The 72089-nt window shown below is 36.8% G+C and overlaps 1 protein-coding gene across 1 annotated transcript; it reads left to right on the forward strand.

Annotated features, from left to right (window-relative positions):
- Nucleotides 1-6623: 6623 nt before the first annotated feature.
- Nucleotides 6624-38097, forward strand: LOC137940432 (DNA ligase 1). Its single transcript, XM_068785494.1, has 18 exons — nucleotides 6624-7495; nucleotides 7642-7758; nucleotides 8711-8812; nucleotides 8892-9008; nucleotides 19639-19869; nucleotides 19945-20039; nucleotides 30250-30337; nucleotides 30818-30949; nucleotides 33268-33380; nucleotides 34825-34926; nucleotides 36172-36233; nucleotides 36382-36453; nucleotides 36554-36627; nucleotides 36712-36768; nucleotides 36875-36952; nucleotides 37084-37161; nucleotides 37249-37321; nucleotides 37510-38097. Exons 1-17 carry the CDS (start codon nucleotides 6683-6685, stop codon nucleotides 37318-37320), a joined length of 2403 nt encoding a protein of 800 aa, XP_068641595.1. The 5' UTR covers nucleotides 6624-6682; the 3' UTR covers nucleotide 37321; nucleotides 37510-38097.
- Nucleotides 38098-72089: the final 33992 nt, after the last annotated feature.

Genomic DNA, 72089 nt, shown 5'->3' on the forward strand with positions numbered 1-72089 from the left:
TTCCTTAGAGCAAGAAGAGTTTAGGAAATAAAATGATAAGCTCATTTGAAAATGTGAGAAACTAGATATATACTCTTCAAACATTCTTGAATTGAGAAAAAAAATGATATGTATTGCTCTAGGATTTAGAATTACAAGATAAAAATAATTTTCTAAAATCCAACAACTATATCGTTGAAAGAAAAGCTCATGACTTCTCTCATGCTTTGAAAGAATTAACAATGAGAAAAGTCACTCCTATGAACAAATTACAACATCATGTGAGAAATGTGGAACTAGAGGATGATGTCCATGAGACAAGAGAAAATAGAAAATCTAATTGCTCTCATAGGACAAATCTGACCAAGGTCACAATATCACTGATGCATAATGATTCTTGTTATAAATGTGGAATCATAAGACAATATGCATTCGAGTGTTTAGCTAGAAGATCAAAGCTGAATAAGTGAAGCAGACTTGAATTACCAAGGGAAGCCTAAATTTATCTTCCAAGTTTGGCACAATGGGACCCAAGCTAATTTGGGTACCCAAGATCACTTGATCTTCGAGCTAGCATTGAATTCTTCAACTCAAGCTATACACTAAATGAAAATAACCTAAATATCTTGGAGGACATGAATAAAAAATATCAAACTTTAAATTTAATATTCATGTCATTTCGATGATTCTTCCATGGGATTTGGTTTTGAGGATTGAATTGAAAGTGTCATCTATTAACCTCATATACAAATTCTTGTCTAGTTTATATAGACTTGAAACTTCTATGAAAATCAAACTCCTATATAAACTATTACTTTAGTATTTAGTGGCTTAAGCAAATTAGATCATCAATAGCCAATTATATGTAAGGAAAGATCATGTTAGTTTTCAACCCAATCGGAATATAGTTAACATCTGTTGGAAATAACATTAGTTGTTCATAAGTAAGGTTAAGCATAGTAATTGTAAATGTGATTAGGCTTGATCCATACATCATGTGATTATGGACCAAGTAATTGACTCATGTCAACTTGGACATTTAAACTCATACTTTGAAGGCCATGTCCATCTCAATAACTACATGTATTCACATAAATCCTCCCATGCCTAACTAGAACAACTAGCCTTAGAAGGATAAAGCCTACTCACCAATGACTTTGATCAAGAGTCAAATAATTAAGATCTTGGAAGATTAAGTGTCTCCAACCTCAAACTAAGAGTTGAAAATTCAGAGCCTTGTAGTTTGAGAAACTTGAGCTAAATTGATGTTTTAATTGATTTTTTGAGACAAACCTATACAAGTTGGTTATGAGAATCGAAAAGTTAAATCAGCCTTGCCTCATTAACCAATCTTGAAACGTGTTCTTGTGGAACTAAGCTATCTTAGTAAATCAAGCCTTCCACATTAACAAAATTTTGTTTATCACTCGGTTTCAGTCTAGTTGAGGATTGAGAAACTATATAAATATGAAACCTCAAGCTTAGATTGTTAAATCTTTTACCTTTAGTGCTACCTTTGTGAATTTATGACTTAGAGCATATTTGAAAATTGAACCCACAACCATAAATTCAAACTTAATGTATAGTTATACCCACAATAAAGTGAACTTCAATGACTATATCAAAGCTTGGAAATTTGACCACTTTATTGATATGAGCTACATTGACAATCATTGATTTGCTACTTGTGCAAGTCATGATATTTGACACAATCTAGTAAACTACAAGCATGCATTAGGTATCTCACTAAAATAAGAATTGGTTGCAGATTAAGGGAAAAAATAGTTTATTAAAGAAATAAAATTCAAATTATGTGCCTTCATACAAATTAATCAATTCTAGTGAGATAGGAGTGGATTATGACTCAATTAGAAAGTAATTATAAAATCTTTAGGTCCTATTACCATCGGAGCTTATGTAGCCCAAAATAGAATTAAACATAACATCTTAGATATTTGGCTACATTGGATGCCTTTTGCCTATAAAGCATGTTGAAAATCTCTTAGTTTAGGCAAATAAGGCTCATATTGCCATTAGCCTTACTTATACCATAAGAGCTAATGAGTTGGGTGAGTTAAGAAGCACAATATTTGAGTAAATGCATATTAAGCATTGTTACTCAGGTTGTCTCACTATGGAATAAATGTACTTGTGTTCTTTGGATCTCTATCAAGATTTTGAGAATCTCACCTCATAGCTATGAATCATCTTTCACTTGAAAAGTTGATTCTATGCAAGATTCATATGTTTGATTCCTATGCTTGTATAGAAACCTAGACATAAACAATTTTCATTTAGTTGGCTACAATTGTTGAAAGAGTGTTTTTGAATTGCTTAGTGCAAATTCAAATTTGCCTACTTAGGTTAAATTAGATTTTGATATTCACCCTTTCTAGAGTCATGAAAATCTCTACTATAAATAATATAATTAAATGAAATTGATCTTCACAAAACACATAGGTGTGTGAGTTAATGATAAATCTTATCATCTTAATTAGAACAGTTAAAAATTATAAATCACTTAGAGCGGTGAGACTCTCCATTGAGTCTCAACCAATCTCATCCTTTGAGTATGAGGTTAGACTCATTAATCTTTTACTACTCAAAAGAAACTTCCAAATCATATATGCAAATCACATAAAATTTGGTACGGTTATAAGTGAGCTCTTAGAGCTCATGACTAAGTAGATTCTTGGAATAAAATGGGTAGAAAAGAAGTGTGGACAAAACCTTGTATATCTTGTATCATGAACAATATTTATATGACGTCCAAATTTGTGTAAATGATAAGTATTTCAGCTCCTTCTATGAAAAATTGCAAAAGTCATGAAGAATGAAATTGATGGGTGAACTTTCATTCTTCTCTAGACTTAAGATAATTCAAATTGAAAATTAGAGTCCTTGTGATTTATTCCATACTTATGAACTTTCTAAGACACTTTTTTTTTTCTAAATTGCACACCCATGAGCACATCCTTAAATGATGGTTAGGATGACTCACGTATAACCATAGGATTAGGAACTAATGTAGACTTGTATTAGGGACTCTATTATTCTTGGCAGTTAGGCATTATGCTTACAATTTTGCCTATGTGCTAAAATCCAATCAGAACCTAGAGTATCAAACCTAGGGGCTATAAGAAGACTTTTCGGTACTTAAGTATTTGGTACTCAACATTCAATCATAGACTTAATAGGGTACTCTAATTCTTGCAAGCTACTATTTGATAGAAAGACTACATGTGGTAGTTGCCAAATGATATAAAATATGCAAATTTCTTGAACCACCAATTGGTATCAAGTAACAACTAAATGGAAATACTACCCTTGCTTGTGTCCTTCTTCAATCTCAACCGGAGAGAATTTCTTGGTCATTGGTGTCAGGGTAGACGATCCTGCTAGGTGCTATTGTAAGGGCTTTCAGAATTCGGGTTGAAGTGGACGCCTATGATTGAATTTAGCTTCAAAGAGGTGAACCAACCCAACTGCAACAGTCAAAGAACTTGGGCGTGAAGCTTGTACCTTCACTCGGATCGTGTCTCTCAATCCTCTAATGAAGCACCCAACCCGTTGGCTTGGAGAAAGATGTCCTGCTTGAGAAAGTAATTTCTCTAATTGACCTTGGTAATCTCGTATTGATCCGATCTGTCATAGCTTAGTTAAGTCATCGAACTCTGTTGGGCCAAACCTTGCATGAAGGCCCTCTTTCAACTTACTCCATGTTAAGATGTCACCATCCTACTTTAGGAGTTGGTACCACAGCTAAGCATTGCCATATAAATGATAAGCTGTGAGAGCCGTTTAGTTTTCTGAATTGATTTTTGGAATTTAAAGACTTGATCAGGACGATATATCCAGCTAGTTGGATCTTCATTACCTTTGTATTTAGGAAATTCGAGTTTGGTAATTATGGTGTTGAAACGAGGAGTTTTATTCCTTGTGTGATGAGCAATTGAGTTGTCTCCTTGCTCACTCAATTGTTGACTGACCAATACATCAATTTTGGATTTCATGGTTGTGAACAACTCTTGCATCTCTTGGCAAGCTCTTTCCTATGCGAAAGATAGAAGATCCACCTCGGTTTCTAGCTTGTTGACTCAATCATCAACCGTTTTTGGCTCTGATATCACTCTGATGGGAACTAGCTATTTGAGACCTAAGGAACGGGAACGAGAACGAGTAATGCTATTAATTTTGAAGAGTGAAAAAAGGTTTGGATCTATCTAGAGTAGAAACACAACTGAATGGATATTTTTGAGGTTGCTCAAATCCTTTCAAAGTAAACACAATGTGTGGTTAATGACATAAGAACCCTTTCATTTATTCTGGACTCTCTTAATTAGGAAATATAACAAACAAGTGACGTGCACTCCTGGATTATCTACACGACCCAACCTCCTTGATGACTAGGAGTTGGAATAGGAAACCACTTCAAAATTTAATTACCTCATGAGGACTTTGACCATCGATCCACATGGATATGTTCATTGAATAAAACCTATTACTTAGGAACAACATAAAGGATAACGGGAAAACTATTTGACACGTAATAGTACCACCCAAAAGCAAACCAAAATTTAACCCATTAGGTTCCCTATGAAATTGGATTCGCCTTAAAAGAAACTTTGACAATTCCACATGCATGTCAGGATACCATGGGAGGAGCGGTAGGGGTTGTCATCTAGAACTGCAAAGGCGATATCGTTTATGCGGCTCCCATTCGTCTAATGCAAACTGCAAACTGCAAACCACAAGGCTGAAATATTTACTCTTTAAATTTCTTCTTATGCTGTCAACAAGTGGTCGTAGATGGTAAATCACTATAGATCCAAGCTATGGGAGGTATCTCACGTTGGCATAGAGCCTTGGGCCAACTATGCTAGATCGCTTGCGCATCTCTAGTTCTATTCAATATCAATATCCATATGAAGAGGTGCATTTTGTAGTTGATAAGTTCACCAAGTATGCGTCATCTTGCTCTCACAAGAAAAATATACATGATCAGATCTAGCATGAAGGCCTTCTCCAATTTGCTCTCAAGTTAGTCATTGAAGATAGTTCTCATGCCAAACTATGTTCTAGGATTCAAAATATGGAACAATATAATCTCTTTGGATAAGAAGAAATCTCGAAGAGCATTGGGGCATCGCTTGGTGGTTTGCCTCTCAATCCCAATGCCCAAGTCACAATCTTCACTTGCGAGCCAGTTGCTAGTCCACGATGCAGTAGAGCATACATTGCATTGATGTCTAGATGCCCAGGTTTACCCACTTGTACAAACATTTCATGCCAAACCATATGTTTGAAGTTCAAACTAGAAGTTGGTGTTCCATTTCTTCGATTGCCCTACCTTGGACAACTCTAGCAAGACGCTCATTGCAACAAGTCGCCAGATGACAATCCCGCACCATCCTCCCTTTGCATAATGGTAAAACACATTGGTTTTTCTATAGGGAATTTTATTATACTACCCATTTAAAAAAATAATAATAACACAGACACTTTTGAACTTAATTGCACAAATACCTAATTTTGATTGATCAATTACACATATGTACAGTAAAAAGTGACATAAGCTTTGACCGCATAAGTGGTGCCATGTCATCATACCACATCAGCACCTGAAGAGTCTTACACCATATCACCCGTCGCATCATTGATAAACCACATTCTCTTCCATGTAGATGACACATCATCTACCACGTCATTGAATGCCACGTAAGCCCTCCACGTTAGTTTGCCTTTTTTCTCCCATTTTCTTTTCATGATTGATTTAGGTTATTTTGTAATTAATTTTTTTTAAAAATAATTTATGTTTTAAAAAATCTTACACATTTCATTTCATTACCACCACTTTAATATAATAAAAAATATAAATTTTGATTATTAATTATTTCAAAAATATTTGTTAATATAATTAATACTTATTTTTACTTAATACCTTAATGTAATTATTTTACTTTAATAAATTATTTAATTTAATACATTATTTAGTAAAAAGTAATTTAGTTTTAAAATTCTTATTTTTTGTTGGTACAAATATACTACCTTCTTTTTTATAATAAAAAAAAATAAAATTCGTATATTAATTAATTAAAAAATTTATTCTTACCTATATAACACCTTTTATTGCCGATTTAAAATAATTTTAATTTAAAAAATATTTTAGCTTTTAAAAATCTAATTTATTGGTACATGTTTTATTACCTTTTATTTAAAATATTAAAAAATAATAATATTTTTAAATATTTATTCGATAATGTGGCATCCTACGATGTGATATGGCCTCCAGATGATGTGGCAGGTGACGTGGTGTAAAACTCATTAGGTGCTGATGTGGCATAAAGACATGGCACCATGTAAGCGATCAAAGATTTTGTGTTACCTTACATATGTGTAGTTGACCTTTCAAAGTTAGGTATTTATGTAATTATGTTTAAAAGTTGGTTATTTAAATTATTATTTTAAATATATTGGATAATATACTAAAATTCTCTTTTTTATATTTTTTATAAGTGAATTCCACTGTCCCAGCTGTAGGCATTAGATAGTGCCGCGGGCTACTGTCATGTCAAATTCCCTCACTGCAATTGGCAAATGTAGCGGGAAACTCCACGCAAAGTTGAAAGCCCGCGAGAGGAAGTTCGACTCGACATACTCGACGAACTCAGTCTCCGCCTCGAAAATTATCTTCCGACTACTGATGTTGAGACAGCCACTGTCGTCTCCCTTCTTCAGTCTAGCTCCTCTTGTCCGCCATTTCTCTCCCAATTACACTCTCTGTCCTAAAACCCTAAAACCTTCATTTCTCTCAAATTCTAGCCCATCCTTTATTATCTCCATCTCCCTGTCGGCCATGTCCCAGCGTACCGTTGCCGATGTCCTCATGGGCGCTGCTCGTGCTGCAGCGGACAAGAAACGAGCCAATCCGGCGAAGAAACAGAAAACTGTAAACTCCGAGAACGCTGTACCCAGTGGCAATCCCGCAAAACTTCTGAGCTCGACTCCAGAGCCTGCTGTCAAGAAGGAACACCACCCTCAGCAGTCCATTGTCATATCTGAGACAACTGTCACGCTGAAAAAGAAAGACGAAGGCTCGTCAAAACCTCAAGAGTCCATCACGAAATCTTCTGCGCTGAAGGACAACAAAACTGCACTGTCAATCCTTGCCGACCAGAAAATCCCCTTGTTGAAAAAGAAAGGAGCAGATTTCAAGCCTAAGTCCGCGGCATTTTGGGAGGAGGGCGAAGCTGTCCCCTTTTTGTTCCTAGCTCGGGCGCTTGATTTGATTTCAATGGAATCTGGACGGATTGCGATTACCGATATACTATGTAATGTTTTTCGGACAGTGATGGTGACTACGCCAGGAGATCTTCTTTCTATTGTTTATCTGTCGGCCAATAAGATTGCCCCAGCGCACGAGGGACTTGAGCTTGGCATTGGGGATGCGGCTCTTATCAGAGCTCTAGCCGAAGCCTACGGGAGGAAGGAGGATTACATAAAAAGTCGATTCAGAGTAATTTGATATTTCAGTTTCTTCCTTCCGGATGATACTTACACGTAAACCACTTTTCTGGTCAAGAGATGGCTTTGCGTATTCCTGCATTTGTTCGCGGTCATTCGTTTGATTTTATTTGTGTCTCTTTTATCTTTTCATGGTAGGAGTTGGGCGACTTAGGTCTCGTTGCCAAAGAATGCCGTTCCTCTCAAGTTCTCATGTTCAAGCCTCAACCTTTGATGGTTCCCAAGGTTTTGGATACATTTCGAGTCATTGCAAAGGTGAGTATATTTGTTCAAGGAGAAGGTCTCTTTTTTTTTTTTTAATCCAGTTTGTTGTTTCTGTTACCATTTTACAGTGGACTTGGATATGTCGTTGTTTTTCCTTGATGCATACTATCAGAGATTTTTCACTGAATACCGTATTAAAAAGTTGTACTTCCAAATTCTTCTTGTCTTAATGGCTTAATTTGCATCTTCATTTTGAAGATCATCTCTTTCCCTTGGTCATGGTGATCTTATTTGCTTGGGTTCCAATTTATCTCTCTAATTTAGTGAAAGAATTGCTCTGAGATTGTTGGCTGGTGGGATTTGTCTGAAGTCTCTGTAAGTCCATGAGAAGAAAAATATTGTGCTTTCTTGTTGCTTATATATACGTAAGAATCCAGACTATGCTTGTTAATATTTAGCTGCCATCCTTCCCTCAGTAAAAGACGTTTGTATCAGTCAGGTCAATAACATTTTTTGTTTTTTTAAATGTTGATTTTTAAAAGCAAACAAGAGCAAATACAAGCTGGGCAGAAGGCAAGTGCAAAAAATTGACTAGAAAAAATATAAGAGGAAACATTCATGACAAGGTGTTGAAGGTCAACCCCCTCCTTAGCAAGCTTATCTATGTCACCGTTTGCTGAGCAAGTTACATGGGACCAAGAAAACATGAAGGTCCCAAACAATGTCTTGAACGGTCTTATGAAACTTTTGTGACATCTTACCGCAGAAATCAGGGATTAATGTAATGACAATGATGGCAAAGATAATGATAATTATTTTGGAACCCAAGTAATAAATTTATTTTGGAATCCTTGGTGGAGAAACTTCATTAAATTTGACATCAATGTACAAAAAATTGTCCTCTCGAGATGAAGATATGCAATGACAACTATGATTAATCAAATCTTCAAGTATCCTTTATTAATTATGCTGCTGACTGATTTTTTATTTTTAATTCTAATAGGAATCTGGGAAAGATAGTCAAGAAAAGAAACGGAAACATATTAAATCACTTCTTGTTGCAGCTACAGATTGTGAACCTCAATATCTAACACGTTTACTTCAGGTTGTAAGCCGTCTCTTTTGAGATTTTTATTTTTCTCTGTCATTTACCCTTGCTGAAGAGTTAAGACTATCATGTGCAGTCAAAAATGCGAGTAGGTGCGGCTGAGCAGACTCTTTTAGTAGCTTTAGCACAAGCTGCTGTATATTCTGAAAAGCCTCTTCCTCTGCCTTCTCAAATTCAGACTCTTCTTGAAGAGGTTAGTGCATCTATTTTGTTGATAGTGCCTGGCATTTCATAAACTATGTGAAATTCAGATTGTTTGCTTATTTAGAAATAAGCTCAACAACAATACAAAAACATAGATATGGAATAGTTTTAGTTGGTGCTTCTTGCTTCCAGCTCAAGGAATGGATTACACATTTGTCTACAATAGCTCTTAATGTTCAAATGCAGGACTTTTAGCCAAGGATGGCTAGGATCTCAACTAGAAAGGTATTTGGATCTGTGCCCATCAGTATTGGAAACTTTCAATTGATGTGGCTTGGGTAATTAGATATGCTGCAATTGTGTGGTTTATAGAAGTTACACATGCCAGATTACTTCCCTGTCACTAAATAGTGTCCATAGTTCTGGTCAAAATTGGCATAAAATGAAATCCTTTTTCAGCTCATCAGCAACCCGACATTCTTCCACAAAATATCATCTGAAGTCAAGAGTATCTCTTGGCTTTTTATGAATCAAACAAATGATTCTAGCTTCTGAGTAGCAATATGCTTTTACTCCTCACTTTGACAATTTTGTTTTCATGAAAAACTAGTAACCTTCATTCAAATGCTGTCGTAGGCAACTTGTGTAGAACTTCAATCTTGGAAACTGCTGGTCTTCTACTTCAATTTGCAAGTGATTGGGAGCATCTGAGTTGGTATTTTCAGTTGATGTGTCTTGTCATCTTTTACATGACTATATATCTGATACTATTATCTTTTGTTACCCAATCGACACTAACAAGGCCCAACAAAATGGGCCATTGTACGCTAATACTATGTTAAAGTTGGGTTAGGTCTATCCCAAAATGACTAGCTGAATTTAAGAAGCATCTCAACTAATAAACATGGGATCGTTTCAATCCCAAACCAGTGTGGGATTATTCTCGTATACTTGTACTCTCACTTCAGACAAACTAGTCTGGGATGTGAAGCACATAAAGTTATAGATTGGGGGACTTTATACACTACTATATTCCCCTTCATGTGTAGGTTTAATTGACAACCTAGCTCAAGGCATGGAGAACGGAGATGTTTGATTCATAGAGAACCTAGGGAGACCACATAGAACACAAATACAAACTTGGGTTTGCTCCGATACTATGTTTAGTTTGGTCTGATGCAATCCCAAAATGTCCTGGCACTTAAGAGGCTTAATACTCATCCTTATAAATTTATAAAATCCAAAGCCATTTTCAGATGTGGGATGGAGCTGGGCACATACTCAAACTAAATAAATTTTGAAGGATGCCCTCAGGTGATAGAAAATTCAATTTTTCTTACTGTTATGTTTAATGTTTTATTGTGAAACTTTGGAAAATTAGGGTGGGAAAGAGTTCGGTGAGTAGAGAGGATAGGTAATGGATGGATTGTGAAGTGAGTGGAAAGAGAAAGCAAACAAACATACAAAACACACAACAAACAAAGTTTGATGGGGATTTGAGTCAACTACATTACCTTCTTGGCATGGAGTCTTTTATTTCCTCTCTAAGTCAATTAAAATGGTGTGGCCCACCTCATAGTCACCTTTCCTACTCCTAGTCCAAATTGACTCGCACTTCTCCATGCTCTTACATGAAATCAACCTGTACAACAGCCCAATTTTAAACTCTTTTGTTTCCTCCACTCATGACATAAAACTCAAACTTAAAACTCAAACCAAAGCTCACACCTAAGTATGAAACAAATCAGTAATGCTTTCTTGTTAAGTTGGGTCCAAGGCCTATCCCAAAATGACTAGCCAACTTAGAAAACCTTAAACTCAAGATCTTTGTATTCACTAATCTATGTGGGACTATTCCTTAACACTCCCCCTCACATATAGGCCCACTTTTGTGGCTCTACAAGTGGATAATTTAGGTGTAGGCCCTCTTTTGTGGCTCTACTAGTGGATAATTTTAGGTGTAAGCCTTCTTTTGTGGCTCTTCAAGTGGATAATTTATAGGTGTAGGCCCTCTTTTTGTGGCTGTACAAGTGAATAATTTAGGTGTGGGTTCACATGTGAGTACCCGCTTTGATACCATGTTAGGTTGGGTCCAAGGCCCATCCAAAAATGACTAGCTAACTTAGGAAACCTCTTTCCCAGCTAATAAACTCAAGATCTTTGTACTCACTAATCCATGTGGGACTATTCCTTTACAATTCTAACTTCTTATCTTCTTTAATTCTGAATTAATAGATTCCTAATATTAGGTAACAATACTTCTAGTATTCATGCATCATGTCCTTAAAAATGTTTTGTGTTGGGGTGTTTCTTTGTCAATTTTTACTGTGGTCTTTCTTTAGAGAAGGTTAAAAAAGTTTTGGTATTTATCTTTGGCTGCTATCTCATGGAGTTTGGGGAAGAAGAGGAATTCAAGGAAATTCAAAGGTGTTTAGAACTTTGTGGGTGGAGTTATCATGCAGTCAATTCATTTAATTCTCTCATGGATTCATTCTCTGGGGGTTTTTAAATCTTATCCAAGTTCTGTTATTTGAAGGAATTGGATGGATTTTCCACAGTTTTGCTTCTATTATCCTCCCTCTATGGTTTGTTAGGAGCTTGCTTTGGAGGGTTCGCTCAAGTTGAATTTTTGCAGTAGTTCTTTTGGAAATCTAGGTCCAATTGGTGTTGGAGAATATTTTCGTTCACTGCTTGGAAAGAAAGAGTTAGTGATGTAAAAAATGACCGAGTAAATAGGGAAGATGGGGGTTGGCCAAGGAGTAACTCCCTCCCACCTACCAACTGGGAAACGGAGAAATCAAACGAGCATTCCCTTTGACCCAACTCTTCTAGTAGAACAGCGCACAGGACGGGGTGACGATCGAACCAGTCTGGGGAAGAAGCAACAACAATAGCAAGAAAATCAACTGGAAGAAGAAGACAAGGAGGAAGAAGGAAAAAGCGAAGCAGAAGATAGCTCAGGAGAGAAATGGCAAACTGTCATTTCAAGAACCTCTCGGTGAAGGATTCTAGTGGAGGACCTGGCAAGATACGAATTCCAGAACGGAAAAGCAAAGCTAACCTTTCGGAAAAGGAATGAGAAGAGTGGGGAAGCAATCCAGATACATACACAGGAAGGGAAGAAAAAATCCTACATCTCCCTCCCGATCTCTGCGGTTGACTCTTTCCTAGACATCTCCGGGAAAATCCAATTGGGCACCACGGGAAGAAGATACGGCAGATCACTCCTCACCGGGGATCTGGAATTCCAACTACACATCCAGTATCACGGTGGATTACTTGAATGCGTCGTCACCCAGAGACATGGCCCGTTGATTATGGGTATGATATACCTACCACAACTTTCAAATTCTGGCATGGGATGGAAACGGTTTGACCAAACACTCCGGCAATTAACCACACCCGAAAAAATCCACTCAAAACCAAGAACTTCACACCAACAAAATCCAAACTTTTCACCTCTGCCTGATATTCCACCGAAAAAAACTCAGATCACCCCAAACAACTATCTATCACCAACACCCTTGCCTCAAACCTCACTGCACAAAAACCAATTTTCAATCTCCCTGCCAGCCCACATCGAAATTGAGGGCACTCGTAAAATGGCCCTGGCGTCATAGAGGTCCCCAAATTTTTTTTTGCCAGTGAGCAAATCCAAGAATGGATACAAAAGCGAAATATCATAACCAAAGCCATCACCAAAGCTCATGAGGGGAGGTGGATAATAAATTTTAATTCGGAGGAGGATCGCCGGAAAATACACTCACTAAAGATAGAGACTGAATCCCCGATCCTACACATGATGAATTGGAGATCAGAACTCACAACTCCCCTTTCGGGGCAATGGGTGATCATCAAAGGACTTCCGGTGGAAATTCGTTGCAGGCATACTCTGGAATGCCTCACAAACTTTTTCGGAGAACTCATTTGGGCTGAAAGCCAACCAGCGAATCTCCGCAAGGAGAAAATCTTCATCCGGCCAAAATCACCAGTAAGTGGTTTACAATTTTTTCACATCTCTTGCGGAAAAATCGCGGCATGGGTCTCCATGGAATTTGGAGACCTGGAAATCCTCCCAGCAGAATTTTTCAACTTGGAAGAAACCTCTTGATGTCTGACTTAGGCTGAGTCGACTCACCCAACACAGCCAACTCGGAAACATAACTCGGAGTCCAATCAGACTTGGGTTCCGAAACGAACTCAGTCCCAAACTTCAAATCCAAACTACAAAACAAATCTCAGAAAAATCCCCTCACCGCCGCTTTTGAGTGACCCATTAAATGCCCGAGCCGACAAAATCCCACCAATACCAATACCCTCGACCACAGTGCCACCACCTGTTAGTCGGGCCTCCCAAAAAGCCGCCGTCTACTTGTCACCAGCCCCAAAAACAAATCTCTCTGACAAAATATTTCAAGATGGCCCGTTGCTGGAACCATTAGCTGACAACAATATTTTTTCCACAACTCTCGCCACGTGCCCAGTGCCATCTTCACTTGACAGAACCACTGTCAGCACCCTTTATCCTATTCTCATAAACCACGCTACCCCCTCATCACCATTTCCATCAAACTTTGTCACATCGAGACACACAACCCAAGGAAACCTCGCCTCCCCAGCTACCACCCCCTCCATTTCACGAGAGCCATCATCACCACGTCAAACCACAACCCCCCATGCTAAGCCCATACCTATCTCACCTCCGAATCACTCTTGGCAGCCTCGATCCCCGGCCAGTCTCTTTCAACCAACAAAAATTACCTTTTCAAACTCCACATTCACTGCAGTCATACCCTTTCTACACGCCACCCCCGATATCATCAATTCCCAAGCCCCACAGACACCCACCTGATCACGCCGACCTCTCGTCCCATCGTATTTAAATCTTCCCCCCAATTTCACCAGTCGAGCTCCGTTGCCCCTCCATCCGCCACCCTACCCAGCTACCTAGAACCCCTCGCATCCCGAGGACCACCGTTCTTGATTACCCCCCGCCGGACTTTCTCAACTCTTTCATATGCCACATCTCTGCCATCTGCACTCCCCGAGGATTATCAACCTCGGCTATCCCCCACTTGATCACATCAACCTCTCTGAGACCTGCCACCATTGTTCCTTCCCCATGCACTTTCACATTCCACCCCCCCCCACTTAGCCGCATCAAATCATCACTCTTCCCGTACCACCACCAGCACTTAGCCGCATCAAATCATCACTCTTCCCGTACCTCTTGTCACCATCCCATCAGACCCTTCCCCTCTGATACAAGTTTCCCAAAATGTAGATCCTCCTCGAGACCCGTCAAGCCCCTCCCCTCCATCCCTCTCTATTTCGAATCCCATCAATGCAAACTCCACCTGGGACTTCGATCCCCCATACCACTCCCCAACCACTTTATATATCCACCCCCCCGCCCCTCTTCGAATTCTCAAACCATACTCTGACACCATGGAGACCTCAACCCCCAAAACGAAACCCCCTGCAGACCAAAGCCGAAAGAAAATATGCCACAACCTCTTACACTTATACTTACTCAAGGAGGAAAAAAAAAAAAGGAAAAGGCAAAGTTAAAGCTACCACGCTCCCCACTTTCTCCCACTGTAATTTCCCCTCCAGTCCTCCCCATGGAAACCCCCCCTTATCGGTTCGAACTTCCTCCAGCCTTCCCCTCTGAAATCCCCCCCACTTGGTCCGACCTTCCACCAACTCTAATTCCAAACCCCACCCCAACCATGGCCATTGCTCCCAATCCGCGGGATGATCTTCTCCTGTTTCTGCTGGAGCAAGAACAAAACTTCCCACGGGAGGATATCTCGAAAATGACAGAGTTGGCAACAATCTTCTGTTCAGGCTACCTCGAAGCTGGTAAGGCCGCGCAGAATATCACCACCCCCCGTTCTACATGATTGTATTGTCTAGGAATGTTAGAGGGCTAGGCTCTCTGTCTAAGCGAGCCCTCATCAAAGCAGTTCTTTTTGATGTTAAACCAAAAATAGCTATACTTCTTGAAACAAAGTTGCAGTCTTTTGACTACTCTCTTGTCTGTGACTTATGGTATGACTCTAATCTTGCGTGGGCCAATGTTGATGCAATTGGATATTCCGGTGGCATAGTTGTCATCTGGGATCCAAAAGCATTTGATGTAATTTCCGTTATACCGGGTCATTTCTCAATCGGTCTCCGTTTCCTTGATCACAACCTTGGAGCTTCATGGGCGCTAGTCGACATCTATGGGCCTACTCGACACCGAGACCGGGCACCCTTCTGGGAGGAAGTCTTCCAACTCGTCCAATCATGGGACCTCCCTTGTCTTCTAGGAGGAGATTTCAATGCGACGCTTCTCTGCTCAGACAAAAACCCTCTTGCAACCAGAACCTCATCATCAATGAGAGCCTTTCCTGACTTCATTAGTAGTCTAGGTCTCTGTGACATTCCTCTCTCGGGGAAAAAATTCACCTGGACAAATTTTCAGATCCCCCGATTTTGTCTAAGCTGGAACGATTTTTTGTCAACAATGAATGGAACCTACTTTTCCCTAACATCTCCTGTCAAGTCCTAAATAATATTGAATTTGACCATTGGCCTATTCAAATCAATACCCGTCCAGTCGCGTGGGAACGATCTCCTTTTCGCTTTGAGAATGCCTGGCTATTGACCGATTCTTTCATTCCTTCCTGCAAAACTTGGTGGCTCAAGCAGGAAAATCATCTGAACCCGGGATGGGTTCTCCCTCTGAAACTCAAAGCTCTTAAGGCAAAGATCAGACTATGGGAAAAAATCATCGAATATCTGCTGCTTCTTGGAAAGAATCGATTCGCCGCCGCATCTCTGAGCTGGATCTACTTGAAGAACAAAGGTCAATCTCTTCTTCTGATTTACTTGTTAGAAATCATTTAAACTTAGAATATTGGAGTTTTCTTCGATCAGAGTTTGTTCGTTGGAAACAACGTTCTAGATTTCGATGGATAGCCGAAGGAGATGGAAACACAAAGTTTTTCCATTCCATCGCTTCGGCCAGGAGTAGGACTAACCGTATCACTGTTCTTTGTCATGAAGACCAAGTGATAACGGATAGAGCCTCCATTTCTAACCTTTTAGTGAAGTACTTCATAGAACTGTACTCAGAAGATTGTTTCAGAAGACCGAGAGTCTAGCAGCTCGAATTCCAGCATATCTTTCCTGAAGATGCTGTAGAACTGGAAAGCCTTTCTCATCAGAAGAAATTGAACGGGCTGTCCTCGGCTTGCCTAAAGATAAAGCCCCCTGGACCAGATGGCTTTAATGGTGAGTTTTACCATTGTTTTTGGGACCTCTTAAAAAATGATATCAGCGCATTCATTCAGAATTTTCACCAAGTGGGAATAACTCATTGTGGAATTGGTGCGTCTTTTATCGCACTTGTTCCAAAAAAGTTAAATACAGAGCTACCCAAAGACTTTCGTCCCATTAGCCTCACCTCCAGTTCATATAAAATCATTGGGCGTCTCTTGGCAAATCGGCTAAAAGCCATCCTTTCCAAGGTAATAATCCTTATCAAAGCGCTTTTATTCGAGATAGGAATATCCTGGACTCTTCTCTGACTGCTCATGAACTCCTTGATTCTGTCAAAAAATCATCCCTGCCAATGTTTGTTCTGAAAATTTACTTTGAGAAAGCTTTTGACCGGGTTGACTGGAAACTAGTTGATTTTCTTTGTGACCGAATGGGTTTTGGCACAAGGTGGAAATTTTGGATGAGGAGTTGTGTTTCTTCTCCTTCTTATTCTGTCCTGGTAAATGGAAAACCACATAGCTATTTCAAAGCTTCTAGGGGGAGACAAGGAGACCCACTATCCCCATTCATATTTACTCTCATTGATGAGTACCTTGTTTCAATGCTCCATTTTGCAAAACGTTTGGGTTGGTTAAATCTTGTCTCAGAAGATCCAAACCAAGACATTCATATTTTACAATATGCTAATGATACAATTCTTTTTGGAGAAGAGTCCCTGAGACAAGTTTCCCACATGAAAGTAGTGTTGAACATTTTTGAATTAACCACTAGTCAAAAGTTAAGTTGGGCTAAAACTTCAATCTTTGGATTTAATATTGAATCCTCTGTTCTCAATTCGATGCCAAGTTATTTGGGGTGTAAGGTTGCGTCTCTTCCAAGCACTTATCTAGGCCTGCCTCTGACTCCACTATTGCCTACAAAGAACGCTTGGTTCCTAGTTGTTGAATGTCTCGAAAAGCGTCTCGCTTCTTGGAAAGGGAAATATTTATCCAAAGCTGGTAAGTTGGTTCTTATTAAGTCTTGCCTACATGGTATTCCGTCTTATTTTTTATCTTTGTATCATTGTCCTGCCTCTATTAGGGATAGAATAGAGCTTTTAAAAAGAAGATTCTTATGGGATGGGCCAAATGGGGAAAAAAAGTATAATCTTGTAAAATGGGGAGATGTTTGTAAACCTATTATTATGGGGGGGCTCGGGATTCGGGACATTGCTACAATGAACAAGGCCTTGCTCTTGAAGTGGATATGGAAATACAATATGCAACCCAATTTGTTATGGTGCCAAATGGTAAAAATCAAATATGGGAAAGACAATGGGTGGTGGATGGACAGGGAAACACTTCACAAGTTATCTCTCGTATGGAAGAAAATAGCCCAACTCCTTCCTATCTTCAAGTCTGCGGTCAAATGCTATATTGGTTGCGGCAAGAAAACTCTGTTCTGGACGGACTGGTGGCTTGGCTCAAGCTGTATCAAGGACAACCATGAACGTATTCACCAACTATCATGAACTCATAATATGATGGTTTTAGACCATAGGCAGGCCTCGGGCGAATGGAACTTACATCTCAGGCGAGCATTGAATGACACCGAAGCTTTGGAAGCAACTGACTTGGTAAAAAAGCTCTCCGAAGTGAAAATAAAAAGCTCATCCGATACACTTATCTGGATGCCAAACAAGCAAGGTATGTTCTCTACTACTTCTTCGTATCACCACATGATTTTGTGCCATACACTCCAAGCTACACATCCAGCTGCCTTCGCATGGTCCTTGCATATTCCTCCTCGCGTAAAGTTCTTTATCTGGACTATTTGCCGTAAGAAAATTCTAACTTCAGATGCTTTACAAAGACGAGGGACTAATGTTCCAAATCCTCTATGCCCGTTCTGCAATACGTCTCCAGAAACTGCAGATCACACCCTATTGCATTGTGAATATGCTCATATGATTTGGACCAATCTGATGAACAAAATAGGAATTCTATATTGCCCATCGCAAGATTTACATAACACAATCCTCACTCTGGTCAGCGCTCATCTCCCTAAATTGGGGAAAATATTAATATCTTGTTGTGTTGGGCGCATAGCGTGGAATTTATGGAAAGAAAGGAACAATAGAAAATTTAATCAGAAGTCTCTCCCTTGTAAAATTCTATGTGACAGAATTGTCGGGCAAGTATCTTCTTGGGTTCTTTTACGAAAGGATTTCTGCAATTTTCAAGGGGCAAACTTGCGTGGAAACTGGCGAACTATTGCAGAAATGTCATTTCCGGCAAAAAATCCAGAAATGGTTGAATGGTCCAAAACCCCCTTCTGGCCATTTTAAGCTAAATTTTGATGGAAGTGCCCTTAGATGTCCGGGACCGGCAGGATATTGTGGAGTAATTCATGATGAAAATGCAAACCTTCTTTTTACATATGCGGGCCCAATTGGTATTTCTGACTCTACAAGTGCTGAGCTACATGGGCTGTACAACGGGCTGAAACTATTCAAGCAAAAAAAAGGTGTCCTCTTTGTTGAGGGTGATTCTAAAGTCATTATCAACTGGTGCACGAAGCCTTCCAAACCTCCTTGGCGTCATTGAGAGTTATTTGATGAAGTTTGTAAGTTAATTTCTGCATTACAGTGTAAGTGGAATCATGTTCCTAGATCGGCTAATCACTTAGCCGACGTTCATGCAAAAAAGGGCATTTCCCTCCAACATCTTGTTGTGGAGGAAAGTCTTTTTTAGCTATCAAGGTTTTGTATCCTACCTTCTTTAGTAATACATTTACACATTTTTCTCAAAAAAAAACTGGTGTTGAAGAAGTTGTTAAGAATCATTTATGCGCTATTCAATTCACTTTTTGTGGCTCTTTTGGTTCATGCGGTGCTTTAGAAGCTGAAATCAAAGCTTTGCTTCAAGGTCTTGAGCTTTTTGTTCGGCTTTATTTTTGTCTGGTTAGTGTGGAAGGGCACTCATTTACAGTAAGTTTAATGATGTTCTGGTGCTGCCACTCCTACCTTGGTGCCTTCGGAATTACTATGATGGATACTTTTCTTGTGTTCTACATTTTCTGTTGTTTGGCGTCATGTATTCCAGTCAGCTAATCAAGCTGCTGATTATTTTGCAGAGTCTGTTGTGACTAGATTGGATCTTTTTGTTGGTGTTTAATGGCTCTCCTCTCCCCACCTTATTGTTGTACTTCAATTTTTATGAATTAAATTACCATCTTCAAAAAAACAAAAAGCATTGTGTGGATTTCCTTCCATATGCAGCCAGCCCTGTTTATTTTGGTGCAGGTTGTTGTAAATAGTTACTTTGAGCTATTTTTTCATCCATGACACAAAAATGAAACCTCAGATGGTTTTTTATGATGGACTGAAGTGGCTGATACATTCCTTCCTCTACTTTTTCATTCATCAGGCTGGAAAGATTGTCAAACAAGTATATTCAGTACTTCCTGTATATGATAAAATTGTTGCAGCTCTCTTGGAAGTTGGTATATGGAAGCTCTCAGAGACTTGTGGGTTCACACTGGGTGTGCCTATAGGGCCCATGTTAGCTAAGCCTGCCAAGGGAGTGTCAGAAATCTTGGATAAATTTCAGGACATGGAATTCACATGTGAGTATAAGTATGATGGAGAGCGTGCTCAGGTATGTCTCATGTCTTTCTTGTCAGTAATAGCTATTCACCTTTTTTTCGGTAAACTGACTTTTCATTTGGACTAGATACACTACTTGGACAATGGTTCAGTTCACATTTATAGTCGAAATGCAGAGCGGAATACAGGAAAATTTCCAGACGTTGTCAATGCAGTATCTAGGTACTTTGCTTCAACCTTATCTTTTCCAATTAGTAGAAGAACAGGTCAAAGTTACTTTGTGTTAGAGAAAAAGTTTCAGTTTGGTTTAGATTTCTGTTGCTGCCACACATGCTGGGTAAGTGCTGAAAGTCCTCGGCTTAACTTTATTAGTTTGAGACATGTTGGCTACTAGTATTCAATTATTTCTATTACTATGTCGAGAGCTGTTAGATGTCATATAACTGGGCATTTTAATATTGTTCTCTGCATTTGGGTATATGTATTTTGGTAATCTTGTTTTGTAATTAATTAGAGAAGTTCGAGAAGGTCCTTCCCTGAAACACTGATTCCTAGTTAATGTTTCCCAGTTTGTAGAGTTTTTGAAATTATGATGTAAGAAAACTAAAGGATGTGGAGAAGGGGTATTTTAGTTCCCTGACCAGCTAAACCACCAATAATTTGACCGAAGTTAGAGCTTATTGATTCATTCCCCCAAAATTCTGAAAGCTTGATAGCAGTTGAAGTAGATGAGCTGCGTTTGAACCATTGGTTCAAAATCTCAAGGCAACTTGAAGTCTTCATAGACAACACTTGAGAAAACACTCAAGGCGACTTGCACCCACGACAAGGTGACTAGAAGCCTTCACTAGTTATACAGCTAAACCTGTTTGAGGCGATTCCAATTTACAATGAAACGACTTGAAAGTTCTCTCAAGTTACATTGTGAGAACCTTTTGAGACTTGTACTCGCGTTGAAGTGATTCCTAGGCTCATGGAAGACATTGTAGCTCTCAGGGCATTACTTGAGGCGACTCAACCCAAGGCAACTCAACCTTGCTTACATCTTTCTTTGGTTCCCACCACTTGCACACAGATGGAGAGAATTGAAGTCTTTTCATCTTGGATGATGGGTTTTCATGGATGGACAGTCTTACTGCCCGAGCATATCTCATTCAAGTCATCATGTCAGACCACCAAATGATGGCCAAAGAAAGCGAAAGCTGACTCCAAACTGCCATCAACTAATTGGAGATCAGTTAGAAAGAAAGCTTTAGCCTGCTCCAACACATATTAGTGCAAACCCTCTAACAATTAGTGGATGGATGGCCTACTGAAATCGAAATATTTCTTGGAGTTCAACCTAAGGAGTTTGATCTAGAAAAGTTTGAGTTTGTTGAAGATGAGCGCAATCCCACTTTTGTGGCCAAAGATGTGACCAATAACAAAAAGGGGAGCATGCACCAAGGCTCACAAGAATAGACTTCCCAAACCATGATTTCAATGAGGATTGTTGAAAGATGTGTGAAAAGGGGTATTTTAGTCTTTTCCCTTTCTCGTATGTCCCTCGTAGGATAGCTATTAGCTTGTCTTTATGTTAGAATTATATGGTTAAATTTTCATGTCTTTCGAAGGTGTAATTAGGGAGCTAAAGTGTGTAAGTGTTGAGGGGCATATATATCTTTTTGTAATCTTTCTTACTTAAGTGAATTTAAATTAGGGTCGACCTATGACCTGATGGCTGTTGCTCCCTTGACACAACCTTTTCCAATTTCTCCTCTCTCCTTTCCCTTTCTTCTTTTGTTTTTCTTTGTTTCTCGGATTTTAAATGGTATTAGAGTGATCAATCTTATTGTTGTGGGATTTTAAGCAAGAATCTTCTTCTCTTCAAGTTGTAGACTCTCCAGGAAGAGGGATTTCACAAAATTGTTGTTGATTGAAGGTAAAGGTTCGACCTTTTTTCCTTTTCTTTGCGCCATAACCTTAGGGTTGATGGCTTGTGCTGTCAATTGAACAGTTTTATGAAGTTTTTGTGCCCTTAGAGGCTTGTTTGGGTGCCCCTATCCCAATTTTGTGCCTCCACTCTGCAAGTCTTCCATGTTTGCATCCTGCCTACATCATCATCCTCATGGCTGGTGTCAGCCCTAAGTGGCCTCTTCTGAAGTTGTTTCTCTTAGATCATGGCATGGTTGACATATATACAATCAATAGTGCTTTAGTGCCCTAGTTTTATGTGTGGTGTGGGCAACCACCTCATTTGCACAGGCTTATATAGTGTTCCTTTAGTGCTCTTTTTATGCTGGTTGACTTGGTAGTATATTCCAATATCTATTTGTAAAAATTCTGGTTGTTTTTGTTAGTGAATGATGGCTGATCAAGGTGAAGTGGTTATACTAGCCAAAGAGTCTGGGAATGTAAATAAATAGGATACCATTGTGATCATCACAAAGATATTAAATGGACAAAATTATTTGGGCTAGTCCAAATCTATCCGGATTTATTTGAAAGCTAAGCAGAAGTCAAAATACTTGAGGGATGATCGTTGTGACCCGATAACTAATGATTGGGAGGCAGAGGATTGTAAAGTCATGACTTGGCTCCTAAATATCATAAAATCAAAATTTAGGAAACTTGTGATGAATTGTGAGACCTTCAAAGAAATTTGGAAGTTGTTAGAGTCTTTGTATGATCAAGAGAGCAACTTATGTAGAATCTATAAGTTATATTTGGGATTTTTTGGATTAAAGAGGAGATCGTTCAGTTATTGGTTATTTCAGTGAGCTGCAAAGTATCTTGAAGGATAGTTCATTCTTTTAATACTAAGGAATCTAAACTTCGAGCGCAACAGAGACAACTTCATGTAGCTTAATTCCTTAATGGGTTGGGGTCAAAATTTGATGCAGTTTGAACCCAAATACTTGCGGATGACATTGTTCCTCTACTTAAAAAAGGTCTTCAATCGATTAATGTGTGTAAAGGTACCTAAAGTTCCATAGGGCAATAAAGATAACAAGGGGACAAGAGCTGCTGCCCTCAATATCCAGCCAATTCAAGATGGCTTAGAGACACCCTGTGGACATTGTTGGGTAGCCAAGGATGAGATATAGATACATTTGGGCGCAACCAAGGTTGTAATGATGGAAATGGTGAGAAAAGTGCGTCCATTGTGTGGATACTAACCATCTTTTAGACAAACATTGGGATAAGTTCGACAAGTCAGCCTAGGCTAACTCAATTTTTCTTGAGAGTGAAACATCCTTTGCTAGTGGTGTAGTTATTATTGCTCTTGGTGCACTCGATGAACATCAATAATTGGCTTGACGCATGGGACAATGGGCTTTATCCTCTTCTTCCATGGTCTAGAATGTTTCCACCCTCACAACTACCATGGTACAATCTAGTATGTCTACACTAGATGTGTTTTCAAGCACCCCATGGGTTACTGACTTTGGTGCATCGTGCACGTGTCAAGTGTGTCCACATTATTTTCATCTCTCACCTGGTCTTTTTCATTCAATCATGTTACTCTAGCTGATAGGTCCATCTCACCTATGAGTGGAGTTGGGTGCCACTCCATCTTTGTCCTTAAATTCTGGTCTTTTTGTTGGAAGATGGGCTCCAACCCACATGACCAAGGAAGGCCCACATATCTAAGAGCATTATAAGATGGGCTACACGACCAAGAAAGACCCACAAGATGGACCCAAACCCATAAGAAGTAGGACCCACTATGATTACCACGAGTTGGCATCCTCATCACACAAGTTGGAAGATAAAAAAGGACTCACAAAGACATCTTTATCTTATGGTCATGTCCTAGAAGAGTTCTAGTTTGAGTTATGTTTGTCTTTTATCTATATTAAGTTATTTAATTATGCTAGGACTTATCTTTAAGAGTTATAATTTGGGTGTAATTGGGACAAATGTAGTTTTATTGTAATTGGACTCTACTACCTTCCTCTATTATAGATAGAGGTTCATGTACTCTCATTATAATAAGTCAATGAAGTATTTTTATTTTTCATAAATTCAACATGGTATCAGAGCAGGTTTTGTGAGTTGACTTGGTCAACCCACAGAGATAATGAGATCATTTTCTCTAAACCCTAAACCCTAAGTCTAGGTTTGTAGTTATTTTTTTTAGTCCTTACACCGATAGTTTGCTTTGCATTTTTCACCTTCATAATGAGATTTCTATATTGCAAATTATATATTGACGGAAAGATATTTGAGTCTAGTTTCCAAGGAAAAACGAGTTTTTCCAATCGGAGTTATCTAAAAAGTGATATCGATATTTGAATGAGCGATGGTCAGATTGCAAAAGACATTTGAGCTGCAGCAGAAAACTTCAGCTTCCGAGGTATTCTATGCTCTCAAGAACTATACTTTATATGGAGAAATATATATGAAAAAAAAGATTTGCAAGTCTATTATTTTACCTATTCAACCAATTTTTTATCTGAGTTATCTACAAAGATAAATCGATATTTGAAGCAGCAAAGGTCAGATTGCAAAAGAGGTTCGAGCAACAGCAAAAAGTTTCAACTTTTGAGGTATTTTATGCTATCAAGAAAGACACTTTATATTGAGAATTATATATCAAAAGAAAGATATGTAAGTCTATTTTCTTACCTACTCAACCAATTCTTGGTATGATTTATATAGAAGGAGATATTGATCTTGGAAGAGTCAATGGTCATGTTGGAAAAAAAAGGAGAAACAATACTTAGTTTAGCCAGATGACGGAGGCCTAAATCTATCAAATTATTTATCTTTTGATAATTATATTTCATGAAGAGAATTTATACTTGGATGAAAGGTATTTAAGTCTAGTTTCAGAATGATAAAATTTCATGTCAATCTGATCTATATTTAAAACTATATTCGCATTAGAAGAATCAAAGGTCATGTTGGTATTCTGTTGTATTGAAAAATCCGAATTTAAGGCGATTGTTTTGCATCACTATTTGAGTTGCTATATCAGGAAAATATCTCACTTTAGCTTGGTTTAATGGCTTATTATTACATCTATGTTATTTGGGCTTATTGCTACATCTATGATATTTGGTTCAAGTTGGATTACTGCCATTACATCCCAGTTTGAGGGGGAGCAGTAGAAGAAGTACAAGAAAGAGGTATTTTATTCCATATGTTGTGGATAAGTTTATAAGACCAAAATATTCAAGAAAGGGGGTGCACAAAAGATGAAGCTTCTGTATCTAAGAAAAAAATATTTATATCGGATTATGTTTATTTCATGGGTCCTTCTACAAGGTTTATTATTTTGGTTCGTGTTATATGAGTTGGACGATAGTCGTGTTATATTCAGCTGTGGCTATTATGTCTCTTTGGGGACATTATTATTGAAGAAGAGGTGGCCTCAGTACCTTTTCTCATACCGTAATTTATTTGACTCTAAAAAATATCACGGTTGGGACACCATTATAAATAAACCCACTACCCCCTTGTAATGACTTTTATTACTCCTATTACTTGAGAGTCGTTGTCTTGTGGAGGGACACAGTGGTGGACACTTCAGAGCAATGCCGATAGACACACTACCTATAGAAGACGGAGTGTGCCCTACATCCAGCATTAGGACTGGAGTAGGGAGCAATGTCTTACTGGCTAGGAGTGATTTTTACTCTCACTTATATTATGCTAGTAGGGCCTCATGGAAGAACGCAACAGCGTGAGGGGGAGTATTAGAAGATGAAGTCATATTGAAAGATGTGCCATTTGATACAAAAAGAATTTATACATCATTTGCAGCAAGCTGGGAGTTCATGATGTTCTCTCACTCCTAGCTTGAGAGGGAGCGTTGGAAAATGGGCTCCAACCCACACGACCAAGGAATGCCCACATATCTAAGAGTATTATAAAATGGGCCACACGACCAAGAAAGGCCTATGAGATGGGCCTAAACCCATAAGAAGTAGGACCCACCATGATTACCACAAGCTAGCATCCTTATCACATAAGTTGGAAGATAAAGAAGGACTCACAACGACATCTTTATCTTATGGTCATGTCCTAGAAGAGTTCTAGTTTGAGTTATGTTTGTCTTTTATCTATATTGAGTTATTTAATTATGCTGGGATTTATCTTTAAGAGTTATAGTTTGGGTGTAATTGAGACAAAGGTAGTTTTATTGTAATTGGACTCTACTACCTTCCTCTATTATAAATAGAGGTTCATGTACTCTGATTATAATAAGTCAATGAAGTATTTTTCTTTTTCATAAATTCAACACTTTTTATACCTAAGTTTCCTATTAACTTATTATCTGGAGTCAATTTACTAAATCGTTGCTGTGTTTAGTAACTTTCTATCATTGTGTCTTTTAGGACCTACGGATAAGGAGAAAAATTGGTTTGTGTTTTCCTGTCCCTCTACCTCTTGGAAGGTTCTATACACCATCTTTTTAGCATTTAATGCAGTTGTTTCTCCTTTCTAGTGGCTCTTGTGGTTAGGACATCCCTCTCCAGCCAAACTACTTTAGTTATTTTTAATCTACCTTCCACTTTGTCCTTTAAGTGTGAATCTTGTCGACTCGGGTAGCACCATCTTTTCTGCCCAATTTAAGTCATAGCAATAGCTTATTTGAAATTATTCATTGAGATGTATGGGATCCATGTTGGGTACTCAATATATTTGGCTTCTAGTTTTTTGTTTCATTTATTGATGACTTTAGTAGAACTATTTGGGTTTATCTCCTACGAGAGAAATCCTAGGTTTTTTTATGTATTCTTGAAGTTTTATAGTCAAATAAAGAACTAGTTAGATGCTTCGCTCCGTATTTTGCATGCTGATAAATGGGCTTGAAGTCATGAATCATACATTTGATACATTTTGTTGTGCCAACGACATTGTACATCAGTTTTCCTGTGTCTATACTCCACAACAGAATGGAGTTGCAGAATGCAAAAATTGCCTCCTGCTTGATGTTGCTCAACCTATGTTCTTTCAGATCAAGGTGCCTAGTCCTATTGGGGGGATGCCGTCTTCATTGCTTACTTTTTGATTGATAGAATGCCCTCATATGTGCTTGGTGGTAGGATTCCTTTACAAATTCTCAAGCCTAGTGAGCTGTTTCCTCTTTTCCTCATGTGTTTGGGTTCCATATACTTGGTCAATTTTTTGATAAATAATCTCCTCAATTAGTCAAGTGTGTCTTCTTGGGTTATTCCTATACCTAAAAGGTGTATGAGTGATACTGTTCACCAACCAAAATAACTCGTGTGTCTACATATATTACCTTCTATGAAGGTGTCCCAGATTTTTCACAATCAAGTTGGCATCTCTTACAAGAGATAGCAGCCATGAGCCAACTCAAAGAAGCCATCCATGAACGCCAAATCAAAGAAGCCATCCACGAACGCATAAGAAAAGGGTTGGAAAAGGACCCCGTAACCCATACCCTTGAAAAACGTGAGCAGCTTCAGTTATTAGTGGAGCTCGAGTGGAACGGTTGTTGGTGCTCTATTTCATATCCTCCTCCTGTTGGCGAATTTGGTAGTTCTCTTCGTTCGAAGTATATGGTTGTGTACCTCAACCTGTGGAGGATGGGTATTAGATGCTGCTATAGTTGCCTCTCATTAGATATACATAGTCAAATACAAGATTGATGATTCTATAGAGAGATATAAAACCTGGCTTAGAGGGTACTAGAAAACCTATGGAGTGGATGTCTTTGAGTTTCACCAATTGCTTGCCTGCCATCAATTCAAAAATTGATTTTTGAGGCCATTAACAAGGGTTGGTCATTATTCTTGTTGGACATTAAAAATGCCTTCTTGTATGGTGATTTGGTAGAAGAGGTTTTTATGGAACAACTTTTTATGTATGCTGCTTAGGGGTAGATATGGAAAGTATATAGATTATGTAAAACTATTTATAGCCTAAAGCAGAGTCCTAGAGCTTGGCTCGAAAAATTCAATCAAGTAGTTATGTAGTTGGGGTTCGCTAGAAGTCATTGTGATCACTTGTTGTTTGTTTTGAATAGATTTTTTGGAGTTGTGGTGTTGATTGTACACGTTGATGACATAATATTGTTAGGGAGTGATGTGAAAGGTATTGAAAAAGTCAAAAGACATCATACGGAACACTTTTAAACTAAGGATTTCTTAAGTATTTCATTGGGATTGAGGTAGCAAGAAGTACATGTACTATCGTGACATAGACAAAATATGTGATTAATATGGTTTATGAATATGGACTGTCTGGAGATAGGCCTACTGAGATGCCTATGGAGGTAAATGATAGTTTCCATGAAGAAGATGGTGTCAAGGTTAAAGAGAAGACAATGTACAAAAGTTTAGTAGGCAAGCTTAATTATGGTACAATAACTCAACTTGACATATCATTTGCGACGAGTTTGGTCAGCCAATTTATGGAGCATTTGAGGAAGATACATTTGGAAGCTGCACACAAAGTATTATGATATTTGACGGGTGCACTAGGAAAAGGGTTGTTGTACGTACCACATAATCACCTAGAAATTAGTCGGTACATGGATGCCGAGTATGCGGGGTCTAAATTGGAGAGAAATTTACCTCAAGATATTGTGTTTTCTTTGTCGAACATAATTAGTTTGAAAAACAAGAAACAAAAGCTTGCTCTAGTGCAAAAGCAAAGTCTCGAGCAATGGCTCACAAGGTTAGTGAATTTATATGGGTAAGATACAAGAGTTGGGTTTTCCTACTACAAAAGTTATAAAATAACTAGGCTGCAATATTCATTGCAAGGAACCTAGCATTTCATGAACGGACTAAACATGTAGAAATTGATTGCCATTTTGTCGATGATGCCATAATGAGCGGAGCTGTAGTCACTCCCTATGTCAAATCCGTTGATTAGCTTGGTATTTTTTTACTAAAGCTTTGGGAAATAAAGAATTTCAAAATTTTTGTAACAAATTGGGCTTGACTTGTATGTTCTAGCTTGAGGGGGATTATCGAAAGATATGTAAAAATGGGTATTTTAGTCTTTTCCCATACTCCTATGTCCCTCATGGGTTAGCTGTTACCTGTTAGCTTGTCTTCATGTTGGAATTATATGGTTAAATTTTCATGTCATATGGAGGTGTAATTAGGGAGATATAAGTGTGTAAGTGTAGAGGGGCATATATGTCTTTTTATAATCTTTCTCACTTAAGTGAGTTTATTAGAGGAGTTAAGGTTGACCTAAGACCTGATGACTGCTGCTCTCTTAATGTAGCCTTTTCTTCTCTTCTTTTTCCTTTCTCTTTCTTCTTCTGTTTCTCATTGTTTTTTCAGGTTTTTGCACGGATCCTATTGATTGGGCCCAGGCCTAGGAAGTTGATCCATTTTTGTGTTCCATTATGCTGTAAGATGAAAAGACACAAGTAGGACACTTCATGATTGAATTTACGACAAAGTTGTTGTAGGTGTTTGACTGTTCATGCCTATGATTCTCTTAGAAACAATAGCATGGATGGGGACACCAACTTTTTGAATGGGACCAATCAATTATAGAATATCCAAATCCTTTGACATATTGATTGATTGCAATCATACTTCTTTGAGAACACCAGAGATACTTGCGAGGTCATGTTTGAAGATGTGAGACCATGGGATACTTGACAACATAAGCACAATAGTTCTATCTGAAGATCGAGGACAAGGTTCATCATCGAAGGGATGGAGCCTTCACTGGGTATCCTGGTATTTTTGTGGGAATTTTGGTATTTTTGTAGGTACTGCAGTAATCTTGTGTTGTAATTGATTAGAGAAGTTCTAGAAGGGGTGATTGGCTCATGAGTTACTTCCTAGTTAAGGGAGAAGTTGTAGAAGGTATAATTGGCGTGTGACAGGAAGTTCTGTAAAACATGTTTAATGCTTATGTTAGAGTGAGTTTCCTATTGTCTAATTATGATGTAAGCAAAGTTATAAATAAGGAAGGACATGGAAAAAGGGTATCCGGTTCCTCAACAATTTGTGTTTCTTTTCTCTTTGTGTTTGTGATGCTAACCCTAATCCAGTTGCCACCAAACCACTGATAATCTGATCAAAGTTAAAGCTTACGCTAGGTACCTGACAAAAGCACTCTCATGAAAGGAAACACCATCTGCCTTTTGTTTAATGGCAATAGGTGTCCTAATTTTGCTTTGCTTTTTATTTGGCAAATTATTGATAAAGGCTAGACCATCAACTCTTTTCTGTTAGATTGATGTGACATATATCATAGGAGTCAATGATTGATCCTACTTTATGGTCTTTGTTGCTTTTGTGCTACTTTGTGGCTTAAATTTAGTTTTCCTACTTTTGTAGTCATCTTGCTGGAGTTTGCACCTAGCCTGGTTCCTCTCGTCATTTTCTTGTTGAAAAATTGTTTAAAGATACTATTGTTTGAAACTTCCTGCATATTGGCATATAGACATGATGTGATTCTGTAAATACAGACATGCCTAATTCTTTTGGTCAGAATGCAGATGCAAGAAGTCCACCATAAGTTCCTTTGTGCTGGATTGTGAAGTTGTTGCCTATAGCCGTGAGATGCAGAAAATTTTGCCATTCCAGGTCATACATTTTTTTAGTGTCTTAGAATTTGTGCCATGCACTTTGTAGATTAGAGAATTAATAAGAACACTATTCAAGCTTCCCCAGATTAAAAAAGGATGATTTTTGTTTCATGTATCACTGTGCTATTAGTTTTGTTAGAGATGCATTGCTTAACAAGAATAGTAGAGTGCAAGAGAGTCCCAGGAAAAAAATTATCTCAAAATTCTCTGTACTGCCATGAAGTTTTCTTGAACTAGCTCCAAAAACATGTTTGTTATACCTTTTAAAGCAATTTTTTACTTTTTAGTGCGTCTATCTCATATAGAAATGAGAGATCTAGCTATCATGGCAATAACCTTTATATTGCATTAAAAAATACACCAGTTTCCTTATTGTGTCTGTAACTGAAATTTCATATGTTTTCTGTTTTGCCAGTTCCAGAGGGCTTATTTTATTGTAGTTTTTGCTGTTAATAAATTATGTCTCTGTTGATCTCAGCAACTTTCCACTCGTGCTCGAAAAGATGTCAGGTTGGATGACATAAAGGTTCCTGTTTGCATTTTTGCTTTTGATGTTTTGTACCTGAATGGCCAATCACTACTCCAGGAACAACTTAAAGATCGTAGAGAGGTATGAATGCATGCATGCTTGTTACTAATCATTATTTGAAGTTTGAACAATAAGTTGCATCTTCTTGTTTCTCATCCATTGGGAGATCTAGTAATTTAGAAGTTGCTACAGAATATTATGTTGTAGCTGAGAAAAGAGCAAGATTTTACAACAATTGCATGTAATGTTTATTTTGAAATGATGCTGAAATTTATTAAATCAAAAGCTCAGAAGAGCAAAATTACAGGGGGGAAACCTTTCCAAACAATGAGAGATTGCTGGGAGGTTCCAAATTTAATCAATTTATCAGCCAAGGAATTGGCCGATCTAAAAATATATTGTAAGTACAATGAATTGTAGACACAATGCCAACAATACAATCAATGACAGGTCATTGGCGCCAAGGAGGGAGCTAGATTTGGAGCACCTACTGATGACTACTTTATAATCTCCTTCAAACAACATGCCTGAGATATGGATAATTTAAACAGGGTACAAACTGAATGGACACAAACTAGGCCCCACAGAACAGATATCTTACTTTGATGCTGTTAGTAGCTAATTATAAGGGTAGTTTAGTAATATGATATAAGGGCAATTTAATAAAATGACTGTAAGTGGGTTATGGGAAATAGAGAGTAATTCTAGGGTAGTTTAGTCTAAAAGGGGGGAATAATAGCTACATTTTTGGGTAGGTCTTTAGAGTAGAAAGTACTTAGTTGGACTCTAAGAGGAAGTTGCATAGAATTGAAAGGCTGTAATTATCTATTTAATGGAATGGATTAGATGAGTAAAAAGAGCCATGAAAAACCTTAACTCTTTTCTCTCTTTGGTTCTCTTCTCAAGCTCCAACCCACGTCATCTCTCTCTTTCTTCTGTCTCGTTCTACAAAAAAAAAAAAAAAGTTGGAAGGATCCTAACAGATACCATATTAAAGTTGAGTTTGGGTGCATCCCAAAATGATTGCTGAAGTTGAGAGGTCTTTTCCCAATTAATAATACCAAGATTTTTTATGTGGGGTTATTCCTGCTTCACTTTCTCATAGTTTTTCATTGGAGCTCTCTTAAGCTTTAGAAATGACATTACAGTTTCCTAATCTTTAAGTATAAGGATGTATTCCCTAAAGTTTTCTTCAAAAAAGTATTTCCAAAAAGTTGGAAGTATGGATTAGAGAAATTTTAAGGTTGAAAGATAAAATAAGATTCTTTAAAGTATTTCCAAAAAGTTGAAAGTATGGATTAGAGAAATTTTAAGTTGAAAGATAAAATAAGATTCTTTAAAGTATTTCCAAAAAGTTGATGTGTATACCTTTATATTCAAAAAAAGAAAGAAAGAAAGACCATATGATTCTTGAGATAACTCAAAAAGGCCTTCAGAGGGTTTGAATGAATGATTCCAACTACTTGAGTCCATATGGATCCGATGAATCCACATTGAGTTGTGTCATTACTTCTGAACGTGGCCAAAAAAAATTTGCTTGATCTTCATGCTTGTGTTCTGTTGCATGATTTGTACTTGTATTACTATTATTATTTTATGCTGAATAACATGGGGCCAAGTTGTGGATTGGACCTTTGACTTGGGGATGGGATGAGGGCAATCTTGTGTGAGGTCTCAGGTTCAAGTCTCACCAGGGTATGGGGTTCAATAGTTAGGTCTCTTTGAATTGACTTTTTTTCTTCTTTTTCATAAATATTAGTGACTTTGGGGTTATCTCTTGTCCTGGGAGATGTTCTTCAGCTAGATCTTCCAGATTATTATACACTGCATCAATTCTTGACATGTTAGTATAGTTGTGAGGTTTTCTTCTTTAACTTTGAAATGGGTGCCTATGCTATTCAGTATAAGGAACCTCTTAAACTGGCAACACTATGCTTTGGGATACTTACAAAAATAAAGTGATGCATTGGGATGCATGAGGATCACGTTTGGTGCTGGGTCCAATATTTCTCCAATTTGGTTATCTTGATATATATGCAGTTGGCTTTTCATAGCTTGTAGATATTTATATGTAAGCAAATGCATCTGGTAATACTTTTTCTGATAAGATTGAGCCTGTCCGGTTCCATCCCACATAAGAGGCTTATCACTCAACCTTATAAACCAACAATTTTTTCTTAACTTTATATATGTGGGACCATTCCCATTAACATTTTCCATGAGTTTCTTGTGCTTGATTGTCTTCTCTTTATTTATTGACCTTCATTCATTAGCGAAGTTCTTTTTTTTTTAATTTATTTTCCATTTACTCGAATGATGTTTCGAGAGCTTGATGAGCTTGTGGTCCTTGTACAAAACTGTGAATTTCGGGTTAAACTAAACTATGTGCAAAATTGCAGCTTCTTTATAATTCTTTTGAGGAGGTAAAGGGAGAGTTCCAGTTTGCAACATCAATAACCTCTAATGACCTTGAAGAAATACAAAAGTTTCTTGGGGATGCTCTTGATGCCAGGTAGTGTGTTGTCTTTTATGAGATCTGCAATGGAAAATACTCGTCAATTAGATTTTTAGATTATTTTTATTTTTCTCTTTGGATGACTCTCCAATATGGTGGTGTAAAATAATATCGTTCTTCCACATTATGGTTGCTTCCCTTCTCTGTATCTTGATTTATTATCTAAGATTGTTTTTCTCTCTATAGATACTAGTCTTGGATCTCTTTCAGACTCTTTTTTTTGAAACAATCTCTTTCAGACTCTAGAGTGCATCATGTTGTATACCTTTTAAATAATTTTATTGCTTTTTATACATCATACATGTCTAACTGCAAGCTAGTCCACAATACCCTGACAACACATTTGTTGAGAACCCTCCAAAGAATTAAGCATAATCAATGGAGATTCAATCCTATGCTATACATGAAAGTCTTCATACATAAGTGGAACAGGAGATTTTATTTTTCTTTTTTAAGCGTTGAACCCTGTTAGAAATTAGACGCCCTAATTCCAAATTAACGAGAGAAATAATAATAATTGCGGAAGAAAGGAAAAACAAACAAAATTTATACAAGTTCGCCTCAAGGTGAGACATAGTCTTGTTTTCCGCCATTGTAGTAATCTACTATAAAGATGAAATAATTTACAAGAGAAATCGCACAGACTTACATGTATTTTTTTTTTTTAACCTCTCGGGCTGCAACTCTAGATGCTCCTCGGGATGATGATACTCGTCAAGGTTATAAAACCCTAACAACAATGCCCCCATATATAAAGAGAAAATTAGGGCAACCGGATTATAAGTGTGAAATCCCCACACTACCATTAATGACATAACAATCAATATATCGTGGGTAAGGTGTTAATTAGGTTCCACAACTTAACAAACCCCACATGGTGAAACCTCAAATATGAACCCTTCTTGTGTCCATTGAGCCAAAGGCCCAATCGGCAAAGAGTCCTCTTTATGTTCTATAAAATGTTGATTGGAGTTTTCATTCATATTCTGATGCTGTTTGACCATGTATTGAAATGGAAAAAAGTTGTTTCAAACTTAAGAGCCTCCAATCTTACATTTTGATTTGACATTTCTTCAACTCAATTCTTCATGTCATTATTTGCTCATGGAAATAATAATTGATTTCTCAAATGCTACATTATTACATTGTTTGTCATTGCTTGTCATGGAAAAAGTAAATGAGTTCTCAAATGAAAATGTCATGACATTTTTTTTTGTCAAAGTTGATGAATTTAAAAAATCTTAAAAGAAAAGTATGCACATATTCATGTCGAATTTTACTTGGTGCACTAGTTTCATGTCTAAGTTACTGCATTAGTTTCATTGACTAATGTTTTCTTGCTTAATACCTACTCCGGAATTGATAGAAACCATTACATTACAAGTTACAAATTGATGGTTGTCACTCTTTTTTCTCCTACTGATTTATTTCTCTTTCGCAGTTGTGAAGGACTGATTATCAAAACATTGGATAGAGACGCTACGTATGAGCCATCAAAGCGATCACGTAATTGGTTGAAACTGAAAAAGGATTACATGGATAGGTAATAGATCATGAATTATGACAAGTATACAATGTGATGCCCAACCAGTTTTAGTCTGGTATGAGCATTTTTTGTACTATGGTTTCCCAATTTAACCACACGTTGGTGTATCAGTCAATACATGTTGGATCTAGGCCTTCCCCATGTGGTTATTAATGTTTTGGCTGAATCAGACCATTTCAGTGTTTCATGGCAGTCAGTCTGGTTAATGCATATTGGATTTTTGGGTGTCTGGTAGTGATATAGTGGACCATGATTTGAACACTAGGGAGTGGGACTGGAAGACATACATGAGAAGATTTTCTCATGAGAGAATTTTCTAAGGAATTGAGAATACCATTCTGGATTAGTTACCCAGAATTAAACCCTATCAGTTGTCTATGTAAGGAATAATTTTAAGGTGCTTTCTTTCTCTTTTGTAAATAGTAGGAATATATACATTAGCAATATGTTGCTTGTTAATACTACTCCCACATAGATCCAGGATTAGAAAGATCTTGTATTGTTACTTGGGCATATGACCTTTGACTAGTCATATGGGGAAGACCTTAGACACAACTTAAACATGGTGTTTGATTTGGTACCTGTGGGCCTCCACCGAAATTGTTTGTGTTAAAAATTAAAGTAAGGGTATTTTGATCATTTTAACTAGTCAATATGAGTCTGTAAAAGTCAGTATGTTTGGGTAATTGTTGGAAGACTATGGTCCAGTTTTCATATTGTTATGATGGGTAATTTGTAAGACATTGGTTCTTGAATCATAAGAGGCACTTTTCTAATTGGACTCAAAAGTCAGTTAAGTGAATATATTTAAAGAGGGGGACAATTTGAGACCCCAAGGATTTCTGAAATTCAATGCACTCTTCTTCTCCATTCTTTCTCTATTTTTTCCTCTTTTCTCCCTTTTTCTTCTTAAAGTTATATTTTTGCAGTTTACATATAAGAGTCATAAAGAGAGCCCACATGTAAGGGAGAGTGTTTGAATAGTCCTGCATGGATCTGGGATTTGAAAGATCTTGTACTTATTATTTGCAAGAGGTCTCTTAACTTTAGCTTGTTATTCCGGGATGGAATTGGACTTAGCTTTGACATTGCTGAAGGGTTTTGCCTGGTCATACAATTGAAAAGTGTAGTGATTTACCTATTGTTTTGAAGTGTTTGCTTTATCCTTTCTTTTTCCCGTCTCCAAAGAAAGACTTCCGTTAAGAAATCACAATTCTAAACCTTCTCTTCTGCTTTATTTAGTTTTGGAGATTCTCTTGATTTGGTACCTATTGCTGCATTCCATGGCCGTGGCAAGCGTACAGGTAAGCATTCGGCTTGCTCCTGTGGTTGAACATATCGTATTGTCTTTTTTTGAGAATAGAAGCTTGCCATGTTCTGCTTATAGCCAATTCTTGAACTATGGATGGCTTTGGTTGAATTGTTCTTTAACGCTTACCTTTTATTCATTAGGAGTTTATGGTGCCTTCCTTCTTGCTTGCTATGATGAACACGATGAAGAATATCAAAGCATATGTAAAATAGGTAGTCAAATGGTATTTTTTGAAATGACTAGTTTTTTGCTGTGTTTAGCAGTGATATTCTACCCTATCTATTGATATATGTTAATGGGCATTCTTGCTAGGCACTGGATTTTCAGAAATCATGCTTGAGGAGAGGTCGAACAGTCTCCGTGACAAAGTGATTTCTAAACCAAAGGTTATAAACTCTCTTGGTTTTGCTTGTCTTATGTTTGGCTACTGTTGTCCCATCTGCTAAAATCTGTGTTTATGTTATTTCCAGCCATATTATCGCTTTGCTGATACTGTGAATCCAGATGTATGGTTTGAACCATCAGAGGTAACTAAATTACCCATGATGTTCTTTGCAGTCATGTTTGCCACTCTTTCCAGTTTGTCTTAAGAATGAAAGATAGGCTTCTCTCACAATTGCTTCCTCATTTCAGGTGTGGGAAGTGAAAGCAGCAGATTTGAGTATAAGTCCTGTTCATCGTGCTGCCACTGGCATTGTTGATCCCAACAAGGTCAATTTTAACGCATTTGACTACTCATTGAGCCAATTCTGATGTTTTCCTTTTGAGGAAGTCAATAGTTGTTACTGGAAGTGAAGGATAGCTGATGTACTTTTTGGATTCTACACCTTGGGCTTTAACAGGGTATTTCTCTCCGATTTCCAAGACTAATGAGGGTGAGAGAAGACAAAAATCCTGATCAAGCCACAACTTCTGACCAGGTATGTTCAAAACACATTCTTTGTCAGTCGTCAGCAATTTGAGCGTGCTTCTTTCTCATTGTCATATTCTTCCTTGAAATTGTTTAGGTTGCAGACATGTATAGAGCTCAAAAGATCAACCATGGAAATAACAATCAAATGGAAGATGATGAAGACTAAAGTATTGACTCTCTCTCTCTCTCTTTCTCTATCTATCTATATATATACACACACACACACTAATTATTCATCTTAATTCAGGCCAGTAGTGCCTAATGACCTGCATTTGTTGTTTAGTAATTCTGTTGCTTGTACTTTTACGTTTCCTTACCCCCTTTAGATGATATATATTTAACACAAATGCACCAGGGAAGCATTCCATATGTACATATGCTGCTGTGGCCTCAACGTCGCTTACTGTCTGTTCGGATTGGCAAAACCACTATGGTTAAAACAAACGAAAAGCAGTGGGTAGAGCATCTTCACAATGCTGATACTTCTGTATTCTCAAAACGATGGTTCAATTGAAGAAAAAGCTGCAATCTTGTATTCAATAGCTTTTGTCATGGCAATAACAAGGTCAGTTTTCAACCTGTTGTATTCCCATAAACTTGCTCGAAAAAGCTCTTGACTGCGATGCTTATTAACCTGTTCAGTTGCTTTCGGATACGATGTGACAACCCTTGTTCTAATTGCCCTCAAAATGATTCGAGTAGCTTTCTTCTTTGAGAGAAAGTTGACGGAGGATATTAAAGCGAGTAATTGGTTTGTTTTTGGGAAAGAGGAATGGACAGATTTTCGTCCTTTCAGGAATGAAGAAAAGAAATTCGAGAATGGAATTCCAGTCCTTACGAGGAAAAAAGAAAAGAAGGGTGGTGAAAAGTGAAGAAACTGTATGTCACTGAATAAAGAGGATAAACACCGGAATACAAGACCCTCTAAATACGAAGGGCATAAGAGTGCAAAAAAATGTTCAGTTTAGGCCCAAGTAGGTTAAAAAATAATACACATTATTTAACACAAGAATATGATTTATTCAGTTTTTCATATTCTCTACTTCTAATGATCTTCACACTTTGATTACTCTCAAGTGAACGAGATCAGAAAAATCTCTCACCTACAACATATTGGGAAATTTTATGACGCATCAATCTCAAGTAATGAACGCCAAAACCTATGGGGTGTATGAGAGCTGTCAGAAGGAAGGGAAGCGTATATAGAGAGGTCTGCTTACTAAAGAAGATTATCCGCCGACATGAGAAGAGAATATGGAGAATACAAAGGACTCATATAGGCCGTAAGAAAGTTGGACTGTTTCCTCATATATATATATCTTAGCAGAGGCATATGGTGGAGCTTCTCCTTTCACCATATCTCATCCACTCTTTGATGCTCCCTCTCGGAAGTGATTCGTAGAGCTCATTTTCATTAGTATAAGACTGTTGGCTTTTCATGGCCTGCACCTCATGGTAAGCTGCAAGCATAAATTAAATAGGCGTGGTAAGCCTCGAGTGTTAAGGGTCCGTTTGGAACTCCATGGAAAAGAAAAGAAAAGAAATTAAGATTTTGATCATTATTATTCCCAAAATAATATGTACAACGGCGAAGACTCTTTGAACCGCATCTACATGGATCAAATACATTTAATTTCCACAACCAAATAACACCCTCTTTTGTATAACTAGAGAAATAGAAAATTTGACCAGCTAAACAATGAAGCCAATGTATAATTCTACATAGAGTGACCTCCACTTCTTGAAAATGATGCATCCTTTTCACATTTAGCATTTTTCTATTATATATGCTATCAACAAGACAACAATAGGTTCCCAACATATCTACATCCTCTATAAAGTTAGAAAAAGGCCTATTTAACCCCCATTTGAATTTTCAAATAATAATTCCATGTATACTATTAAACTAAAACCCTAACAATATCTACAACCTCTTTCTCCTTCTCCATTCATGTTCTAAAGTATCTATTAACAATTTTTTTTCTTTTTTGAATATTGATTAGACACACATATTCCCCCTCTTTATCCTCCGTAAGACGTGAACTGAAGATCTCACACTAGAAACCTCCCATGTCATGAATAACAAATGTTTTTACTATTACTATATTTCAACCCTTAAATTAGAGCAATGTCATGAGGTCTAAAGTTGAGCCAAGATAACTCTATATAGCTTTGCATCCCATTGATGAACAATGGAGTCCTAGATAGGGCTGTCTACTCCTATTTGTTAGATGTTGTGCTAAGTCACTGAACAAAGTTCAATCAACTGCCTCAATGTTATCTACTATGGAAATGTACACTATCAAATAAATTGTTCACATGAAATGCCCCAGAATGAGTTTGACAAATCAACTGTGTTGTCGGCATATAATAACAACAAATCCAGTTAGTATAAAAATAATTGCTAATCCATCATCATTATATATGTAAAATATCACTTTACATCATCTTTGATAATGTAGGCACATCCTTGGGCATTTGGAATTGCTAACCCTTGGTCTCCTACTTGCTTAGGAAATATAGACTACAAATTAAATGGACCCCAAGCTTATAATTAAAAACAAAAACATACAAAGCTCTAAAATTACTAAGGGTATTGGCCAAAAAAATGAATAACATAAAAGTGCACAACTTATCTTATCTTTAGGCCCAAATGGGTAAAAAACACAAATTCTTTAAAGTGAAAATATGGTTAGTTCCATTTTCCTCTTCTGACCTTTTAGTTATCTTTGGAGTTTGATTACTCTTCAATTGAATAAGACAAAAAAATTGCCACCTACAATATCTTTGAAAATTTTATTATCGTATAATAATGAATGATCAATATTAGATTTATATTTTGCACTAAGTTGTTAGTGGATGTGAAACACAAAAGACTAATATGAGTTTCGCTTAAAGTCAGAACAAAAACCTATTAAGATTTAGAGCTGCATGAATTGCTTTTTCCTTTCATATTTAGTAGTGAAGGCGCATGGTAGTTTATAGTGGTATGCTCCTTTCACCACCTCAGCCTCTCTATGATGCTACATCAACAGTGATGGTAAATTCTCATCATCCATGGAAGAGGACTGATGCATCTTTTCAGCCTCTGTATCTTGAGGTCCCCCAAGTTTATCCTTGTCTGAATGACTTGTCCTTCCCTTGGAAGAGTCAATGGTCATGCTGGAAAAAAAAAGAGAAACAATGCTTAGTTCGGCCAGATGTTAGAGACCAAAATATATCAAATTATTTATCTTCTGATAATTATATTTTATGAAGAGAAGTTATACTTGGATGAAAGATATTTAAGTTTAGTTTCAGAAGGAGAAAATTTCATGTCAATCTGATCTATATTTAAAGATATATTCGCATTGGAAGAATCAAAGGTCATGCTGGTATTCTGTTGTATTGAAAAATCCAAATTTATGCCTTTTGTTTCGTGTCATTGTTTGAGTTTCTATATCAGGAAAATATCTCACTTCTCCCTGGTTTAAAACCTTATTACTACATCTATATTATTTGGACTTATTGCTACATCTATGATATTTGGTTCAAACTGGGATCACTGCCATTACCTTCCAATTTAAGGTGGAGAAGTAGAAGAAATACTAGATAGAGGTATTTTATTCCATATGTTGTGGATAAGTTTATGTGACCAAAATATTCAAGAAAGGGGGAGCACAAAGGATGAAGTTTATGCATGTAAGAAAAAATATTTATATCGGATTATGATAATCCTTCTACAAGGTTTATTATTTTAGTTCGTGTTATATTTGTTAGAAGATGGTTGTGTTATATTACAACTACTGCTATTACGTCTCTTTGGATGAGACATTATTATTGAAGAAGAGGTGGCCTCAGTACCTTTTCTCATACCATAATTTATTTGACTCTAAAAAATATCACGGTTGGGACACCATGAGAGTCGGTGCCCGGATTGGGACACCATGATAAAATTTAACTCTAAAAAATATCATGGTTGGTATACCATGAGAGTCGGTGTCCGGATTGGGACACCATTACAAATAAACCCACTACCCCCCTCTAATGACTTTTATTATTCCTACCACTTGAGAGTCGTTGTCCTGTGGAGGTACACGGTGGTGGACACTTCAGAGCAATGCTAATAGACATACTACCTAAAGAAAACGGAGTGTGCCCTACATCCAACATTAGGACTGGAGTATGGAGCAATGTCTTACCAGCTAGGAGTGATTTTTACTTTCACGTATATTAGGCTAGCAGGGCCTCATGGAAGGACGCAACAACATAAGGGGGTGTGTTTGAAGATGAAGGCATATTGGAAGATGTACAATTTTATACAAAAAGATTATCTACATCATTTGCAACAAGGTGAGAGTTCATGATGTTCTCGCACCCCTAACTTGAGGGGGAGTATTGGAAGATAGGCCCAAGCCCACACGACCAAGGAAGACCTACAAGATGGGCCCAAGTACATAAGAAGTAGGACCCACCATGATTACCACGAGCTGGCATCCTTATCACATAAGTTGGAAGATCAAGAAGGACTCACAACGACATCTTTATCTTATGGTCACGTCCTAGAAGAGTTCTAGTTTGAGTTATGTTTGTCTTTTATTTATATTGAGTTATTTGATTATGCTAGGACTTATCTTTAAGTGTTAGAGTTTGGGTGTAATTGGGACAAAGGTAGTTTTATTGTAATTGGACTCTACTACATTCCTCTATTATAAAAAGAGTTTCATGTACTCTGATTATAATAAGTTAATGAAGTCAATGAAGTATTGTCCTTTTCCATAAATTCAAAATCATTCTTATGGTTGTAATTACTAGCAATGATTACAATGTAATTTAGCAAGTTAAGAATGACCTTAATAAGGAATTTCAAACAAAAGATTTTGAACTTCTCAAATACTTCCTAGGCATAGAAGTTATCCAATCCAGGCATGGCATAATTCTATCACAAAGGAAGTATGTGATTGATTTCCTGAAGGAAACTAGAATGCTGGGTTTTAAACCAGTTGGTACTTCAATGGAACTAAATGTCAAGATTTGTGTTGAAACTGGCAGTGATGTTGATGTTGGTCTTGCTTAGTTGGAAAATTGATCTATCTCAAAGTCACGAGGCTAGATATAGGCTATTCAGTTATTACTAGTAGTGATTACAATAGAATTCAGCAAGTTAAGAATGACCTAAAAAAGAAATGTCAAACAAAAGATTTTGTATTTCTTAAATACTTCCCAGGCATATAAGTTATCCAATCCAGGCATGACATAATTCTATCATAAAGGAAGTATGTGTTTGATTTCTTGAAGGAGACTAGAATGCTGGGTTTTAAACCAATTGATACCCCAATGGAACCAAATGTCAATATATGTGCTGGAACTGGCAGTGATGTTGATGTTGTTCACTTCCAATGCTTAGTTGAAAAATTGATCTATCTCAAATTCACAAGGCTAGATATAGCCTATTCAATTAGTGTTATCAGCTAATATATGCATCAACCACAAGAATCTCATTGGGTAGAATTGAAAAGAATTCTCTGGTACTTAAAGAAAAATCTAGGTCAAGGCTTATTGTACAAATGTCATGGGCAAACTGATATTATAGGCTTTGCTCATGCAGACTCGGAAGGCTCCCTTGATGATAGAAATTTTACTTTTGGTTATTATACAATTATTGAAGGAAATTTAGTCACCTGGAGAAGCAAGAAACTGAATGTTGTGACTCGATCAAGTGTTGAAGCTATATCGTGCTATGACACTTATTGTGGCTAATACAGTATTCCATTAAAGGAACAAGCATATCGAGGTAGACTGCTATTTCATTCAAGAAAAACCTTCAAATTGGGATTATATCCATGCAATATGAACCTTCAAAAGAGTCAAATAGTTGATATCTTCATGAATGCCATTACTACAGGACCACGTACAGATACATGCTCCAAACTAGAAATATTTTATGTTTTCTCACCAACTTGAGGGGGAGTGTTGAAGAAGAGTAAAGGTATCCTATGTAGTTATGAGAGTGAGTGTCATATGGTGTAATTAAGTAAGAGATTAAGTATTTTTTTCTTTCCATATGTATTAGGACATCCTTGCCCCAGATATATAAATAAGAAAGAGAGGGGGAGGAGGCTCAATCACAAGCTCACTCCAAACTCTAATCATCTTCCTCTATCAACTCATCCCCTAGCTTCTTCAAGCTTTTGCTTTCCTTCTTCCTTTCTTCCTTCATTCTTCTCGATTCTTCATCTCCCTAAACCTAAGCTTCCTATGGATTAATCCCTAGAATTTGACAATTTATATTGATTAAAGGAAAGAAATTACATATATGCCCCTTACCATAATGTGTGGAGGTTAAAGGCAAAGAGTATAAGCTTTTTATGTCAATGCCACTCAAAGTCATTCATCTCTTCTAACAATTGTAATTCCTACTCATGTTCATCGCAAAAAGATATTTCATCTCACAAGCACAAAATTGTCTTCTCCTAAAAATTATAATAGCTAATTGGCTACGCCAAATTTGACTCTGTTATCAATCAACAATTTGTGTATAATCCACTATTGCATCACTAGGGAAGCTTTGAAGCAAATTTTCAGATATACCAAGTGTACTTATACTCATAGTATAAAATTTTGAATATATCATTTGACATCTATCATTTTAATTAACTAAATTATGTCATATTCTAATTAGAATTGGGCTAAAGATCCTAGGACACTAAGTCGACTTTTGGTTATTGTTTATTTTTGGGACCAGATCTTTAATTAAAAGCATATTTAAAAATAGTGGATCTAGATGGATATACATGAAAACATGTCATCTAAGAAGGTTGTATTTAAAATTATCTTATTTTATTTGACTCTGGAAAATTGATAATATTCCATTTCTAATTATATATTTGCAAGTTGGACTATAAGAAATTTTTTATTTTAATAAAGACAAATGATTCAATGTATAGAAGGTGGTGGAATTTGTTACGCATATATGCTAGGTGTCTCTTATCTACGCGTTAGTTAGTGGAAGAATTCCAAATTTGCTAGAGTCGACTAATCCCTGGCCGTTGACATGAGGCGAGGGGAAAGCACACTTAAAAGAAGGGGGAAGAAAAAAACTTCCACCATCCCCTTCTCCCTCCGACCTTATCTCAAGTAAACAAAGAACATCTACCCTTCCACTTCTTTGCTTACCTCAAAGATTTTTTTTAATTATAACAAAACAATATTTTCTTATAAACTCTAAGTGAAGCTAATAGTATTATTTTACCTGGTAGGATTAACTCTAAACAAATGAAACCAAGGCTTTATTTATCCACTATTTAATTAAAGGGTACATTTAAGAATACTTCATGTAGAAGGTACATTTAATAAAGACAAATGATTCAATGTATAGAAGGTGGTGGAATTTGTTAAGCATATATGCTAGGTGTCTCTTATCTACGCATTAGTTAGTGGAAGAATTCCAAATTTGCTAGAGTCGACTAATTAATAATCCCTAGCCGTGGACATGAGGCGAGGGGAAAGCACACTTAAAAGAAGGGGGAAGAGAAAACTTTCACCATCCCCTTCTCCCTCCCACCTTATCTCAAGTAAAAAGAGAACATCTACCCTTCCACTTCTTTTCTTACCTCAAATATTTTTTTTTAATTATAACAAAACAATATTTTCTTATAAACCCTAAGTGAAGCTAATAGTATTATTTTACCTAGTAGGATTACCTCTAAACAAATGAAACCAAGGCTTTATTTATCCACTATTTAATTAAAGGGTGCATTTAAGAATACTACATGTAGAAGGTACATTTAATAAAGACAAATGATTCAATGTATAGAAGTGGTGGAATTTGTTACGCATATATGCTAGGTGTCTCTTATCTACGCATTAATTAGTGGAAGAATTCCAAATTTGCTAGAGTCGACTAATCCCTAGCCGTTTACATGAGGCGAGGGATAGCACACTTAAAAGAAGGGGGAAGAGAAAACTTCCACCATCCCCTTCTCCCTTTCACCTTATCTCAAGTAAAATGAGAACATCTACCCTTCCACTTCTTTGCTTACCTCAAAGTTTTTTTTTTAATTATAAAAAAACAATATTTTCTTATAAATTCTAAGTGAAGCTAATAGTATTATTTTACCTGGTAGGATTAACTCTAAACAAATGAAACCAAGGCTTTATTTATCCACTATTTAATTAAAGGGTAAATTTAAGAATACTACATGTAGAAGGTACATTTAACAAAGACAAATGATTCAATGTATAGAAGGTGGTGGAATTTGTTACGCATATATGCTAGCTGTCTAAGCTAGCAAGTGTCTCTTATCTATGCATTAGTTAGTGGAAGAGTTCCTAATTTGCTAGAGTTGGTTGGTTAATAATCCCTAGCATTGACATGAGGCGAGGGTAAATCACACTAAAGAGAAGGGCAAAGACAAAAAATTCTCCACCCCCTCCCCCTCCCACCTTATTTCCAATGGAAAGAGAACATCTACCCTTTCATTTCTTTGCCTACCTCAAAGAAATTTTTAATTATAATAAAATAAGATTTTCTTCTAAGCTCTAGAGTGAAGCTAATAGTATTATTTTAACTTGGTTTTATTAACTCTAAATAAATGAAACTAAGGCTTTATTTATCCACTAAATCTATAATTAAAGGGTACATTTAAGAATACATTTAGGAGGTACATTTAATAAAACAAATGATTCAATGTATACAAGGTGATGAAATTTGTTACGCGGTTATGCTAGGTGTCCAAGCTAGCTGGTGTCTCTTATCTACTCATTACTTAGTGGAAGTTTTCCTAATTTGCAAGAGTCGGCAATGTAATTATCCCTAACATTAACATGAGGTGACGAGAAAGCACACTTAAGAAATGGGTGAAGAGAAATTTTTTCCCGCCCCCACCCCTCCTACCTTATTTCATGTGGTAAGAGAACTTCTACCCTTTCAGTTCTTTGCCTACCTCAAAGAATTTTTTTAATTATAATAAAATAAAATTTTCTTCTAAACTCTGGGGTGAAGATAATAGTATTATTTTACCTTGGTTGGATTAACTCCAAACAAATTAAAGCAAGGCTTTATTTATCCACTAAAATTTTAATTATTGGGTACTTTTACCAATACTACATGGGTGCATTTAATAAAGACAAATGATTCAATGTATAGAAGGTGGTGGAATTTGTTACACGGATATGCTAGGTGTCCAAGTTAGCTAGTATTTCTTATGTACGCAGTAGTTAGTGGAAGAGATCCTAATTTGAAAGGGTCGGCAAGTTAATAATCCCTAGGGTTTGAAATGACGTGAAGGAAAAGCACCATTAAGAGCAGGGAAAAGAGAAAAATTCCCCAATGCCCCTCCCCCTCCCTCCATACTTCAAGTGGAAGGAGAACATATACCATTTAACTTTTTTTCCTACCTTAAATTTTTTAAAATTATAATAAAAAATATTTTCTTCTAAACTCTGTGGTGAAGTTAATAGAATTGTTTCCTTGGTTGGATTAAATGTAAACAAATGAAAGTAAAAAATTATTTATCAACTAAATCTTTAATTATAGGGTACATTTAAGAATACTACATTTAGAGGGTACATTTAGTAAAGACAAATGATTCAATGTATAGAAGGTGGTGGGATTTGTTACGTGGATATGCCTTGCCAGGTGTCCAAGCTAGCTAGTGTCTCTTATCTGTGCATTAGTTAGTGGAAGAGTTCCTAATTTGCAAAAGTCGACTAGCTAGTAAGCCCTAGTGTTGACATGAGGAGAAGGGGAAAGCCCACATAAGAGAGGGGAGGAGAGAAAAATTGCCCCATACCCATCCCCCTCTCACCTTATTTCAAGTGGAAAGAGAGCATCTACTCTTTCACTTCTTTGACAACCTCATACAATTTTTTTAATTATAAAAAATAATATTTTTTTATAAACTCTGTGAAGCTAATAGTATTATTTTACCTTAGTTGGATTAACTTTGAACAAATGAAAGCAAGGATTTAGTTATCCACAAAATCTTTAATTAATGGGTACATTTAAGAATACGACATGTAGAGGGTACATTTAATAAAGACAAATAATTCAATGTATAGAAGGTGGTGGAATTTGTTACGCGGATACGCTAGGTGCCAAAGCTAGCTAGTGTGTCTTATCTACTCATTAGCTAGTGGAAGAGTTCCTAATTTGCAAGAGTCGGCTAGTTAATAATTCCTAGCATTGACAAGAGATGAGGGGAAAACACAGTTAATAGAAGGGTGAAGAGAAAAATCTCCCCATCTCTCTCCCTCTCCCACCTTATTTCAAGTGTAAAGAGAAAATCTACCCTTTCACTTGTTTTCTTACCTCAAAGAATTTTTTTAATTATAATAAAATAATATTTTCTTCTAAACTCTGGGTTGAAGCTAATAGTATTATTTTACCTTGGTTAGATTCACTCTAGACAAATGAGGGCAAGGCTTTATTTATCCACTAAATCATATTAAAGGATAAATTTAAGAATACTACATGTAGAGGGTCTATTTAATAATGAAAAATGATTCAATGTATAGATGGAGGTGGAATTTGGAACACGGATATGTTAGGGGTCCAAGCTAGCTAGTGTCTCTTATGTACGCATTAGTTAGTGGTTGAGTTCCTAATTTGCAAGAGTAGACTAGTTAATAATCTCTAGCTGTTGGCATGAGGCGAGGGGAAAGCACACTTAAGAAAAGGGTGAAGAGAAATTTTCCACCATCCTCCTTGTCCCCCCACCTTTTTTCAAGTGGAAAGAGAACATCTACCCTTTCACTTCTTTGGCTACCTCAGAGAAATTTTTTTATTAGAATAAAATAAGATTTTCTTCTAAACTTTGGGGTGAAGCTGATAGTATTATTTTACCTTGGTTGGATTCACTCTAGACAAATGAAAGGAAGGCTTTATTTATCCACTAAATCTTATTAAAGGATACATTTAAGAATACTACATGTAGAGGGTGCATTTAATAATGACAAATGATTCAAAGCATAGATGGAGGTGGAATTTGTTACACAGATATCCTAGGTGTTCAAGTTAGCTAGTGTCTCTTATGTACGTATTAGTTAGTGGTAGAGTTCCTAATTTACAAGAGTCGACTATTTAATAATCCCTAGCCATTGACATGAGGCGAGGGGAAAGCACACTTAAGAGAAGGGCGAAGAGAAAATTTCTCCTATCTGTTGAGTTGTGGTGTCTAATCCTACACTAAGTCGGTACGCGGATTAACCTTCGTGGTAAGGTCGCTGTGGGGGATGGAAGGGGGGCGGAGCCCCCGCCAGATCCACGATATATTAACTGTTGTTTCATTAAGGGCAGTTTGAGAATTTTACTCTGGTATCGTCGTTGCCCTAATTTTCTCTTTATAATTTAAGGACACCACTATTAGGGTTTTATCATCACCTAGAAGTAGTTGGAATTGGAGCTCGAGAGAGGTTAGAGAAAACACCTTTAAGTGTATGCGATTTCTCTTGTAAATTATTTCATCTTTATAGTGGATTACTATAGCGGTGGAAGACTGTATGTAGTCTCACCTTGAGGCAAACCAGTATAAATCTTGTTGTTTTCCATGCTTTCTTTTTCTTTTTTTTTAATTATTATTATTGCTCTCGTTAATTTGGAATTAGGGCATCTAATTCCTATATGTTGAATTTATGGAAAAGAGAAATATTTCATTGACTTGTTTTAATTAGTGTACATGAACCTCTATTTATAATAGAGGAGGTAGTAGAGTCCAATTACAATAAAACTACACTTGTCCCAATTACACCCAAACTCTAACACTTAAAGATAAGTCCTAGCTTAATCACATAACTCAATGTAGATAAAGCTAAACTTAACTCAAACTAAAACTCTTCTTGGTCGTGACCCTAAGATAAAGATACTTTTGTGAGTCCTTCTTGATCTTCCAACTGATGTGATAAGGATGCCACCTCATGATAATCATTGTGGGTCCTACTTCTTATGGGCTTGGGCCCATCTTGTGGGCCTTCCTTAGTATTATGCCCCATCTTATAATAATCTTAGATATGTGGACCTTCCTTGGTCGAGTGGACTTGAGCTTATCTTCCAACACTCCCCCTCAAGCTGGGGGTGAGAGAACAACTTGAACTCCCTGCTTGCTGTAAATGATGTATAGAATATTTTTGTATAAAATGACACATCTTCCAACATTCCCCCTCACGCTGTTGCGTCCTTCGATAAGGCCCTACTGGCATAATATAAGTGAGAGTAAAAATCACTCCTAGCCGGTAAGCCATTGCTTCATACTCCTTTCCTAATGCTGGATGTAGTGCACACTCTATCTTCTATCGGTAGTGTGTCTATCGACATTGCTCTGAAGTGTCCACCACCATGTCCCTCGTCAGGACAATGACTCTCAAGTGGTAGGAGTCATAAAAGTCATTACAGGACGGGGTGGATAACATAGATATAATAATAAGTTCCTCCGTCATGGTTTCTCAACCGTGATATTTTTTGACAAGGCCTATCATGGTTTTCCAACAGTGATATTTTTTTTTGACAGGACCCATCATTGTTTCCCGCCCATGATATTTTTTGATAGGGTATCCTCCCTCATGGTTTCCCAACCGTGATATTTTTTGAAAGGGTATCCTCCGTCATGGTTTCCCAACCGTGATATTTTTTGAAAGGGTATCCTCCGTCATGGTTTCCCAACTGTGATATTTTTTTGATGGGGTAAAATAAATGATGATATGATGCCACCTATTCTTCAATAATAATGTCCCTAAAGAGACATAATAGCAGCAACTGTATATAACACGACCATCTTCCAACACATATAACACAAACCAAATAACAAATTTTGTGAAAGAATCCATGAAATAATTCGATATAAAAATTTCTTCTTAGATGCACAAGCTTCAACTTTTTTTCTCCTCATTTCTTGAATATTTTGGTCACATAAATTTATTCACAACATATGAAATAAAATACCTCTTTCTTGTTCTTCTTATACTTCTCCCTTTCAAGCTAGGAGGTAATGGCAGTGATTCCAGCTTGAACCAAATATCATAGATGTAGAAATAAGTCCAAATAAAAGAGATGTATAAATAAGCCCTCAAACTAGGGAGAAGTGAGATATTTTCCTGATATATCAACTCAAAAAAGGACTCAAAATAATGGGCATAAATTTGGAATTTTCAATTCAACAAAATACCTGCATGACCTTTGATTCTTCCAATGTGAGTATATCTTTAAATATAGATCAGATTGATATGAAATTTTCTTAGTATGAAACTAGACTCAAATACCTTTCATCTAAGTATAAAATTTCTTCATAAAATATAATTATCAGAAAATAAATTATCTGATAGATTTCGGTCTCCATCATCTGGCTGAACTATGTCCGGTTTCTACTTTTTTTTCCAGAATGACCATTGACTCTTCCAAAATCAATATCTCATTATAAAAAAATATTACCGAGAATTGGTTGAATAGGTAAGAAAATAGACTTACACATATATTTCTTTTGATATATAATTCTCCATATAAAGTTTCTTTTTTGATAGCATAAAATACCTCGGAAGTTGAGGCTTTCTCCTGCCTCTCGAACCTCTTTTTCAATCTGATCTTTGCTGCTTCAAATATCGATATCTCTTTGTAGATACCTCAGATAAAAAATTGGTTGAATAGGTAAAAGAATAGACTTACAGATATTTATTTTAATATATATTTCTCCATATAAAGTCTAGTTCTTGTTAGCAATAAATACCTCAGAATCTGAAGCTTGCTGCTGCTGATCGAACCTTTTTGTAATCTGACATTTGCTCATTCAAATATACATATCTCTCTCTATAGATAACTCCGATTGGAACAAATAATTTTTCTTTGAAATGTAGACTCAAATATATTTTCGTCAATATATAGTTTACAATATGAAAAACTCCGTACAGCGGTAAACAAACACAAATAATACTACTGGTATAGGGATTGAAAAAAATAACTATGAACCTAGACTTAGGGTTTAGGTTTTAGAGAAAAGGATCACATTACCTCCGTGAGTTGACCAAGTCAACTCACAGAACCTAGATCTGATACCATGTTGAATTTATGGAAAAGGGAAATACTTCATTGACTTGTTGTAAACAGTGTACATGAACCTCTATTTATAATAGAGGAAGGTAGTAGAGTCCGGTTACAATAAAACTATCCTTGTCCCAATTACACTCAAACTCTAACACTTAAAGATAAGTCCTAGCTTAATTAAATAACTCAATGTAGATAAAAGACAAATGTAACTCAAACTAAAACTCTTCTTGGTCGTGACCCTAAGATAAAAATACTTTTGTGAGTCCTTCTTGATCTTTCAACTGATGTGATAGGGATGCCAACTCATGGTAATCATTGTGGGTCCTACTTCTTATGGGCTTGGGCCCATCTTGTGGGTCTTCCTTGGTCGTGTGGGCTTGAGCTTATCTTCCAACACTAACGACGTCCTCCTCGTCCTCCCACCTTATTTCAAGTGGAAAGAGAACATCTACCCTTTCACTTCTTTGCTTACCTCAATTTTTTTTTACTGATAATAAAATAAGATTTTCTTCTAAACTCTGGGGTGAAGCTAATAGTATTATTTGACCTTGGTTGGATTAACTCAAAACAAATGAAAGCACGGCTTTATTTATCCACCAAATCTTTAATTATAGGGTACATTTAAGAATACTTCATGCCGAGGGTAAATTTAATTAAGGCAAATGATTCAATGTATAGATGGTGGTGGAATTTGTTACTTGAATATGCTAGGTGTCCGAGTTAGCTAGTGTTTCTTATCTACTCATTAGTAAGTGTAAGAGTTCCTAATTGGCAAGACTTGGCAAGTAAATATTCCCTAGCATTGAAAGTTTTTTTGCACTCGAACTATAAATATCCTGCACCATCTGTCGTACATTGCATCATTCACTTATCACTTTCTTGGTGCTTTAATTCTGAGTTTTAGAAAAATTCTGTTGGCTTTTGTTCTTATCGTGGGGACCCTTGCATGCATTAATATACAGTGTGAAGGGAACAAGCAATGGCCCTATTTTAGGGAACAATCAATGGCCCTATTTGCAACACCAACCCACGCCTAGCGCGCGTTGCGCTAACCCGCTTGAGTTTGATTGTTGGAAAAGACTTCCAATGGAATCAGTGAACATATGCCTATTGAATTAGTGAGGGAAAACACACTTAAGAGGAGGGCGAAGAGAAAAATTCCCCCATCCCCCTTCCCCTCTCACCTTATTTCAAGTGGAAAGACAACATCTACCCTTTCACTTCATTATCTACATCAAAGATTTTTTTTAACTATAATAAAATTGGATTTTCTTCTAAACACTGGGGTGAAGCTAATAATATTATTTTACCTTGGTTGGGTTAAATCTAAACAAATGAAAGCAATGCTTTATTTATCAGCTAAAAATTTAATTCTAGGGTACATTTAAGAATACTACATGTAGAGGGTACATTTAATAAAGACAAATGATTCAATGTATAGAAGGTGGTGGAATTTGTTACGCGGACATGCTAGGTGTCCAATCCAGCTAGTGTCTCTTAGCTACTCATTAGTTAGTGGAAGAGTTCCTAATTTTCAAGAGTCGGATAGTTAATAATCCTAGCGTTGACATGAGGTGAGGGGAAAGCCACTTAAGAGAAGGGCGAAGAGAAAAATTTCCCCATCCCCCTCCCCCTCCCACCTTATTTAGAGTGGAAAGAGAACATCTACCCTTTCACTTCTTTGCCTACCTCAAAGAATTTTTTTAATTATAATAAAATTAGGTTTTCTTCTAAACTTTGGGGTGAAGCTATATTATTATTTTGCCATGGTTGGATTAACTCAAAACAACTGAAAACATGGCTTTATTTAACCACTAAATCTAGTTAAAAGATACATTTAAGAATACTACATGTAGAGGGTACATTTAATAAACCAAATGATTCAATGTATAGAACGTGGTGGAATTTGTTATGCGGATATGCTAGATGTCCAAGCTAGGTAGTGTCTCTTTTCTACACATTATTTAGTGGAAGAGTTCTTAATTTGCATGAGTCGAATAGTTAATAATCCCTAGCTGTTGACATGAGGTGAGGGGAAAGCACACTTAGGCCCTGTTAGTGCACAGCGTAAGTGAAATGTATTTCACTTATGCTGGGTAAAAGGAGCCAAAAGCTGTTAGTGCCTAGTGTAAGTGATGGAGGAAAGTAAAATACAAATGTATTTCACTTTCCCCGTTTTAGGCATAATGGGAGGGAAAGTGAATTCAGAGGGGTCGACTCTGAATTCACTTTTCCTCCCTCAATTACACTGGAGTCGGGCTGTCGGGAAGGAAGGCTCTGTAGAATGAAGGTTTTGGAGAAAAAAATTCTCTCTTGCTCGTTCACGACCTTTGGTGATTTCAATCGCCCTCTGTGCGACATGTCTCCGGTGCTCGACTTCCTTCCTCTCACCGTCCCCAGCACCGACGACCTTCATCGACATCTCTCCCCTCTTTGTAACCTCTCCGGCTCCTCCCTCCGTCACGACCGTGGGAAATTTCAATCGCTCCCCTTGCGACCTCTCCCCGGAGCTTGTCTCTCTTCCCCAGCACCGACGACCGTCGGCCACTGCCCCTCTCTACAACCTCTCTGGCTCGATTCGGAAGAAAGTAGGATAAAAATTTCTTCCTATTCATCGATGGTTAATTGTTCTTGTAGGTCTTTGTTTAGAGCATTAGCTATTGAAAATCATTATTAGTATTTAATAAAAGCAATATATTTTAGATAGTTAAGCATGTATGGGGGTATGTCTCAGATTTGCAATGGCTTGACTGAACATGGAATAAAGAGTTTCACTGTGGTAACTTCTGTTTATTATATAAGTACTGATGCTTCATTTGAAGTGAAAATGAGTGTGTTTGTGGTGGAGAACATTGTGAAGATAACAATGAAAGTGAAATAAAGACAATGATAGTCGTGATGGAGTTGAGGATGATGCAGACACTCAAAGAAGTACTCAGAGGGAGTCTGTAGTACAATCTGTAAGAGCATCATATTATCGAGTTGTTTTAGCAATTTAGATGTGGCGAAATTATTGACTATTATGTTTTAATGCCACTAAATATTTTTTGTGTTGTATTTTTGTATGTACATATGTAATTTTTTATATTAAAAAGGTGATTGAGTTATATTTTTATTATTACGATGTTTGTGTAGTATGCTATGTAGTACGATATTTGTATAATTATTTCATATTTAGATATTAAAAAATTAAAATTTTATTAAAATTTTAATAATATAAAATAATCATTTGTTTTAATTATTATATTTAATATATTTTATTTATTAAATAATATTAATTTAATTTTATGAAAGTCAGATATATCAAAATATTTTATTTAATAATTAATCTATCTGTACTTTACACCACTCTTTCCATTATACACACTAACACAAACAAGTACTTTACACTGTACTTTACATTGTGCACACTAACACAAACAAGTACTTTACATTGCACTTTCCATTGCGCACACTAACACAAACAAGTACTTTACTTTCCCTCTCACTTTCCCTTCCACTTTCCCCTTGCACTTACATTGTGCACTAAACCCCCCCTTAAGTGAAGGGCGAAGAGAAAAATTCCCCCATCCCCATTGCCCTCCCACCTTATTTCTAGTGGAAAGAGAACATCTACCCTTTCACTTCTTTGCCTACCTCAAATAATTTTTTTTCTTATATTAAAATAATATTTTCTTCTAAATTCTGGGGTGAACCTAATAGTACTATTTTACCTTGGTTGGATTAACTCTAAACAAATGAAATCAAGGCTTTAGTTATCCACTAAATCTTTAATTAATGGGTACATTTAAGAATACTACATGTAGAGGGTACATTTAATAAAGACAAATGATTCATTGTATAGAAGGTTGTGGAATTTGAAACGCGGATATGCAAGGTGTCCAAGCTTGCTAGTGTCTCCTATCTACGCATTAGTTAATAGAAGAGTTCCTAACTTTCAATAGTCGGCTAGTTAATAATCCCTAGCGTTGACATGAGGCAAGGGGGAAAGCACACTTAAGTGAAGGGCGAAGAGAAAAATTCCCTCATCACCCTCCCCCTCCCCCTTCCACCTTATTTCAAGTGGAAAGAGAACATCTACCCTTTCACTTTTTTTCCTACCTCAAAGATATTTTTTTTACTTATAATAAAATTAGATAAACTTCTTTAAAGAATTTTTTCTATTATATTAAAATAATATTTTCTTCTAAATTCTGGGGTGAACCTAATAGTATTATTTTACCTTGGTTGGATAAACTCTAAACAAATGAAAGCAAGGCTTTATATATCCCCTAAAATTTTAATTAAAGGGTACATTTACGAATACTACATGTCGAGGGTAAATTTAATAAAGACAAATGATTCAATGTATAGAAGGAGGTGGAAATTGTTACACGGATATGCTTGGTGTATCCAGTGTCTCTTATCTACTATTCCCTAGAGTTGAAAGTTTTCTTGTGCCCTAACTATAACTATCCCGCACCCTCCGTCATACATCTCATCGTTCACTTATCACTTTCTTGGGGCTTTGATTTTGATTTTTAGAAAGATTCTGGTGGCTTTTGTCCTTTTCGTGGGGACCCTTACATGCTTTAATATACTGTGTCAAGGGAACAAGCAACAACCCTATTTGCCACACCAACCCGCGCCTCGTGCGTGTTGCGCTAACGTGCTTGAGTTTGATTTATGGATAAGATTTCCAATGGACTCGGTCAACATATGCCTATTAAATGAGTGAGGGAAAGTACACTTGTGTTGGAAGAGCCAACATATCTAATAGTATTGTAAGATGGGCCACACGACCAAGGAAGTCCCACATATTTAAGAGTATTATAAGATGGACCCAAGCTGATAAGAAGTAGGACCACCATGATTACCACGAGCTTGCATCCTTATCACATAGGTAGGAAGATCAAGAAGGACTCACAAAGATAACCATGAGCTGACATCTTTATCTTATGGTCACATCCTCATAGAAGAGTTCTAGTTTGATTTATGTTGTCTTCCATTGTATTGAGTTATTTAATTATTATAGGATTTATCTTTAAGAGTTAGAGTTTGGGTGTAATTGGGACAAAGGTAGTTTTATTGTAATTGGATTCTACTACTTCCTCTATTATAAAAAGAGGTTCATGTACTCTGATTATAACAAGTCATGGAAGTATTTCTGTTTTTCATAAATTCAACATGGTATCAGAGCAGGTTCTTAGAGTTGACTTGGTCAACCCATTGAGGTAATGTGATTCATTTCTAATCTATTCTCTCAAGCAGTTTAGGGTTCGTATTTATTTTTTTTTGTCCCTACATCCGTTAGTTGTTTTATGTTTTTAAACTCTATACTGAGCTTTTCATATTACAAATTATATATTGATGGAAATATATTTGAGTCTACTTTCTATGGAAAAACTATTTTTTCCTATCGGAGTTATCTACACAGAGAAATCGATATTTGAACCAGCGAAAGTTAAATTGCAAAAGAGGTTCGAGCAGCAACAGAAAGCTTCAACTTCTGAGGTATTTTATACTATCAAGAACGAGACTTTCTAAGGAGAATTGTAGATCAAAAGAAATATTTGTAAGGCTATTATCTTACCTATTCAACCAATTCTCGATCTGAGTTATCTAGAAAGAGAAATTGATATTTGAGACAGCGAAGACCAGATTGATAAGGACTTTGGAGCAACAGTAGAAAGCTTCAACTTCCAAGGTATTTTATGCTATCAAGAAAGAGACTTTATATGGAGAATTATATATCAAAAAAATATATGTAAGTCTAGTTTCTTACCTATTCAACCAATTCTCTATATAAGGTTTTTATAAGCAGATATTGATCTTTGAAGAGTCAATGGTCTTATTTAAAAAAAAGCAGAAAAATTACTTGGTTTGGCCAGATGATAGAGACCAAAATCTATCAGATTATTTATCTTCTAATAATTATATTTTATGAAGAGAAGTTATATTTGGATGAAATTTATTTAATTCTAGTTTCATAAGGATAAAATTTCATGACAATCTAATCTATATTTAAAGATATATTCGCATTGGAAGAATCAAAGATTATGCTGGTGTCCTATTGCATTGAAAAGTCCAAATTTAAGCCGATTGTTTTGCGCCACTTTTTGAGTTGCTATATCAGGAAAACATCTCACTTCTCCCTAGTTTGAGGGCTTATTACTACATCTATGATATTTGGTTTAAGCTAGGATCACTGCCATTACCTCCCAGTTTGAGGGGGAGAAGTACAAGAAGTACAAGAAAGAGGTATTTTATTTCATATGTTGTGGATAAGTTTTTGTGACCAAAATATACAAGAAAGGGGGAGCACAAAAAATGATGCTTCTGTATCTAAGAAGAAAATTTTATATCAGATTATTTCATGGGTCCTTTTACAAGGTTTATTATTTGGTTCATGTAATGTGTGTTAGAAGATGGTCGTGTTATATGGGCCCAAGCCCATTTGAACTGCAACTATTATGTCTCTTTGGATAAGACATTATTATTGAAGAAGAGGTGGCCTCAGTATCTATGTTACATCACCGTGACGGAGGAACTTATTACTACATCTACTACTCATGAGAGTCCGTGCCCGGTGCTCGGATTGGGACACCATGAAGAACGATCTTATTACTACTTCTATGTTACATCACCATGATGGAAGAGCTTATTACTACATCAATGTTATACACCCCCACCCCCCCCCCCCCCCCCCCCCCCCCCCCCCCCCCCCTAAATTGGCATTTATTACTCCTAGCATGGGTTATGATTGGAGCATGGAGCAATGTCATACGGCTTGGAATGATTTTACTCTCACTTATCTTGGGCCAACTGGACCTCATGGAAGATAGCACAAGCGTGAGGGTGAGTGTTGGAAGATATGGAGGACTGTCATTCTGTACAAAAAGATCCTATACATTATTTGCAGCAAGCTGGGAGTTCATAATGTTCTCTCACGCTCAACTTGAGGGGGAGTGTTGGAAGAGCCTACATATCTAAGAGAATTATAAGATGGGCTACATGACCAAGGAATGCCCACATATCTAAGAGTATTGTAAGATGAGCCACACGACCAAGGAAGACCCATGTATCTAAGAGTATTGTAAGATGGGCCCAAGTTGATAAAAAGTAGGACCCACCATGATTATTACGAGCTGACATCCTTATCACATAAGTTGGAAGATCAAGAAGGACTCACAAAGATAACCACAAGCTGGTTAGAAGATCAAGAAGGACTCACAAAGATAACCACGGGCTGACATGTTTCTCTTGTGGTCACATCCTCATAGAAGAGTCTTATTTTGAGTTATGTTGTCTTCTATTATATTGAGTTATTTAATTATGCTAGGACCTTATTTTTAAGAGTTAGAGTTTGGGTGTAATTGGGACAAAGGTAGTTTTATTGTAATTGGACTCTACTATCTACCTCTATTATAAATAGAGGTTCATATCCGTTGATATAAGTCGATCAAGTATTTTCTATTATCCATAAATTCAACATTAAGATAACGGCGAAGAGAAAATTCCCCCATCCCTCTCCCTTTCCCACCTTATTTCAAGTGGAAAGAGAACATCTACCCTTTCACTTCTTTAAATACCACAAAGAATTTTATTAATTATAATAACATAAGATTTCTTCTAAACTATGGGGTGAAGCTAATAGTTTTATTTTACCTTGGTTGGATTAACTCTAAACAAATAAAAGCATGGCTTTATTTATCCACTAAATCTTTAATTAAAGGTTACATTTAAGAATACTATATGTGGAGGGAAAATTTGATAAAGACAAATGATTCAATGTATAGAAGGTGGCGGAATTTTTTACATGGATATGCTAGGTGTCCAAGCTAGCTATGTCTCTTATCTACTCATTAGTTAGTGTAAGAGTTCATAATTTAGTAGAGTTGGCTGGTTAATAATCCCTAGAGTTGAAAGTTTTTTTACACCTTAAACATAATTGTCCCGCACCCTTTGTTATACATCACGTCATTCACTTATCACTTTCTTGGTGCTTTAATTTTGATTATTAGAAAAATTCTGTTGGATTTTGCCCTTACTTGGGGACCCTTACATGCTTTAATATACTGGGTGACGGGTACAAGCAATGGCCCTATTCGTGCCTAACGCACATTGCTCTAATTCACTTGAGTTTGATTGCTGGATAAGATTTCCAATGGAATATGTCAACGTATACCTATTGAATGAGTGAGGGAAAGCACATTTAAGAGGACGAAGAGAAAAAATCCCCCCTCCCCTTCCCACCTTATTTCAAGTGGAAAGACAACATCTACCCTTCCACTTCTTTATCTGCCTCAAAGAATTTTTTTAACTATAATAAAATTGGATTTTCTTCTAAACTCTGGCGTGAAGCTAATAGAATTATTTTACCTTGGTTGGACTAAATTTAAAAAAAATGAAAGCAAGGCTTTATTTTTCCGCTAAATCTTTAATTATAGGGTATATTTAAAAATACTACATGTAGAGGGTACATTTAATAAAGACAAATGATTCAATGTATAGAAGGTGGCAGATATTGTTACACGGATATGCTAGGTGTCCAAGCTAGCTAGTGTCTCTTATCTACTCTTTAGTTAGTGGAAGAGTTCCTAATTTGTAAGAGTCGGCTAGTTAATAACCCTTAGCGTTGACATGAGGCGAGGGGAAAACACACATAAGAGAAGAGAGAAGAGAAAAATTTCCTCTTCCCCCCTCCCTCTCCCACTTTATTTCAAGAGGAAAGAGAACATCTACCCTTTAACTTCTTTGCCTACCCCAAAGAATTTTTTAGGTATAATAAAATAAGATTTTCATCTAAACTTTGAGTGAAGCTAATAGTATTTTTTTTACCTAGGTTGGATCAACTCTAAGCAAATGAAAACAAGGCTTTATTTATCCACTAAATCTAATTAAAAGGTATATTTAAGAATACTACATGTAGAGGGTACATTTGATAAAGACAAATGATTCAATGGGTAGAAGGTGGTGGAATTAGTTACCCGGATATGCTAGGTATCCAAGCTAGCTAGCCTACCCCAAATAATTTTTTTAGGTATAGTAAAATAAGATTTTCTTCTAAACTCTTAATGAAGCTAATAGTATTTTTTTTTACCTTGGATCAACTCTAAGCAAATGAAAAAAAAAGGCTTTATTTATCCACTAAATCTAATTAAAAGCTACATTTAAGAATACTACATGTAGAGGGTACATTTGATAAAGACAAATGATTCAATGTGTAGAAGGTGGTGGAATTTGTTACCCGGATATGCTAGGTGTCCAAGCTAGCAAGTGTCTCTTATCTATGCATTAGTTAGTGGAATAGTTTCTAATTTGCTTGAGTCGACTAGTTAATAATCCCAAGCCGTTGACATGAGATGAGGGGAAAACACACTTAAAAAAAGGGCGAAAAGAAAAATTCCCCCATTCCCCTAGCCCTCCCACCGTATTCCAAGTGGCAAGAGAACATCTACCCTTTCACTTCTGTGCCTACCTCAAATTACTTTTTTAATTATAGTAAAATATTATTTTCTTCTAAACTCTGGGGTGAAGCTAATAGTATTATTTTACCTTGGTTGGAATAACTTTAAACAAATGAAATCAAGGCTTTATTTATCCACTAAATCTTTTATTAAAGGGCACATTTAAGAGTACTACTTGTAGAGGGTACATTTAATAAAGACAAATGATCAATGTATAGAAGGTGGTGGAATTTGTTACGCGGATATGGTAGGTGTCCAAGCTAGCTAGTGTCTCTTATCTATACATTAGTTAGTGGAAGAGTTCCTATTTTGCAATGGTCGGTTAGTTAATAATTCCTAGCATTGACATTAGGCGAGGGGGAAATCACACTTAATTCCCCCACCCGCACCCCCCTCTGCTTCCCATCTTATTTCAAGTGAAAAGAGAACATCTTGTTGTGTTGTGGAGTCAAATTAGCATCATATACTGAGTGGGTACGCGGGTCGACCTTCGCGGTAAGGTCACCATGGGGGTTTGAAGGTGGGTGGGGAGTCCCCCTCCCTGGGGGTTCGGGGGTGGAGCCCCTACCAAATCCACAATATATTGACTAATGTTTTATTAAAGGTAGTTTTTGGATTTCACACTTGTAATCCGGCTACCCTAATTTTCTCTTTATAATTTTGGGGGCGCCACTATTAGGGTTTGATCATCTTCCGAGGAGCATCGGTTGTGGCTGAGTGAGGTTAGAGAAAAAAAACACCTGTAAGTGTGTGCAATCTCTCTTATAAACTATTTCATCTTCATTATGGATTCCTGCAGCGGTGAAAGATAGGATGTAGTCTCACCTTGAAGAGAACCTATATAAATCTTGTTGTGTTTTTTTGTGCTTGTCTTTTTCCTTCTTCTGTGATTATTATTATTGCTCTTATTAGTTAGGAATTAAGGCATCTAATTCCTAACAAGTGGTATCAGAGCTTTGGTTCGTGATTGAGAGGAATTGCTGGTGGAGAAGGATCAACACTTGGAATCAACAAGATCAATGGTATGGATTTTGCGTTTTGGAGGATAAAAATACATGATTATCTGTATAGTAAAAAGTTGCACACACACTTTTGGATATGAAACCAGAAGGTATGAAAATGATGAGTGAAATCTCCTCGATAGACAGGTGTTGGGAGTAGTCCGGTTAACACTATTGAAGAACATTGCTCACAACGTGGCGTCAGAGAAAACCACAATGGGAATGATGAAGATTCTTTCTGACATGTATGAGAAGGCTTCAAAAAATAATAAGGTACATCTCATAAAAAAATTCTTCAATTTAAAGATGACAGAAAATACATAAGTGGCATTTCATTTGAACGCATTTAGCACGATTGTCAATCAATTGACCTCAGTTCAAATTAAATTTGACAATGAGGTTCGTGCTTTAATTCTTTTGGCGTCTCTACTAAATTGTTGGAAGCCTATGAGGGTTGTAATCAGCAATTCTGTAGGCAATAAAAAGTTGTTCTCTAATGATGTTCGGGATACCATTCTCATCGAGGAAGTTCGTAGAAAGGACTTCGAAGAATCGGCAACATCTAATTCTGCCATAAATGTCAATACTAGGAGCAGGAACTTCAAGAGGAATTAAAAAAAGGGCAATGGTTGAGGGAAGTCAAGGAATGGTAGAAGCAAATCCAAATTCAGAAGGAATGTGGAGTATTGGAATTCTGGCAAGTCTTGTCACATAAAGAAGAACTGTAGAGCACCAAAGAAGGATGAAAAGAAAAGAGATGCTGCACATCGGGTGATTAAAGAGCTACAAGATGCTTTACTCTTTGGGTTGATAGCCCTATTGACTCTTGGGTGTTAGATTCAAGAGCTTCTTTTCACACCACTGCGCATAGTGAAATCATGGAAAATTATGTTGCTCGAGATTACGGAAAGGTGTATCTTGCTGATGGAGAACCTTTGGATATTATTGGTGTTGAATTTAGGACCCCTTTGCTGATATATAGAGCAAGGTGAGAGAGGGAAAAAGAAAAGGAAAGGGAGAGAGAGCTCACTGGTAGAGAAGAGAGAAGAGAAAAAAAGGAAGAAAGAGTTTAAGCAAAAGAAGAACTCTTCACGAGAGAGAAGTCTAGAACTACTTCACTTTGATGATTTATTTCTTAGTACAAGCACCTCTATTTATAGTAGAGGAAATTAGTAAAGTCCAAGTACAATTAAACTACCTTCTCCTAATTACATTCAAACTACAACTCTTAAAGTTAAGTCTATCAAAATAAAATAACTCAACATAATTAGAAGACTAACATAACTCAAACTAAACCCCTTCTATGAGGACGTGACCATAGGATAAAGATGCCAGCTCGTGGTCATATTTGTGGGTCCTACTTGATCTTCCAGCTCATGTGATAAAGATACCAGCTTGTGGTATCTTTGTGGCTCCCACTTGATTTTCAAATCTTCCTACTCATTCCAGCTCGTGCTTCTTATCTTCCAACTCATGCTAGCTCATGTGATGACTCATCTTGGCATCTCAAGTCCTCATGGTGTCCCACCAGCTCCTGCAACCATGGTGGGTCCCACATTGTCACACTCCCCCTCAAGTGGGGGTGAGAAAACATCGTAAATGCCCAACTTGCTGCAGATAGTGGACAAGATTTTATGAGTGATTGGTTTGGTGAGAATGTCAGCAACTTGGTTCTGTGAAGATATATGTTTGAGAAACAATATGCCGATTTGAAAATTTTCTCGTATGAAGTGGCATTCTACTTCAATGTGCTTTGTTCTCTCATGGAAGACCGAATTTGATGTGATATGTATTGCTGCCTGATTATCACAATATAGATCCATAGAAGCTTCTTTATAAAATCCTAGTTCAGTGAGAAGGTATCTGATCCATAGAAGCTCACTAACTGTGTGTGCCATGGCTCTGTACTCTGCTTCTGTACTAGATCGTGCAACTACATTCTGCTTCTTGTTTCTCCATGTAACCAAGTTCCCTCTAATCTTTATACAATATCCCGAAGTAGATTTTCTGACATTCGGGGATCCGGCCCAGTCTGCATCTTTGAATCCTTCTATGATGAAGTGACCATGGTTCTTATAGAGAAGCCCTCTTCCTGGAGCTCCTTTCAAATATGGCAATATTCTTTTTAGGGTTTGCCAATGACTGAGTTGTGGTTTGTGCATGTATTGACTTACCATACATATTGCATATTGTTGAAAGATAGGGCCCAAACCCACATGACCAAGGAAGGCCCACATATATAAGATTATTATAAGAAGGGCCACACGACCAAAGGAGGCCCACAAGATGGGCCCAAGCCCATAAGAATTAGGACCCACCATGATTACCACGAACTGGCATCTTTATCACATAAGTTGGAAGATCAAGAAGGACTTTCAAATGCATCTTTATCTTATAGTCACGTCCTAGAAGAGTTCTAGTTTGAGTTATATTTGTCTTTTATTTATATTGAGTTAATTAATTATGCTAGGACTTATCTTTAAGTATTAGAGTTTGGGTATAATTGGGGCAAAGGTAGTTTTATTGTGATTGGACTCTACAACCTTCCTCTATTATAAATAGAGGTTCATGTACTTTGATTATAATAAGTTTATGAAGTCAATGAAGTATTTTTTTCTTTTCCATAAATTCAACATGGTATCAGAGCAGGTTCTATGAGTTGACTTGGTCAACCCACAGAAATAATAAGATGCTTTTCTCTAAACCCTAAACTCTAAGTGTAGGTTAGTTGTTATTGTTTTTTTATCCCTTCACTCATAGTTTACTTTGCATTTTTTACCTATATAATGAGATTTTATTATTGCAAATTATATATTGACAGAAATATATTTGAGTATAATTTCCAAATAAAAATTTATTTTTCCAATCAGAGTTATCTACAGAGAGATATCGATATTTGAATGAGCGAAGGTCAGATTGCAGAAAGGTTCGAACAACAGCAACAAGCTTCCACTTCCAAGGTATTTTATGCTATAAAGAATTAGAATTTATATGGAAAAATATATATCCAAAGAAACATATTTAAGTATATTATTTTAAATATTCAACCAATTTTTTATCTGAGTTATGTACAAAGAGAAATTGATATTTGAATCAGCAAAGGTCAGATTGCAAAAGAGGTTCGACTAGCAGAAGAAAGCTTCAACTTCCGAGGTATTTTATGCTATGAAGAAATGAGATCTATATGGATAATTATATATAAAAGGAAATATATGTAAGTCTATTTTCTTACCTATTCAATCAATTCTCTATATGATTTTTTTATAAGGAGATATTGATCTTGGAAGAGTCAATGGTCATTCTGAAAAAAAAGGAGAAACAGTACTTAATTCGGCCAGATGACAGAGACTGAAATCTATCAGATTATTTGTATTATTATAATTTTATGAATAAAAATTATACTTGGATGAAATTTATTTAAGTCTAGTTTCAGACGAAAATTTTTTTATGTCAATCTGATCTATATTTAAAGATATATTCGCATCGGAAGAATCAAAGGTCATACTGGTATTATGTTGCATTGAAAAATCCGAATTTAAGCCTATTGTTTTGTGTCACTTTTTGAGTTGATATATCAGGAAAATATCTCACTTCTCCCATGTTTGAGGGCTTATCTATACATCTTTGTTATTTGGCCATATGGTTACATCTATGATATTTGGTTCAAGCTGGGATCACTACCATTACCTCCCAGTTTGAGGGAGAGAATTAGAAGAAGTACAAGGAAGAGGTATTTTATTCCATATGTTGTGGATAAGTTTTATGTGACAAACATATTCAAGAAATTTGGAGCACAAAAGATGAAGTTTATGCATCTAAGAAAAAATATTTATATCGGATTATGATTATTTCATGGGTCCTTCAACAAGGTTTATTATTTTGGTTCTTGTTATATGTGTTGGTAGGTGGTCGTGTTACATTACAACTGATGCTATTATGTTTCTTTAGATGAGACATTATTATTCAAGAAGAGGTGGCCTTGGTATCTTTCCTCATACCATTATTTATTTGTCCCCTTCAAAAATATAAAAAATGTCAACAGTTGGGATTCCATGATGGGGAAACTTGATACCCTGTAAAAAATATAAAAAAATGTCAATAGTTGGGATTCCATTACGGGGGAATTTAATACCCCATCATAAATATCAAGTATCAATGGTTGGGATTCCATGACGGAAGAACTTAATACCCCGTCAAAATAATCAAGTGTCAATGGTTGGGATTCCATGACAGAGGAACTTAATACCCCGAAAAAATATCAAATGTCAATAGTTGGGACACCATGACGGAGGAACTTGTTATTACATCTATGTTATACCCCCCTTAATTTTCCTACTGGGTCTCATGGAAGAGAGCACCAGTGTGAGGGGGAGTATTGGAAGATTGGAGGACTGCCATTTTATACAAAAAGATTCTATACATTATTTGCAGCAAGCTGGTAGTTTTTGATGTTCTCTCACAGCTTGAGGGGGAGTGTTGAAAGATAGGGCCCAAGCCCATAAGAAGTAAGACCCACCATGATTACCACGAGCTGACATCTTTATCACATAAGTTGGAAGATCAAGAAGGACTCACAAAGGCCTTTTTATCTTACAGTCACGTCCTAGAAGAGTTCTACTTTGAGTTATATTTGTTTTTTTTATCTATATTGAGTTATTTAATTATGCTAGGAGTTATCTTTAAGTGTTAGAGTTTGGGTGTAATTGGGACAAAAGTAGTTTTATTGTAATTGGACTCTTCTGCCTTTCTCTATTATAAATAGAGGTTCAAGTACTCTGATTATAATAAGTTTATGAAGTCAATGAAGTATTTTTTTCTTTTCCATAAATTCAACACATATGATATATCTGGTCTTGTTACACAAAGATAAATTAATTTTCTTACAAGTCTTTGATATTTTCCAATATCCACATCTTCTTCAGTACTTGCACATAATTTTGAATTTGAGTCCATAGGTGTTTCTGCTGGTCTACACCCCTTCATTCTTGTCTCCTCTAGTAAATCAAGGACATACTTCCTTTGAGATAGTACAATCCCATGTCTGGACTGTAGTACTTCAATACCTAGAAATTATTTAAGTAGTCCAAGATCTTTTGTCATGAATTCTACACATATTTTTTCCTAGGTTTCTTGGATGTCCTTGGGATCACTACCGGTAAAATAATATCATCAACATATACTGCCAAAATTATCTTGTCTTTAGGTGTGTTTTTAATAAATAAAGAGTGATCTACTGAATATCTATGAAATCTAGCCTGTATGAGGGCTTGACTAAAATTTTCAAACCATGCTCGAGGAAATTGTTATAGATCATAAAGGGATTTCTTCAATCGACATACCAACTCCCCCTCAGCCACATAACCAGGTGGTTGTTGCATATAAATTTATTCCGTGATATCCCCATTAAGAAAAACATTTTTCACATCAAGCTAATATACCTGCCAGGAAGAATTAGCCACCAAAGATAATAAAATACGTACCAAGTTCATTTTTGCCACCATAGAGAATGTTTCCACATAATCAATTCCATAACAACGTGTCTAGCCTTTAGCAACGAGGCGAGCCTTAAGACGAACAACAAGCCCATCCGGATTGTGTTTCACTGTAAAAACCCTCTTGTAACCAACATGTTTCTTATCTAATGGAAGAGGAACTAGAGCCCATGTCTGATTTTCATATAGTATATGCATTTCTTCGTCCATTGCCGCGTTCCTCCCTAGATTTTTGAGAGCCTTGTGATAGGACTGTGGGACTGATATGGAGGAGACAGACGAAAGAAATTAACAACATAAAGGGGATAAATGATGTTGAGACACAAAATTGGATATGGGGTAAGAAGTAGAGGGCCTAGTGCAAGTTCTGGTTTTTTTCGCAAGGCAATGAGACGAGTATTATATTGTGGGCCAAAAACAATAGGAGAAGATTGACTTACCTTAGTGGGATCCATAAACTCAGTAGGTGTGGTGTCAACCAGTGTGTCTGGGGGTTGAGCAATTTCCGCAGCACGAGGCACAACCGGTCGAAGAGAATTTGGTACTAAAGATAGACCTAGAGGAGCATTGTCAGAATAGTATGAAGAGTATTAAAAAAAGTGACATCCCTGGTCACAAGTAAACGTTGGAGAGTGGGATTTTAGCAAACATAACCCTTTGTGTGTGCGAGAGTATCCTAAAAAGATACACTTGATAGATTTGGGATCAAGTTTACCATGTTGTGGGGAGGTAATATAAACAAAACATTGACAACCGAAGACTTTCAAGGGAAGTGAAAAAGGATCATCATGTGGCAACAATAACGAGTATGGGGATTTATTACCTAGAATGGAAGAAAGCAACCTATTTATAAGAAAACATACAGTAAGAATGGCATGCAGCCAATAAAAGTATGGATTTCTATGGTATATAGTAAACTGTGAGCTACCTCAAGAAGATGACGGTTCTTCCATTTTGCTACACCATTTTGTTGAGAGGTGTATTTGATGGATAATGTCATTCTCTTGACAAAAGGAGTCAAGGTCTCTGGAAGTATATTCTTTGGCATTATCAGACCGAAGTACTTTTATTTTCTGACCAAACCGAGTGAGTACCATAGCATGAAAGGATTGTATGGATGATATTTCAGAACATTCTTTAAAGAGAAATAACCAAGTGGTACAAGTAAAATCATCAATAAATTCAATAAAGTACTTGACTTGGGAAATATTTGAGACACTCAAAGGTCCCCATGCATTTGTATGAATCAATGAAAAATGAGTAATACTTTTAAGTTCTGGACGAGATATGTAGTCCTCTGGTGTTTGCTCAGTTGGTAGACTTCACAATTTAACTCTGACCTTTCTTTAAGAGTAGGAAAAGACGATGAAGAGATTGTGCGGATGGATGTCCCAACCGGTTGTGCCATAGACTTGTCTCAGTTTCACTTGTTTTAGCAATATTTATTTTAGGCACGTCCAGGTAGTAGAGCCCTCGTTCACGGATTCCACCAATCACGTGCTTCATTATAAGATCTTGAAACACGCAAGAAGTGGGTGAGAAGGTGATGGAGCAATTAAAATATTTTGTGAGCTAACTAATAGATAAAAAATTCAATGGAAAAGTAGGAACAAAAATAATATCTGTGAGCGGAAGTGATGGTATAGCAGAAACGATCCTTTCCCTTGAACTTTAGTTTGAGAGCCGCCAGCTATGGTAACAAATTTATGTGAGAGACAAGGAGAAACTGAGTGTAGTAGATTTTTGCTATATGTGAGATGCTCGGAGGTTCCGGAGTCAATTATTCAAGATGAAGAGAAGGCAGATAGCATACCTGAAGCGGTGGTGGCAGTTGCAATTGAGGAGGAACTTGGAGCAGAACCCATCAGCGTTTTCATTTTCTAGAATAAATCATACTCTTCATCGGTAAGGATTTTCTTTTCTGTTGATGTAGTAGCATGGTCCTCCTTTGTATCACTTACTAAGGTTTGATTAACCTTTGTCCATTCCGGTGTGCCATGGACTTTATAACATGTCTATATAGTGTGGCCATATCTTCCACAATAGGTGCATTCCTTGTAATAGCACATATCTATAGTGTGGCCATATCTCCCCCACTTAGTGCATTCCTTGCCATCTGTTCTAACCAAACCATTCCTTCCACTTCTTCCTCATCCTCCTCCATAGTTTCTGCCATGACCTCGGCAACGGTCAGATGATGTTCCCCTATTCTCGGAGTATATAGCGGATGATACTTCAGTAGTAGAAGAAGAAGCGTCTAGAATACGAAGTAATGTGGCACATACTTCATCAAAAGTTGGAATAGAAAAAGTTCTAAGAAGTTGACTTTTAGCAACTTCGAGATACGGTTTAATGTTTGCAAGGCATATGGCAGTGACTAAGGCTTCTTTCTGTTTGTCTTGAACAGAGACATCCGTGGAGGTAGGCAGAGCTATTTTCCATTCTTGAAGAAGGCCTCTAAAACGAGCCAAATATTCATGGATATTTTCTCCTTGTTTTGTGTTAAAAATTATTTGGAGAATATCATATGGCTTGTGTAAGTTGTCAGAGCTAGAATACAACTTAGCACTTGTGTCCAAAGTTTGTTTAGCAATATCAAGATGAATAACATTGTTGGAGACAGGTTCTTCCAAGCTATTGATAAGCCAACTAATAACCAAAGTATAATAATTTAAAAGATTTTTTATAAAAAATATCCTCTTCATCAATAGGTGGTCCACGGTTGGTGAGGTCATCAAGAAGGTCTTTTGTTATAAGAAATTTGTGAACCGATGTGGACCAACTCATGAAATTTGATACCCCTCGCAAGGGTATAGTAGTAATTCTGAGTATATCACTTTTGTGACTCATGTTTTCTTCAGCCATAATAGGCAATTCAATTAAATAAATTCTCCAATCAAATACTAATAAAAAAACCAAGTAAAGTTTTTCAACCAACTCGGTTAATGGATAGGCTTAACATAGAAGCTAAGTAGTCATATTTATGAAATTCAATGAATAACCCCTCATAATAGGCTCAATACCAATCTTCTTTATCAAAGAATCTTGTTTTCACAGAATTATAACTTTTTATGCATAAATCTCAACATAAACTGGTCTCGGTAAAAAATTCTCCAAACCAATAAAACTGTCTTGGTAACTTCTTCTAATAAGAGATGCATATGTTTCCATAATCTCATAAGATGAAGATAGCCATAAAAAAATCTCTAAACAATCTTCTAATATCCGAAAAACCAAGAGCATGAATCAATAATATATAAAAAAAAGAAACTTATCTCATGAGCTTCAATCTTGCTACGTAAAGAGCGTTCTATGAGCAGCTTTGATCCTACCTTGTTAGAGCATTCCTTTGAAGTGGGGATCCTAAATTTAATGCTCTAATACCATGTTGAATTTAGGACCCCTTTACTGATATCTCGAGTAAGGTGAGAGAGGGAAAAAGAAAAGGAAAGGGAGAGAAAGCTCTCGGGTAGAGAAGAGAGAAGAGAAAAAAGGGAAGAAAGAGTTTAGGCAAGAGAAGAACTCTTCACAAGAGAGAAGTGGAGAACTACTTCACTTTGATGACTTATTTTCGAGTACAAACACCTCTATTTATAGTATAGGAAAGTAGTAGAGTCCAAATACAATTAAACTACCTTCTCCTAATTACATTCAAACTATAACTCTTAAAGATAAGTCTATCATAATAAAATAACTCAACATAACATAACTCAAACTAAACCTCTTCTATGAGGACGTGACCATAGGATAAAGATGCCAGCTCATGGTCATCTTTGTAGGTCCCACTTGATCTTCCAGCTCATGTGATAAGGATACCAGCTCATGGTATCTTTATGGGTCCCACTTGATCTTCAAATCTTCCAACTCATTCCAGTTCACGATTCTTATCTTTCAACTCATGCCAACTCGTGTGATGACTCCTCTTGGCATCTCAAGTCCTCATGGTGGGTCCCACCAGCTCATGCAACCATGGTGGGTCCCACAATGTAACAATCGGTATTGGTAATATCAGTTTGAGGATGTCAAATGGGTCAGTGTGGAAAATTCACAAGGTGAGACATGTACCAAAACTGATGCATAATCTGATCTCAGTAGGGCAGATTGATGATGAGGTCATAATGTGACTTTTAATGGTGCTGCTTGGAAAATCACAAAGGGAACCATGATTGTTGCATGAAGAGTTAAAACTAGAACTTTGTACATCACTTCCACTTGCAGAGACATGGTTGCAGTTGTTGGTGCTGTTATTGATTCTGATTTGTGGTATTATAGGCTCAATCACATGAGTGAGAAGGGAATGAAAGTGCTTCTGTCCAAAGGTAAGCTACTAGGGTTGAAAACTGTAAACAATAGTTTGTGTGAAGGTTGTATTTTCTGCAAGCAGAAAAGGATTAGCTTTTCTAAGGTTGGAAAGGAGTAAAAGACAACAAAATTGGAGTTGGTTCACACTGATGTGTGGGGGCCTTCAACAGTTACCTCCCTTGGTGGTTCAAATTACGATGTGATATTTATTGATGAAGCAAATAGAAAGGTAAGATTTTATTTCCTGAAAAAGAAATCTGATGTCTTTGATACCTTCAAGAGATGGAGAACAATGGTTGAGAATGAGACATATTTGAAGGTAAAGTGCTTGCAGTCAGATACTGAGGGAGAATACATAGATGATGATTTAAAGCGGTACTTTGTAGATAATGGAATCAAGATGAAGAAGATCATTCTTGGAAAACCTCAACAAAACGGTGTGATGAAGAGGATGAATAGGACCTTGAATGAGCGTGCTAGGAGCATGAGATTACATGCAGGATTGCCAAAGATGTTCTGGGCTATTAGCACCTCTGCCTATTTGATCAGCAAAGGTCCTTCAACACCATTGGATTGCAAAATGCCAGAAGCAGTTTGGAGCAGCAAAGAGGTAACCTTTCTTTCTTGAAAGTTTTTGGTTGTGTTTCTTATATTCATATTGATTCTTCTATTAGAAGTAA

The sequence above is a fragment of the Aristolochia californica genome, unplaced genomic scaffold, assembly GCF_029961685.1.
Source record: "Aristolochia californica isolate CCGP_79_NKW_82.1479 unplaced genomic scaffold, dmAriCali1.0.hap1 SCAF_9, whole genome shotgun sequence".
Taxonomy (NCBI): domain Eukaryota; kingdom Viridiplantae; phylum Streptophyta; class Magnoliopsida; order Piperales; family Aristolochiaceae; genus Aristolochia; species Aristolochia californica.

What these genes read in the sequence shown, in the direction of transcription:
- LOC137940432 (XM_068785494.1), top strand. Translation starts at nt 6,683, where the DNA reads ATGTTGAGACAGCCACTGTCGTCTCCCTTCTTCAGTCTAGCTCCTCTT. An exon ending in AGAAAATTTTGCCATTCCAG is followed by an intron (nt 30,338 to 30,817) that starts GTCATACATTTT and finishes TGTTGATCTCAG; the next exon opens with CAACTTTCCACTCGTGCTCG. An exon ending in GCATTGTTGATCCCAACAAG is followed by an intron (nt 36,953 to 37,083) that starts GTCAATTTTAAC and finishes GGGCTTTAACAG; the next exon opens with GGTATTTCTCTCCGATTTCC.